This window comes from Cervus elaphus, chromosome 9 (assembly GCF_910594005.1).
Source record: "Cervus elaphus chromosome 9, mCerEla1.1, whole genome shotgun sequence".
Lineage (NCBI taxonomy): Eukaryota > Metazoa > Chordata > Mammalia > Artiodactyla > Cervidae > Cervus > Cervus elaphus.
In genome coordinates, this window is record NC_057823.1 from 1,826,096 (window position 1) to 1,896,334 (window position 70,239).

General features: G+C 53.1%; 5 non-coding genes across 5 annotated transcripts; all 5 read right to left on the bottom strand.

Moving 5' to 3' along the window:
- Positions 1-20,453: 20,453 nt before the first annotated feature.
- LOC122701120 lies at positions 20,454-20,561 on the bottom strand. The gene has a single exon (XR_006342967.1). It is a non-coding gene; the product is annotated as a U6 spliceosomal RNA (small nuclear RNA).
- An 8,127-nt stretch (positions 20,562-28,688) lies between these two features.
- On the bottom strand, positions 28,689-28,796 carry LOC122701121. Its single transcript, XR_006342968.1, has one exon. It is a non-coding gene; the product is annotated as a U6 spliceosomal RNA (small nuclear RNA).
- A 5,738-nt stretch (positions 28,797-34,534) lies between these two features.
- On the bottom strand, positions 34,535-34,642 carry LOC122701122. Its single transcript, XR_006342969.1, has one exon. It is a non-coding gene; the product is annotated as a U6 spliceosomal RNA (small nuclear RNA).
- Positions 34,643-48,327: 13,685 nt separating this feature from the next.
- Positions 48,328-48,435, bottom strand: LOC122701123. The gene has a single exon (XR_006342970.1). It is a non-coding gene; the product is annotated as a U6 spliceosomal RNA (small nuclear RNA).
- Positions 48,436-54,169: 5,734 nt separating this feature from the next.
- Positions 54,170-54,277, bottom strand: LOC122701124. Its single transcript, XR_006342972.1, has one exon. It is a non-coding gene; the product is annotated as a U6 spliceosomal RNA (small nuclear RNA).
- Positions 54,278-70,239: the final 15,962 nt, after the last annotated feature.

Here is a 70,239-nt window from a genome sequence, read left to right on the forward strand (position 1 = left end):
TGGAGTGCCATCAAGGAAATCAAGGCTCCTTTCATGTGTGATGTGCAACACGGAATTGCTCTGCACGCAGTGCAGGGTATCGGGCCTCATTTTGCGGCGAGGGGGAATTCTCATGGTTTTCTCGAGTTGCGATGGGAACCTGGGGTATATTCTCGAGTAACGACGGGGATAGCCCTTCCACCCACGTGTTTGTTCAGTGACGTCAGGACTCCTGCCTAATTATGAGGGACCACTAGGGATTCTCATCGAGGCTTGGCAGGGCAATTGGGATGCCTCTCCAGCTGAGGCGGGAGACCAAGGGTCCCTTTCCACGTGCGACAGGAATCCTGGAACTCCTATCAAGTTTCACGAGGAGTCAGGCATCGTCCCCTTTGGAGGCACTGATCTCCGCGTACCTCTGGACTTTTCAAAGGATGTGAGGCCTCCGGTCGCGAAGAGGTGGGGAACTATGTCTTTCTCTGTGGTCTCCACAGGGGATTCAAACATCCTTTCATCTTGGGAGATGCAAGACGAGCCGGCATTCAAGTCACTGCAGGGATATCCGGCCTTATTTCGAGTCAGGGCATCGCGGTGTCCATTCCACTTGAGGCCGCAAACTCAGGGTCCCTCTCACATACCTAGAGCTGTGAGAAGCCTCCTCTTGAGGTGCTTGTGGTAAGGTGGTATTCCTCTGAAGTCGAAGCCAGGGACTAACCTCTCATCTCGAGTTGATTTTTGGTCCACGGAGCTCTTTTGTGTTGCTACAGTGACCTCAGGATCCCTCTAGCCTTGAAACAGTGTTCTTGGGGTTTCTCTGCAGTGCCATCAAGGAAATCAAGGCTCCTTTCATGTGTGATGTGCAACACGGAATTGCTTTGCACGCAGTGCAGGGGAATCGGGCCTCATCTCGCGGCAAGGGGGAAGTCTTATGGTTTTTCTCGAGTTTGGCGGGAACCTGGGGTATATTCTCGAGTTACGACGGGGATGGCCCTTCCACCCACGTGTTTCTTCAGCGACGTCAGGACTCCTGCCTAGTTGCGAGGGACAACTCGCGATTCTCCTCGAGGCTTGGCAGGGCAATTGGGACGCCTCTCCACCTGAGGCGGGAGACCAAGCGTCCCTTTCCACCTGCCACATTAAACCTGGGACTCCTAAGAAGTTTCACGAGGAGTCAGGCATCGTCTCCTTTGGAGGCACTGATCTCCGCGTACCTCTGGAGTTTTCAAAGGATGTGAGGCCTCCGGTCGCGATGAGGTGTGGAACTAGGTCTTTCTCTGTGGTCTCCACAGGGAATTCAGACAACCTTTCGTCTTGGGAGATGCAAGACGAGCCTGCATTCAAGTCAGTGCAGGGATATCTGGCCTTATTTCAAGTCAGGGCATCGCGGTGTCCATTCCACTTGAGGCCGCAAACTCAGGGTCACTCTCACATACCTAGAGCTGAGAGAAGCCTCCTCTTGAGGTGCTTGTGGTAAGGTGGTATTCCTCTGGAGTCGAAGCCAGGGACTAACCTCTCATTTCGAGTTTATTTTTGGTCCACGGAGCTCTTTCTTGTTGCTACAGAGACCTCAGGTTCCCTCTAGCCTTGAAACAGTGTTCTTGGGGTTTTTCTGGAGTGCCATCAAGGAAATCAAGGCTCCTTTCATGTGTGATGTGCAACACGGAATTGCTCTGCATGCAGTGCAGGGTATCAGGCCTCATTTTGCGGCGAGGGGGAAGTCTCATGGTTTTTCTCGAGTTTCGGCGGGAACCTGGGGTATATTCTCGAGTTACGACGGGGATGGCCCTTCCACACACGTGTTTGTTCAGCGACGTCAGGACTCCTGCCTAGTTGCGAGGGACAACTCGGGGTTCTCCTCGAGGCTTGGCAGGGCAATTGGGACCCCTCTCCAGCTGAGGCGGGAAACCAACGGTCCCTTTCCACGTGCCACAGGAATCCTGGGACTCGTATCAAGTTTCATGAGGAGTCAGGCATCGTCTCCTTTGGAGGCACTGATCTCCGCGTACCTCTGGAGTTTTCAAAGGATGTGAGGCCTCCGGTCGCGATGAGGTGGGGAACAAGGTCTTTCTCTTTGGTCTCCACAGGGGATTCAGACATCCTTTCGTCTTGGGAGATGCAAGACGAGCCTGCATTCAAGTCACTGCAGGGATATCCGGCCTTATTTCGCGTCAGGGCATCGCGGTGTCCATTCCACTTGAGCCCGCAAACTCACGGTCCCTCTCACATACCTAGAGCTGAGAGAAGCCTCCTCTTGAGATGCTTGTTGTAAGGTGGTATTCCTCTGTAGTCAAAGCCAGGGACTAACCTCTCATTTCGACTTGATTTTTGGTCCACAGAGCTCTTTCTTGTTGCTACAGTGACTTCAGGATCCCTCTAGCCTTGAAACAGTGTTCTTGGGGTTTCTCTGGAGTGCCATCAAGGAAATCACGGCTCCTTTCATGTGTGATGTGCAACACGGAATTGCTCTGCACGCAGTGCAGGGGAATCGGGCCTCATCTCGCGGCGAGGGGGAAGTCTCATGGTTTTTCTCGAGTTGCGGCGGGAACCTGGGGTATATTCTCGAGTTACGACGGGGATGGCCCTTCCACACACGTATTTCTTCAGCGACGTCAGGACTCCTGCCTAGTTGCGAGGGACAACTCGGGATTCTCCTCGAGGCTTGGCAGGGCAATTGGGACGCGTCTCCAGCTGAGGCGGGAGACCAAGGGTCCCTTTCCACGTGCCACAGGAATCCTGGGAATCCTATCAAGTTTCACGAGGAGTTAGGCATCGTCTCCTTTGGAGGCACTGATCTCCGCGTACCTCTGGAGTTTTCAAAGGATGTGAGGCCTCCGGTCGCCAAGAGGAGGGGAACTAGTTCTTTCTCTGTGGTCTCCACAGGGGATTCAGACATCCTTTCATCTTGGGAGATGCAAGACGAGCCTGCATTCAAGTCACTGCAGGGATATCCGGCCTTATTTCGAGTCAGGGCATCGCGGTGTCCATTCCACTTGAGGCCGCAAACTCAGGGACCCTCTCACATAGCTAGAGCTGAAAGAAGCCTCCTCTTGAGGTGCTTGTGGTAAGGTGGTATTCCTCTGGAGTCGAAGCCAGGGACTAACCTCTCATCTCGAGTTGATTTTTGGTCCACGGAGCTCTTTCGTGTTGCTACAGTGACCTCAGGATCCCTTTAGCTTTGAAACAGTGTTCTTGGGGTTTCTCTGGAGTGCCATCAAGGAAATCAAGGCTCCTTTCATGTGTGATGTGCAACACGGAATTGCTCTGCACTCAGTGCAGGGGAATCGGGCCTCATCTCGCGGCGAGGGGGAAGTCTCATGGTTTTTCTCGAGTTGCGGCAGGAACCTGGGGAATATTCTCGAGTTACGACGGGGATGGCCCTTCCACACACGTGTTTGTTCAGCGACGTCAGGACTCCTGCCTAGTTACGAGGGACAACTCGGGATTCTCCTCGAGGCTTGGCAGGGCAATTGGGACGTCTCTCCAGCTGAGGCGGGAGACCAAGGATCCCTTCCACGTGCCACAGGAATCCTGGGACTCCTATCAAGTTTCACGAGGAGTCAGGCATCGTCTCCTTTGGAGGCACTGATCTCCGCGTACCTCTGGAGTTTTCAAAGGATGTGAGGCCTCCGGTCGCGATGAGGTGGGGATCTAGGTCTTTCTCTGTGGTCTCCACAGGGGATTCAGACATTCTTTCATCTTGGGAGATGCAAGACGAGCCTGCATTCAAGTCACTGCAGGGATATCCGGCCTTATTTCGAGTCAGGGAATCGCGGTGTCCATTCCACTTGAGGCCGCAAACTCAGGGTCCCTCTCACATACCTAGAGCTGAGAGAAGCCTCCTCTTGAGGTGCTTGTGGTAAGGTGGTATTCCTCTGGAGTCGAAGCCAGGGACTAACCTCTCATCTCGAGTTGATTTTTGGTCCACGGAGCTCTTTTGTGTTGCTACAGTGACCTAAGGATCCCTCTAGCCTTGAAAGAGTGTTCTTGGGGTTTCTCTGGAGTGCCATCAAGGAAATCAAGGCTCCTTTCATGTGTGATGTGCAACACGGAATTGCTCTGCACGCAGTGCAGGGGAATCGGGCCTCATCTCGCGGCGAGGGGGAAGTCTCATGGTTTTTCTCGAGTTGCGGCGGGAACCTGGGGTATATTCTCGAGTTACGACGGGGATGGCCCTTCCACACACGTATTTCTTCAGCGACGTCAGGACTCCTGCCTAGTTGCGAGGGACAACTCGGGATTCTCCTCGAGGCTTGGCAGGGCAATTGGGACGCCTCTCCAGCTGAGGCGGGAGACCAAGGGTCCCTTTCCACGTGCCACAGGAATCCTGGGACTCGTATCAAGTTTCACGAGGAGTCAGGCATCGTCTCCTTTGGAGGCACTGATCTCCGCATACCTCTGGAGTTTTCAAAGGATGTGAGGCCTCCGGTCGCGATGAGGTGAGGAACTAGGTCTTTCTCTGTTGTCTCCACAGGGGATTCAGACATCCTTTCATCTTGGGAGATGCAAGACGAGCCTGCTTTCAAGTCACTGCAGCGATATTCGGCCTTATTTCGAGTCAGGGCAACGCGGTTTCCATTCCACTTCAGGCCGCAAAATCAGGGTCCATCTCACATACCTAGAGCTGAGAGAAGTCTCCTCTTGAGGTGCTTGTGGTAAGGTGGTATTCCTCTGGAGTCGAAGCCAGGGACTAACCTCTCATCTCGAGTTGATTTTTGGCCAACGGAGCTCTTTCGTGTTGCTACAGTGACCTCAGGATCCCTCTAGCCTTGAAACAGTGTTCTTGGGGTTTCTCTGGTGTGCCATCAAGGAAATCAAGGCTCCTTGCTTGTTTGATGTGCAACACGGAATTGCTCTGCATGCAGTGCAGGGGAATCGGGCCTCATCTTGCGGCGAGGGGGAAGTCTCATGGTTTTTCTCGAGTTGCGTCGGGAACCTGGGGTATATTCTCGAGTTACGACGGGGATGGCCCTTCCACCCACGTGTTTCTTCAGCGATGTCAGGACTCCTGCCTAGTTGCGAGGGACAACTCGGGATTCTCCTCGAGGCTTGGCAGGGCAATTGGGACGCCTCTCCAGCTGAGGCGGGAGACCAAGGGTCCCTTTCCACGTGCCACAGGAATCCTGGGACTCCTATCAAGTTTCACGAGGAGTCAGGCATCGTCTCCTTTGGAGGCACTGATCTCCGCGTACCTCTGGAATTTTCAAAGGATGTGAGGCCTCCAGTCGTGATGAGGTGGGGAACTAGGTCTTTCTCTGTGGTTTCCACAGGGGATTCAGACATCCTTTCATCTTGGGAGATGCAAGACGAGCCTGCATTCAAGTCACTGCAGGGATATCCGGCCTTATTTCGAGTCAGGGCATCGCGGTCTCCATTCCACTTGAGGCCGCAAACTCAGGGTCCCTCTCACATAGCTAGAGCTGAGAGAAGCCTCCTCTTGAGGTGCTTGTGGTAAGGTGGTATTCCTCTGGAGTCGAAGCCAGGGACTAACCTCTCATCTCGAGTTGATTTTTGGTCCACGGAGCTCTTTCATGTTGCTACAGTGACCTCAGGATGCCTCTAGCCTTGAAACAGTGTTCTTGGGGTTTCTCTGGAGTGCCATCAAGGAAATCAAGGCTCCTTTCATGTGTGATGTGCAACACGGAATTGCTCTGCACGCAGTGCAGGGGAATCGGGCCTCATCTCGCGGCGAGGGGGAAGTCTCATGGTTTTTCTCGAGTTGCGGCGGGAATCTGGGGAATATTATCGAGTTACGAGGGGATGGCCTTCCACACACGTGTTTGTTCAGCCACGTCAGGACTCCTGCCTAGTTGCGAGGGACAACTCGGGATTCTCCTCGAGGCTTGGCAGGGCAATTGGGACGCCTCTCCAGCTGAGGCGGGAGACCAAGGGTCCCTTTCCACGTGCCACAGGAATCCTGGGAATCCTATCAAGTTTCACGAGGAGTCAGGCATCATCTCCTTTGGAGGCACTGATCTCCGCGTACCTCTGGAGTTTTCAAAGCATTTGAGGCCTCCGGTCGCCATGAGTTGGGGAGCTAGGTCTTTCTCTGTGGTCTCCACAGGGGATTCAGACATCCTTTCGTCTTGGGAGATGCAAGATGAGCCTGAATTCAAGTCACTGCAGGGATGTCCGGCCTTATTTCGAGTCAGGGCATCGCGGTGTCCATTCCACTTGAGGCCGCAAACTCAGGGTCCCTCTCACATACCTAGAGCTGAGAGAAGCCTCCTCTTGAGGTGCTTGTGGTAAGGTGGTATTCCTCTGGAGTCAAAGCCAGGGACTAACCTCTCATCTCGAGTTGATTGTTGGTCCACGGAGCTCTTTCGTGTTGCTACAGTGACCTCAGGATCCCTCTAGCCTTGAAACCGTGTTCTTGGGGTTTCTCTGGAGTGCCATCAAGGAAATCAAGGCTCCTTTCATGTGTGATGTGCAACACGGAATTGATCTGCACGCAGTGCAGGGAAATCGGGCCTCATATCGCGGCGAGGGGGAAGTCTCATGGTTCTTCTCGAGTTGCGGCGGGAACCTAGGGTATATTCTCGAGTTACGACGGGGATGGCCCTTCCACCCACGTGTTTCTTCAGCGACGTCAGGACTCCTGCCTAGTTGCGAGGGACAACTCGGGATTCTCCTCGAGGCTTGGCAGGCAATTGGGACGCCTCTTCAGCTGAGGCGGGAGACCAAGGGTCCCTTTCCACGTGCCACAGGAATCCTGGGACTCCTATCAAGTTTCACGAGGAGTCAGGCATCGTCTCCTTTGGAGGCACTGATCTCCGCGTACCTCTGGAGTTTTCAAAGGATGTGAGGCCTCCAGTCGTGATGAGGTGGGGAACTAGGTCTTTCTCTGTGGTCTCCACAGGGGATTCAGACATCCTTTCGTCTTGGGAGATGCAAGACGAGCCGGCATTCAAGTCACTGCAGGGATATCCGGCCTTATTTCGAGTCAGGGCATCACGGTGTCCATTCCACTTGAGGCCGCAAACTCAGGGTCCCTCTCACATACCTAGGGCTGAGAGAAGCCTCCTCTTGAGGTGCTTGTGGTAAGGTGGTATTCCTCTGGAGTCGAAGCCAGGGACTAACCTCTCATCTCGAGTTGATTTTTCGTCCATGGAGCTCTTTCGTGTTGCTACAGTGACCTCAGGATCCCTCTAGCCTTGAAACAGTGTTCTTGGGGTTTCTCTGGAGTGCCATCAAGGAAATCAAGGCTGCTTTCATGTGTGATGTGCAACACGGAATTGCTCTGCACGCAGTGCAGGGGAATCGGGCCTCATCTCGCAGCGAGGGGGAAGTCTCATGGTATTTCTCGAGTAGCGACGGGAACCTGGGGTATATTCTCGAGTTACGACGGGAATGGCCCTTCCACCCACGTGTTTCTTCAGCGACGTCAGGACTCCTGCCTAGTTGCGAGGGACAACTCGGGATTCTCCTCGAGGCTTGGCAGGGCAATTGGGATGGGTCTCCAGCTGAGGCGGGAGACAAAGGGTCCCTTTCCACGTGCCACAGGAATCCTGGGACTCGTATCAAGTTTCATGAGGAGTCAGGCATCGTCTCCTTTGGAGGCACTGATCTCCACGTACCTCTGGAGGTTTCAAAGGATGTGAGGCCTCCGGTCGCGATTAGGTGGGGAACTAGGTCTTTCTCTGTGGTCTCCCCAGGGGATTCAGACATCCTTTCATCTTGGGAGATGCAAGACGAGCCGGCATTCAAGTCACTGCAGGGATATCCGGCCTTATTTCGAGTCAGGGCATCGCGGTGTCCATTCCACTTGAGGCTGCAAACTCAGGGTCCCTCTCACATAGCTAGAGCTGAGAGAAGCCTCCTCTTGAGGTGCTTGTGGTAAGGTGGTATTCCTCTGGAGTCGAAGCCAGGGACTAACCTCTCATCTCGAGTTGATTTTCGGTCCACGGAGCTCTTTCGTGTTGCTACAGTGACCTCAGGATCCCTCTAGCCTTGAAACAGTGTTCTTCGGGTTTCTCTGGAGTGCCATCAAGGAAATCAAGGCTCCTTTCATGTGTGATGTGCAACACGGAATTGCTCTGCACGCAGTGCAGGGGAATCGGGCCTCATCTCGCGGCGAGGGGGAAGTCTCATGGTTTTTCTCGAGTTGCGGCGGGAACCTGGGGTATATTCTCGAGTTACGACGGGGATGGGCCTTCCACCCACGTGTTTGTTCAGCGACGTCAGGACTCCTGCCTAGTTGCGAGGGACAAGTCGGGATTCTCCTCGAGGCTTGGCAGGGCAATTGGGACGCCTCTCCAGCTGAGGAGGGAGACCAAGGGTCCCTTTCCACGTGCCACAGGAATCTTGGGACTCCTATCAAGTTTCACGAGGAGTCAGGCATCGTCTCCTTTGGAGGCACTGATCTCCGCGTACCTCTGAAGTTTTCAAGGGATGTGAGGCTTCCGGTCGCGATGAGGTGTGGAACTAGGTCTTTCTCTGTGGTCTCCACAGGGGATTCAGACATCCTTTCCTCTTGGGAGATGCAAGACGAGCCTGCATTCAAGTCACTGCAGGGATATCCGGCCTTATTTCGAGTCAGGGCATCGCGGTCTCCATTCCACTTGAGGCCGCAAACTCACGATACCTCTCACATACCTAGAGCTGAGAGAGCCTCCACTTGAGGTGCTTGTTGTAAGGTGGTATTCCTCTGGAGTCAAAGCCAGGGACTAACCTCTCATCTCGAGTTGATTCTTGGTCCACGGAGTTCTTTCGGTTTGCTACAGTGACCTCAGGATCCCTCCAGCCTTGAAACAGTGTTCTTGGGGTTTCTCTGGAGTGCCATCAAGGAAATCAAGGCTCCTTTCATGTGTGATGTGCAACACGGAATTGCTCTGCACGCAGTGCAGGGGAATCGGGCCTCATCTCGCAGCGAGGGGGAAGTCTCATGGTATTTCTCGAGTAGCGACGGGAACCTGGGGTATATTCTCGAGTTACGACGGGAATGGCCCTTCCACCCACGTGTTTCTTCAGCGACGTCAGGACTCCTGCCTAGTTGCGAGGGACAACTCGGGATTCTCCTCGAGGCTTGGCAGGGCAATTGGGATGGGTCTCCAGCTGAGGCGGGAGACCAAGGGTCCCTTTCCACGTGCCACAGGAATCCTGGGACTCGTATCAAGTTTCATGAGGAGTCAGGCATCGTCTCCTTTGGAGGCACTGATCTCCACGTACCTCTGGAGGTTTCAAAGGATGTGAGGCCTCCGGTCGCGATTAGGTGGGGAACTAGGTCTTTCTCTGTGGTCTCCACAGGGGATTCAGACATCCTTTCATCTTGGGAGATGCAAGACGAGCCGGCATTCAAGTCACTGCAGGGATATCCGGCCTTATTTCGAGTCAGGGCATCGCGGTGTCCATTCCACTTGAGGCCGCAAACTCAGGGTCCCTCTCACATAGCTAGAGCTGAGAGAAGCCTCCTCTTGAGGTGCTTGTGGTAAGGTGGTATTCCTCTGGAGTCGAAGCCAGGGACTACCCTCTCATCTCGAGTTGATTTTCGGTCCACGGAGCTCTTTCGTGTTGCTACAGTGACCTCAGGATCCCTCTAGCCTTGAAACAGTGTTCTTCGGGTTTCTCTGGAGTGCCATCAAGGAAATCAAGGCTCCTTTCATGTGTGATGTGCAACACGGAATTGCTCTGCACGCAGTGCAGGGGAATCGGGCCTCATCTCGCGGCGAGGGGGAAGTCTCATGGTTTTTCTCGAGTTGCGGCGGGAATCTGGGGAATATGATCGAGTTACGAGGGGATGGCCCTTCCACACACGTGTTTGTTCAGCCACGTCAGGACTCCTGCCTAGTTGCGAGGGACAACTCGAGATTCTCCTCGAGGCTTGGCAGGGCAATTGGGACGCCTCTCCAGCTGAGGCGGAAGACCAAGGGTACCTTTCCAGGTGCCACAGGAATCCTGGGAATCCTATCAAGTTTCACGAGGAGTCAGGCATCGTCTCCTTTGGAGGCACTCATCTCCGCGTACCTCTGGAGTTTTCAAAGGATGTGAGGCCTCCGGTCGCGATGAGGTGGGGAACTAGGTCTTTCTCTGTGGTCTCCACAGGGGATTCAGACATCCTTTCATCTTGGGAGATGCAAGACGAGCCTGCATTCAAGTCGCTGCAGGGATATCCGGCCTTATTTCGCGTCAGGGCATCGCTTTGTACATTCCACTTGGGGCCGCAAACTCAGGGTCCCTCTCACATACCTAGAGCTGAGAGAAGCCTGCTCTTGAGGTGCTTGTGGTAAGGTGGTATTCCTCTGGAGTCGAAGCCAGGGACTAACCTCTCATCTCCAGTTGATCTGTGGTCCACGGAGCCCTTTCCTGTGGCTACAGTGACCTCAGGATCCCTCTAGCCTTGAAACAGTGTTCTTGGGCTTTCTCTGCAGTGCCATCAAGGAAATCAAGGCTCCTTTCATGTGTGATCTGCAGCACGGAATTGCTCTGCACGCAGTGCAGGGGAATCGGGCCTCATCTCGCGGCGAGGGGGAAGTCTCATGGTTTTTCTCGAGTTGCGGCGCAACCTGGGGAATATTCTCGAGTTACGACGGGGATGGCCCTTCCACACATGTGTTTGTTCAGCGACGTCAGGACTCCTGCCTAGTTGCGAGGGACAACTCGGGATTTTCCTCGAGGCTTGGCAGGGCAATTGGGACGCCTCTCAAGCTGAGGCGGGAGACCAAGGGTCCCTTTCCACGTGCCACAGGAATCCTGGGACTCCTATCAAGTTTCACGAGGAGTCAGGCATCGTCTCCTTTGGAGGCACTGATCTCCGCGTAACTCTGGAATTTTCAAAGGATGTGAGGCCTCCGGTCGCCATGAGTTGGGAAACTAGGTCTTTCTCTGTGGTCTCCACAGGGGATTCAGACATCCTTTCGTCTTGGGAGATGCAAGATGAGCCTGCATTCAAGTCACTGCAGGGATATCCGGCCTTATTTCGAGTCAGGGCATCGCGGTGTCCATACCACTTGAGGCCGCAAACTCAGGGTCCCTCTCACATACCTCGAGCTGAGAGAAGCCTCCTCTTGAGGTGCTTGTGGTAAGGTGGTATGCCTCTGGAGTCAAAGCCAGGGACTAACCTCTCATCTCGAGTTGGTTGTTGGTCCACGGAGCTCTTTAGTGTTGCTACAGTGACCTCAGGATCCCTCTAGCCTTGAAACAGTGTTCTTGGGGTTTCTCTGGAGTGCCATCAAGGAAATCAAGGCTCCTTTCATGTGTGATGTGCAACACGCAATTGCTCTGCACGAGTGCAGGGAAATCGGGCCTCATATCGCGGCGAGGGGGAAGTCTCATGGTTTTTCTCGAGTTGCGGCGGGAACCTGGGGTATATTCTCGAGTTACGACGGGGATGGCCCTTCCACCCACGTGTTTCTTCAGCGACGTCAGGACTCCTGCCTAGTTGCGAGGGACAACTCGGGATTCTCCTCGAGGCTTGGCAGGGCAATTGGGACGCCTCTCCAGCTGAGGTGGGAGACCAAGGGTCCCTTTCCACGTGCCACAGGAATCCTGGGACTCCTATCAAGTTTCACGAGGAGTCAGGCATCGTCTCCTTTGGAGGCACTGATCTCCGCGTACCTCTGGAGTTTTAAGGGATGTGAGGCCTCCGGTCGCGATGAGGTGGGGAACTAGGTCTTTCTCTGTGGTCTCCACAGGGGATTCAGACATCCTTTCGTCTTGGGAGATGCAAGACGAGCCTGCATTCAAGTCACTGCAGGGATATCCGGCCTTATTTCGAGTCAGGGCATCGCGGTCTCCATTCCACTTGAGGCCGCAAACTCAGGGTCCCTCTCACATAGCTAGAGCTGAGAGAAGCCTCCTCTTGAGGTGCTTGTGGTAAGGTGGTATTCCTCTGGAGTCGAAGCCAGGGACTAACCTCTCATCTCGAGTTGATTTTTGGTCCACGGAGCTCTTTCGTGTTGCTACAGTGACCTCAGGATCCCTCTATCCTTGAAACAGTGTTCTTGGGGTTTCTCTGGAGTGCCATCAAGGAAATCAAGGCTCCTTTCATGTGTGATGTGCAACACGGAATTGCTCTGCATGCAGTGCAGGGGAATCGGGCCTCATCTCGCGGCGAGGGGGAAGTCTCATGGTTTTTCTCGAGTTGCGGCGGGAACCTGGGGTATATTCTCGAGTTACAACGGGGATGGCCCTTCCACCCACGTGTTTGTTCAGCGACGGCAGGACTTCTGCCTAGTTGCGAGGGACAACTCGGGATTCTCCTCGAGGCTTGGCAGGGCAATTGGGACGCCTCTCCAGCTGAGGCGGGAGACCAAGGGTCCCTTTCCACGTGCCACAGGAATCCTGGGACTCCTATCAAGTTTCACGAGGAGTCAGGCATCGTCTCCTTTGGAGGCACTGATCTCCGCGTACCTCTGGAGTTTTCAAAGGATGTGAGGCCTCCGGTCGCGTTGAGGTGGGGAACTAGGTCTTTCTCTGTGGTCTCCACAGGGGATTCAGACATCCTTTCGTCTTGGGAGATGCAAGACGAGCCTGCATTCAAGTCACTGCAGGGATATCCGGCCTTATTTCGAGTCAGGGCATCGCGGTGTCCATTCCTCTTGAGGCCGCAAACTCAGGGTCCCTCTCACATACCTAGAGCTGAGAGAAGCCTCCTCTTGAGGTGCTTGTGGAAAGGTGGTATTCCTCTGGAGTTGAAGCCAGGGACTAACCTCTCATCTCGAGTTGATTTTTGGTCCACGGAGCTCTTTCGTGTTGCTACAGTGACCTCAGGATCCCTCTAGCCTTGAAACAGTGTTCTTGGGGTTTCTCTGGAGTGCCATCAAGGAAATCAAGGCTCCTTTCATGTGTGATGTGCAAGACGGAATTGCTCTGCACGCAGTGCAGGGGAATCGGGCCTCATCTCGCAGCGAGGGGGAAGTCTCATGGTATTTCTCGAGTAGCGACGGGAACCTGGGGTATATTCTCGAGTTACGACGGGAATGGCCCTTCCACCCACGTGTTTCTTCAGCGACGTCAGGACTCCTGCCTAGTTGCGAGGGACAACTCGGGATTCTCCTCGAGGCTTGGCAGGGCAATTGGGATGGGTCTCCAGCTGAGGCGGGAGACAAAGGGTCCCTTTCCACGTGCCACAGGAATCCTGGGACTCGTATCAAGTTTCATGAGGAGTCAGGCATCGTCTCCTTTGGAGGCACTGATCTCCACGTACCTCTGGAGGTTTCAAAGGATGTGAGGCCTCCGGTCGCGATTAGGTGGGGAACTAGGTCTTTCTCTGTGGTCTCCCCAGGGGATTCAGACATCCTTTCATCTTGGGAGATGCAAGACGAGCCGGCATTCAAGTCACTGCAGGGATATCCGGCCTTATTTCGAGTCAGGGCATCGCGGTGTCCATTCCACTTGAGGCTGCAAACTCAGGGTCCCTCTCACATAGCTAGAGCTGAGAGAAGCCTCCTCTTGAGGTGCTTGTGGTAAGGTGGTATTCCTCTGGAGTCGAAGCCAGGGACTAACCTCTCATCTCGAGTTGATTTTCGGTCCACGGAGCTCTTTCGTGTTGCTACAGTGACCTCAGGATCCCTCTAGCCTTGAAACAGTGTTCTTCGGGTTTCTCTGGAGTGCCATCAAGGAAATCAAGGCTCCTTTCATGTGTGATGTGCAACACGGAATTGCTCTGCACGCAGTGCAGGGGAATCGGGCCTCATCTCGCGGCGAGGGGGAAGTCTCATGGTTTTTCTCGAGTTGCGGCGGGAACCTGGGGTATATTCTCGAGTTACGACGGGGATGGGCCTTCCACCCACGTGTTTGTTCAGCGACGTCAGGACTCCTGCCTAGTTGCGAGGGACAAGTCGGGATTCTCCTCGAGGCTTGGCAGGGCAATTGGGACGCCTCTCCAGCTGAGGAGGGAGACCAAGGGTCCCTTTCCACGTGCCACAGGAATCTTGGGACTCCTATCAAGTTTCACGAGGAGTCAGGCATCGTCTCCTTTGGAGGCACTGATCTCCGCGTACCTCTGAAGTTTTCAAGGGATGTGAGGCTTCCGGTCGCGATGAGGTGTGGAACTAGGTCTTTCTCTGTGGTCTCCACAGGGGATTCAGACATCCTTTCATCTTGGGAGATGCAAGACGAGCCTGCATTCAAGTCACTGCAGGGATATCCGGCCTTATTTCGAGTCAGGGCATCGCGGTCTCCATTCCACTTGAGGCCGCAAACTCACGATACCTCTCACATACCTAGAGCTGAGAGAGCCTCCACTTGAGGTGCTTGTTGTAAGGTGGTATTCCTCTGGAGTCAAAGCCAGGGACTAACCTCTCATCTCGAGTTGATTCTTGGTCCACGGAGTTCTTTCGGTTTGCTACAGTGACCTCAGGATCCCTCCAGCCTTGAAACAGTGTTCTTGGGGTTTCTCTGGAGTGCCATCAAGGAAATCAAGGCTCCTTTCATGTGTGATGTGCAACACGGAATTGCTCTGCACGCAGTGCAGGGGAATCGGGCCTCATCTCGCAGCGAGGGGGAAGTCTCATGGTATTTCTCGAGTAGCGACGGGAACCTGGGGTATATTCTCGACTTACGACGGGAATGGCCCTTCCACCCACGTGTTTCTTCAGCGACGTCAGGACTCCTGCCTAGTTGCGAGGGACAACTCGGGATTCTCCTCGAGGCTTGGCAGGGCAATTGGGATGGGTCTCCAGCTGAGGCGGGAGACCAAGGGTCCCTTTCCACGTGCCACAGGAATCCTGGGACTCGTATCAAGTTTCATGAGGAGTCAGGCATCGTCTCCTTTGGAGGCACTGATCTCCACGTACCTCTGGAGGTTTCAAAGGATGTGAGGCCTCCGGTCGCGATTAGGTGGGGAACTAGGTCTTTCTCTGTGGTCTCCACAGGGGATTCAGACATCCTTTCATCTTGGGAGATGCAAGACGAGCCGGCATTCAAGTCACTGCAGGGATATCCGGCCTTATTTCGAGTCAGGGCATCGCGGTCTCCATTCCACTTGAGGCCGCAAACTCAGGGTCCCTCTCACATAGCTAGAGCTGAGAGAAGCCTCCTCTTGAGGTGCTTGTGGTAAGGTGGTATTCCTCTGGAGTCGAAGCCAGGGACTACCCTCTCATCTCGAGTTGATTTTCGGTCCACGGAGCTCTTTCGTGTTGCTACAGTGACCTCAGGATCCCTCTAGCCTTGAAACAGTGTTCTTCGGGTTTCTCTGGAGTGCCATCAAGGAAATCAAGGCTCCTTTCATGTGTGATGTGCAACACGGAATTGCTCTGCACGCAGTGCAGGGGAATCGGGCCTCATCTCGCGGCGAGGGGGAAGTCTCATGGTTTTTCTCGAGTTGCGGCGGGAATCTGGGGAATATTATCGAGTTACGAGGGGATGGCCCTTCCACACACGTGTTTGTTCAGCCACGTCAGGACTCCTGCCTAGTTGCGAGGGACAACTCGAGATTCTCCTCGAGGCTTGGCAGGGCAATTGGGACGCCTCTCCAGCTGAGGCGGAAGACCAAGGGTACCTTTCCAGGTGCCACAGGAATCCTGGGAATCCTATCAAGTTTCACGAGGAGTCAGGCATCGTCTCCTTTGGAGGCACTCACCTCCGCGTACCTCTGGAGTTTTCAAAGGATGTGAGGCCTCCGGTCGCGATGAGGTGGGGAACTAGGTCTTTCTCTGTGGTCTCCACAGGGGATTCAGACATCCTTTCATCTTGGGAGATGCAAGACGAGCCTGCATTCAAGTCGCTGCAGGGATATCCGGCCTTATTTCGCGTCAGGGCATCGCTTTGTACATTCCACTTGGGGCCGCAAACTCAGGGTCCCTCTCACATACCTAGAGCTGAGAGAAGCCTGCTCTTGAGGTGCTTGTGGTAAGGTGGTATTCCTCTGGAGTCGAAGCCAGGGACTAACCTCTCATCTCCAGTTGATCTGTGGTCCACGGAGCCCTTTCCTGTGGCTACAGTGACCTCAGGATCCCTCTAGCCTTGAAACAGTGTTCTTGGGCTTTCTCTGCAGTGCCATCAAGGAAATCAAGGCTCCTTTCATGTGTGATGTGCAGCACGGAATTGCTCTGCACGCAGTGCAGGGGAATCGGGCCTCATCTCGCGGCGAGGGGGAAGTCTCATGGTTTTTCTCGAGTTGCGGCGCAACCTGGGGAATATTCTCGAGTTACGACGGGGATGGCCCTTCCACACATGTGTTTGTTCAGCGACGTCAGGACTCCTGCCTAGTTGCGAGGGACAACTCGGGATTCTCCTCGAGGCTTGGCAGGGCAATTGGGACGCCTCTCAAGCTGAGGCGGGAGACCAAGGGTCCCTTTCCACGTGCCACAGGAATCCTGGGACTCCTATCAAGTTTCACGAGGAGTCAGGCATCGTCTCCTTTGGAGGCACTGATCTCCGCGTAACTCTGGAATTTTCAAAGGATGTGAGGCCTCCGGTCGCCATGAGTTGGGAAACTAGGTCTTTCTCTGTGGTCTCCACAGGGGATTCAGACATCCTTTCGTCTTGGGAGATGCAAGATGAGCCTGCATTCAAGTCACTGCAGGGATATCCGGCCTTATTTCGAGTCAGGGCATCGCGGTGTCCATTCCACTTGAGGCCGCAAACTCAGGGTCCCTCTCACATACCTCGAGCTGAGAGAAGCCTCCTCTTGAGGTGCTTGTGGTAAGGTGGTATGCCTCTGGAGTCAAAGCCAGGGACTAACCTGTCATCTCGAGTTGGTTGTTGGTCCACGGAGCTCTTTAGTGTTGCTACAGTGACCTCAGGATCCCTCTAGCCTTGAAACAGTGTTCTTGGGGTTTCTCTGGAGTGCCATCAAGGAAATCAAGGCTCCTTTCATGTGTGATGTGCAACACGCAATTGCTCTGCACGAGTGCAGGGAAATCGGGCCTCATATCGCGGCGAGGGGGAAGTCTCATGGTTTTTCTCGAGTTGCGGCGGGAACCTGGGGTATATTCTCGAGTTACGACGGGGATGGCCCTTCCACCCACGTGTTTCTTCAGCGACGTCAGGACTCCTGCCTAGTTGCGAGGGACAACTCGGGATTCTCCTCGAGGCTTGGCAGGGCAATTGGGACGCCTCTCCAGCTGAGGTGGGAGACCAAGGGTCCCTTTCCACGTGCCACAGGAATCCTGGGACTCCTATCAAGTTTCACGAGGAGTCAGGCATCGTCTCCTTTGGAGGCACTGATCTCCGCGTACCTCTGGAGTTTTAAGGGATGTGAGGCCTCCGGTCGCGATGAGGTGGGGAACTAGGTCTTTCTCTGTGGTCTCCACAGGGGATTCAGACATCCTTTCGTCTTGGGAGATGCAAGACGAGCCTGCATTCAAGTCACTGCAGGGATATCCGGCCTTATTTCGAGTCAGGGCATCGCGGTCTCCATTCCACTTGAGGCCGCAAACTCAGGGTCCCTCTCACATAGCTAGAGCTGAGAGAAGCCTCCTCTTGAGGTGCTTGTGGTAAGGTGGTATTCCTCTGGAGTCGAAGCCAGGGACTAACCTCTCATCTCGAGTTGATTTTTGGTCCACGGAGCTCTTTCGTGTTGCTACAGTGACCTCAGGATCCCTCTATCCTTGAAACAGTGTTCTTGGGGTTTCTCTGGAGTGCCATCAAGGAAATCAAGGCTCCTTTCATGTGTGATGTGCAACACGGAATTGCTCTGCATGCAGTGCAGGGGAATCGGGCCTCATCTCGCGGCGAGGGGGGAAGTCTCATGGTTTTTCTCGAGTTGCGGCGGGAACCTGGGGTATATTCTCGAGTTACAACGGGGATGGCCCTTCCACCCACGTGTTTGTTCAGCGACGGCAGGACTTCTGCCTAGTTGCGAGGGACAACTCGGGATTCTCCTCGAGGCTTGGCAGGGCAATTGGGACGCCTCTCCAGCTGAGGCGGGAGACCAAGGGTCCCTTTCCACGTGCCACAGGAATCCTGGGACTCCTATCAAGTTTCACGAGGAGTCAGGCATCGTCTCCTTTGGAGGCACTGATCTCCGCGTACCTCTGGAGTTTTCAAAGGATGTGAGGCCTCCGGTCGCGTTGAGGTGGGGAACTAGGTCTTTCTCTGTGGTCTCCACAGGGGATTCAGACATCCTTTCGTCTTGGGAGATGCAAGACGAGCCTGCATTCAAGTCACTGCAGGGATATCCGGCCTTATTTCGAGTCAGGGCATCGCGGTGTCCATTCCTCTTGAGGCCGCAAACTCAGGGTCCCTCTCACATACCTAGAGCTGAGAGAAGCCTCCTCTTGTGGTGCTTGTGGAAAGGTGGTATTCCTCTGGAGTTGAAGCCAGGGACTAACCTCTCATCTCGAGTTGATTTTTGGTCCACGGAGCTCTTTCGTGTTGCTACAGTGACCTCAGGATCCCTCTAGCCTTGAAACAGTGTTCTTGGGGTTTCTCTGGAGTGCCATCAAGGAAATCAAGGCTCCTTTCATGTGTGATGTGCAACACGGAATTGCTCTGCACGCAGTGCAGGGGAATCGGGCCTCATCTCGCGGCGAGGGGGAAGTCTCATGGTTTTTCTCGAGTTGCGGCGGGAACCTGGGGTATATTCTCGAGTTACGACGGGGATGGCCCTTCCACCCACGTGTTTGTTCAGCGACGTCAGGACTCCTGCCTAGTTGCGAGGGACAACTCGGGATTCTCCTCGAGGCTTGGCAGGGCAATTGGGACGCCTCTCCAGCTGAGGCGGGAGACCAAGGATCCCTTTCCACGTCCCACAGGAATCCTGGGACTCCTATCAAGTTTCATGAGGAGTCAGGCATCGTCTCCTTTGGAGGCACTGATCTCCGCGTACCTCTGGAGTTTTCAAAGGATGTGAGGCCTCCGGTCGCGATGAGGTGGGGAACTAGGTCTTTTTCTGTGGTCTCCACAGGGGATTCGGGCATCCTTTCATCTTGAGAGATGCAAGACGAGCCTGCATTCATGTCACTGCAGGGATATCCGGCCTTATTTCGAGTCAGGGCATCGCGGTGTCCATTCCACTTGAGGCCGCATACTCAGCTCATAGCTAGAGCTGAGAGAAGCCTCCTCTTGAGGTGCTTGTGGTAAGGTGGTATTCCTCTGGAGTCGAAGCCAGGGACTAACCTCTCATCTCGAGTTGATTTGCGGTCCACGGAGCTCTTTCGTGTTGCTGGAGTAACCTCAGGATCCCTCTAGCCTTGAAACAGTGTTCTTGGGGTTTCTCTGGAGTGCCACCAAGGAAATCAAGGCTCCTTTCATGTGTGATGTGCAACACGGAATTGCTCTGCACGCAGTGCAGGGGAATCGGGCCTCATCTCGCGGCAAGGGGGAAGTCTCATGGTTTTTCTCGAGTTGCGGCGGGAACCTGGGGTATATTCTCGAGTTACGACGGGGATGTCCCTTCCACCCACATGTTTGTTCAGCGACGTCAGGACTCCTGCCTAGTTGCGAGGGACAACTCGGGATTCTCCTCGAGGCTTGGCAGGGCAATTGGGACGCCTCTCCAGCTGAGGCGGGAGACCAAGGGTCCCTTTCCACGTGCCACAGGAATCCTGGGACTCCTATCAAGTTTCACGAGGAGTCAGGCATCGTCTCCTTTGGAGGCACTGATCTCCGCGTACCTCTGGAGTTTTTTTTTTTTTTTTTAGTCATTTGTACATCAGTGTTTATTACAGCATTATTCACAACAGCTAAAAGGAAGAAACAGCCGAAATATCCGTCAACAGGATGGATAAATAAAACATAGCATATGCAGGTACAGTGGAATACTAATGGCAATCTATTACAAGTCTTTCCCCAAATAGTCATTGAATTCCAATAGTTATATCCAGTCACTTTTTTTTTTTTTTTCATTATGAAGTTTTTTTTTTTTTTTTTTTTTTTACATGCTTTATTTTTTTATTTTTTTAATTTTTTTATTAGTTGGAGGCTAATTACTTCACAACATTTCAGTGGGTTTTGTCTTACATTGATATGAATCAGCCATAGATTTACACTTATTCCCCATCCCGATGCCCCCTCCCACCTCCCTCTTCACCCGACTCCTCTGGGTCTTCCCAGTGCACCAGGCCCGAGCACTTGTCTCATGCATCCCACCTGGGCTGGTGATCTGTTTCACCATAGATAGTATACATGCTGTTCTTTTGAAACATCCCACCCTCACATTCTCCCACAGAGTTCAAAAGTCTGTTCTGTATTTCTGTGTCTCTTTTTCTGTTTTGCATATAGGGTCATCATTACCATCTTTCTAAATTCCATATATATGTGTTAGTATGCTGTAATGTTCTTTATCTTTCTGGCTTACTTCACTCTGTATAATGGGCTCCAGTTTCATCCATCTCATTAGGACTGATTCAAATGAATTCTTTTTGACAGCTGAGTAATATTCCATGGTGTATATGTACCACAGCTTCCTTATCCATTCATCTGCTGATGGGCATCTAGGTTGCTTCCATGTCCTGGCTATTATAAACAGTGCTGCAATGAACATTGGGGTGCACGTGTCTCTTTCAGATCTGGTTTCCTCAGTGTGTATGCCCAAAAGTGGGATTGCTGGGTCATATGGCAGTTCTATTTCCAGTTTTTTAAGGAATCTCCACACTGTTTTCCATAGTGGCTGTACTAGTTTGCATTATCCTTGCGCAGGGGCCATGCTAATCTTCTCTGTATCGTTCCAATTTTAGTATATGTGCTGCCGAAGCGAGCACTACCTCTGGAGTTTTCAAAGGATGTGAGGCCTCCGGTCGCGATGAGGTGGGGATCTAGGTCTTGTTCTGTGGTCTCCACAGGGGATTCGGACATCCTTTCGTCTTGGGAGATGCAAGACGAGCCTGCATTCAAGTCACTGCAGGGATATCCGGCCTTATTTCGAGTCAGGGCATCGCGGTGTCCATTCCACTTGAGGCCGCAAACTCAGCACATAGCTAGAGCTGAGAGAAGCCTCCTCTTGAGGTGCTTGTGGTAAGGTGGTATTCCTCTGGAGTCGGAGCCAGGGACTAACCTCTCATCTCGAGTTGATTGTTGGTCCACGGAGCTCTTTCCTGTTGCTACAGTGACCTCAGGATCCCGCTAGCCTTGAAACAGTGTTCTTGGGGTTTCTCTGGAGTGCCATCAAGGAAATCAAGGCTCCTTTCATGTGTGATGTGCAACACGGCATTGCTCTGCACGCAGTGCAGGGGAATCGGATCTCATATTGCGGCGAGGGGGAAGTCTCATGGTTTTTCTCGAGTTGCGGCGGGAACCTGGGGTATATTCTCGAGTTACGACGGGGATGGCCCTTCCAACCACGTGTTTGTTCAGCGACGGCAGGACTCCTGCCTAGTTGCGAGGGACAACTCGGGATTCTCCTCGAGGCTTGGCAGGGCAATTGGGACGCCTCTCCAGCTGAGGCGGGAGACCAAGTGTCCCTTTCCACGTGCACAGGAATCCTGGGACTCCTATCAAGTTTCACGAGGAGTCAGGCATCGTCTCCTTTGGAGGCACTGATCTCCGCGTACCTCTGAAGTTTTCAAAGGATGTGAGGCCTCCGGTCGCGATGAGGTGGGGAACTAGGTCTTTCTCTGTGGTCTCCACAGGGGATTCAGACATCCTTTCGTCTTGGGAGATGCAAGACGAGCCTGCATTCAAGTCACTGCAGGGATATCCGGCCTTATTTCGAGTCAGGGCATCGCGGTGTCCATTCCACTTGAGGCCGCAAAATCAGGGTCCCTCTCACATACCTAGAGCTGAGAGAAGCCTCCTCTTGAGGTGCTTGTGGTAAGGTGGTATTCCTCTGGAGTCGAAGCCAGGGACAAACCTCTCATCTCGAGTTGATTTTTGATCCACGGAGCTCTTTCGTGTTGCTACAGTGACCTCAGGATCCCTCTAGCCTTGAAACAGTGTTCTTGGGGTTTCTCTGGAGTGCCATCAAGGAAATCAAGGCTCCTTTCATGTGTGATGTGCAACACGGAATTGCTCTGCACGCAGTGCAGGGGAATCGGGCCTCATCTCACGGCGAGGGGGAAGTCTCATGGTTTTTCTCGAGTTGCGGCGGGAACCTGGGGTATATTCTCGAGTTACGACGGGGATGGCCCTTCCACACACGTGTTAGTTCAGCGACGGCAGGACTCCTGCCTAGTTGTGAGGGACAACTCGGGATTCTCCTCGAGGCTTGGCAGGGCAATTGGGACGCCTCTCCAGCTGAGGCGGGAGACCAAGGGTCCCTTTCCACATGCCACAGGAATCCTGGGACTCTTATCAAGTTTCACGAGGAGTCAGGCATCGTCTCCTTTGGAGGCACTGATCTCCGCGTACCTCTGGAGTTTTCAAAGGATGTGAGGCCTCCGGTCGCGTTGAGGTGGGGAACTAGGTCTTTCTCTGTGGTCTCCACAGGGGATTCAGACATCCTTTCGTCTTGGGAGATGCAAGACGAGCCTGCATTCAAGTCACTGCAGGGATATCCGGCCTTATTTCGAGTCAGGGCATCGCGGTGTCCATTCCACTTGAGGCCGCAAACTCAGGGTCCCTCTCACATACCTAGAGCTGAGAGAAGCCTCCTCTTGAGGTGCTTGTGGAAAGGTGGTATTCCTCTGGAGTTGAAGCCAGGGACTAACCTCTCATCTCGAGTTGATTTTTGGTCCACGGAGCTCTTTCGTGTTGCTACAGTGACCTCAGGATCCCTCTAGCCTTGAAACAGTGTTCTTGGGGTTTCTCTGGAGTGCCATCAAGGAAATCAAGGCTCCTTTCATGTGTGATGTGCAAGACGGAATTGCTCTGCACGCAGTGCAGGGGAATCGGGCCTCATCTCGCGGCGAGGGGGAAGTCTCATGGTTTTTCTCGAGTTGCGGCGGGAACCTGGGGTATATTCTCGAGTTACGACGGGGATGGCCCTTCCACCCACGTGTTTGTTCAGCTACGTCAGGACTCCTGCCTAGTTGCGAGGGACCACTCGGGATTCTCCTCGAGGCTTGGCAGGGCAATTGGGACGCCTCTCCAGCTGAGGCGGGAGACCAAGGGTCCCTTTCCACGTGCCACAGGAATCCTGGGACTCCTATCAAGTCTCACGAGGAGTCAGGCATCGTCTCCTTTGGAGGCACTGATCTCCGCGTACCTCTGGCGTTTTCAAAGGATGTGAGGCCTCCTGTCGCGATGAGGTGGGGAACTAGGTCTTTCTCTGTGGTCTCCACAGGGGACTCAGACATCCTTTCGTCTTGGGATATGCAAGACGAGCCTGCATTCAAGTCACTGCAGGGATATCCGGCCTTATTTCGAGTCAGGGCATCGCGGTCTCCATTCCACTTGAGGCCGCAAACTCAGGGTCCCTCTCACATACCTAGAGCTGAGAGAAGCCTCCTCTTGAGGTGCTTGTGGTAAGGTGGTATTCCCCTGGAGTCGAAGCCAGGGACTAACCTCTCATCTCGAGTTGATTTTTGGTCCACGGAGCTCTTTCGTGTTGCTACAGTGACCTCATGATTACTCTAGCCTTGAAACAGTGTTCTTGGGGTTTCTCTGGAGTGCCATCAAGGAAATCAAGGCTCCTTTCATGTGTGATGTGCAACACGGAATTGCTCTCCACGCAGTGCAGGGTATCGGGCCTCATTTTGCGGCGAGGGGGAAGTCTCATGGTTTTTCTCGAGTTGCGATTGGAACCTGGGGTATATTCTCGAGTTACGACGGGGATGGCCCTTAAACCCACGTGATTGTTCAGCGACGTGAGACTCCTGCCTAGTTGCGAGGGACAACTCGGGATTCTCCTCGAGGTTTGGCAGGGCAATTGGGACGCCTCTCCAGCTGAGGCGGGAGACCAAGGGTCCCTTTCCACGTGCCACAGGAATCCTGGGACTCCTATCAAGTTTCACGAGGAGTCAGGCATCGTCTCCTTTGGAGGCACTGATCTCCGAGTACCTCTGGAGTTTTCAAAGGATATGAGGCCTCCGATCGCGATGAGGTGGGGAACTAGGTCTTTTTCTGTGGTCTCCACAGGGGATTCGGACGTCCTTTCGTCTTGGGAGATGCAAGACGAGCCTGCATTCACGTCACTGCAGGGATATCCGGCCTTATTTCGAGTCAGGGCATCGCGGTGTCCATTCCACTTGAGGCCGCATACTCAGGGTACCTCTCACATACCTAGAGCTGAGAGAAGCCTCCTCTTGAGGTGCTTGTGGTAAGGTGGTATTCCTCTGGAGTCGAAGCCAGGGACAAACCTCTCATCTCGAGTTGATTTTTGGTCCACGGACCTCTTTCGTTTTGCTACAGTAACCTCAGGATCCCTCTAGCCTTGAAACAGTGTTCTTGGGGTTTCTCTGGAGTGCCATCAAGGAAATCAAGGCTCCTTTCATGTGTGATGTGCAACACGGAATTGCTCTGCATGCAGTGCAGGAGAATCGGGCCTCATCTCGCGGCGAGGGGGAAGTCTCTTGGTTTTTCTCGAGTTGCGGCGGGACCCTGGGGTATATTCTCGAGTTATGACGGGAATGGCCCTTCCACCCACGTGTTTGTTCAGTGACGTCAGGACTCCTGCCTATTTGCGAGGGACAACTCGGGATTCTCCTCGAGGCTTGGCAGGGCAATTGGGACGCCTCTCCAGCTGAGGCGGGAGACCAAGGATCCCTTTCCACGTCCCACAGGAATCCTGGGACTCCTATCAAGTTTCATGAAGAGTCAGGCATCGTCTCCTTTGGAGGCACTGATCTCCGCGTACCTCTGGAGTTTTCAAAGGATGTGAGGCCTCCGGTCGCGATGAGGTGGGTAACTAGGTCTTTTTCTGTGGTCTCCACAGGGGATTCGGACATCCTTTCATCTTGGGAGATGCAAGACGAGCCTGCATTCATGTCACTGCAGGGATATCCGGCCTTATTTCGAGTCAGGGCATCGCGGTGTCCATTCCACTTGAGGCCGCATACTCAGCACATAGCTAGAGCTGAGAGAAGCCTCCTCTTGAGGTACTTGTGGTAAGGTGGTATTCCTCTGGAGTCGAAGCCAGGGACTAACCTCTCATCTCGAGTTGATTGTTGGGTCACGGAGCTCTTTCGTGTTGCTACAGTGACCTCAGGATCCCTCTAGCCTTGAAACAGTGTTCTTGGGGTTTCTCTGGAGTGCCATCAAGGAAATCAAGGCTCCTTTCATGTGTGATGTGCAACACGGAATTGCTCTGCACGCAGTGCAGGGGAATCGGGCCTGATCTCGCGGCGAGGGGGAAGTCTCATGGTTTTTCTCGAGTTGCGGCGGGAACCTGGGGTATATTCTCGAGTTACGACGGGGATGGCCCTTCCACCCACGTGTTTGTTCAGCGACGTCAGGACTCCTGCCTAGTTGCGAGGGACAACTCGGGATTCTCCTCGAGGCTTGGCAGGGCAATTGGGACGCCTCTCCAGCTGAGGCGGGAGACCAAGTGTCCCTTTCCACGTGCCACAGGAATCCTGGGACTCCTATCAAGTTTCACGAGGAGTCAGGCATCGTCTCCTTTGGAGGCACTGATCTCCGCGTACCTCTGTAGTTTTGAAAAGATGTGAGGCCTCCGGTCGCGATGATGTGGGAACTAGGTCTTTCTCTGTGGTCTACACAGGGGATTCAGACATCCTTTCGTCTTGGGAGATGCAAGACGAGCCTGCATTCAAGTCACTGCAGGGATATCCGGCCTTATTTCGAGTCAGGGCATCGCGGTGTCCATTCCACTTGAGGCCGCAAACTCAGGGTCCCTCTCACATACCTAGAGCTTAGAGAAGCCTCCTCTTGAGGTGCTTGTGGTAAGGTGGTATTCCTCTGGAGTTGAAGCCAGGGACTAACCTCTCATCTCGAGTTGATTGTTAGTCCACGGAGCTCTTTCGTGCTGCTACAGTGACCTCAGGATCCCTCTAGCCTTGAAACAGTGTTCTTGGGGTTTCTCTGCCGTGCCATCAAGGAAATCAAGGCTCCTTTCATGTGTGATGTGCAACACGGAATTGCTCTGCACGCAGTGCAGGGGAATCGGACCTCATCTAGCGGCGAGGGGGAAGTCTCATGGTTTTTCTCGAGTTGCGGCGGGAACCTGGGGTATATTCTCGAGTTACGACGGGGATGGCCCTTCCACCCACGTGTTTGTTCAGCTACGGCAGAACTCCTGCCTAGTTGCGAGGGACAACTCGGGATTCCCCTCGAGGCTTGGCAGGACAATTGGGACGCATCTCCAGCTGAGGCGGGAGACCAAGGGTCCCTTTCCACGTGCCACAGAAATCCTGGGACTCCTATCAAGTTTCACGAGGAGTCAGGCATCGTCTCCTTTGGAGGCACTGATCTCCGCGTACCTCTGGAATTTTCAAAGGATGTGAGGCCTCCGGTCGCGATGAGGTGGGGAACTAGGTCTTTCTCTGTGGTCTCCACAGGGGATTCAGACATCCTTTCGTCTTTGGAGATGCAAGACGAGCCTGCATTCTAGTCACTGCAGGGATATCCGGCCTTATTTCGAGTCAGGGCATAGCGGTGTCCATTCCACTTGAGGCTGCAAACTCAGGGTCCCTCTCACATACCTAAAGCTGCGAGAAGCCTCCTCTTGAGGTGCTTGTGGTTAGGTGGTATTCCTCTAGAGTCGAAGTTAGGGACAAACCTCTCATCTCGAGTTGATTTTTGATCCACGGAGTTCTTTCGTGTTGCTACATTGACTTCAGGATCCCTCTAGCCTTGAAACAGTGTTCTTGGGGTTTCTCTGGAGTGCCATCAAGGAAATCAAGGCTCCTTTCATGTGTGATGTGCAACACGGAATTTCTCTGCCCGCAGTGTAGGGGAATCGGGCCTCATCTCGCGGCGAGGGGGAAGTCTCGTGGTTTATCTCGAGTTGCGGCGGGAACCTGGGCTATATTATCGAGTTACGACGGGAATGGCCCATCCACCCACGTGTTTGTTCAACGAAGTCAGGACTCCTGCCTAGTTGCGAGGGACAACTCGGGATTCTCCTCGAGGCTTGGCAGGGCAATTGGGACGCCTCTCCAGCTGAGGCGGGAGACCAAGGGTCCCTTTCCACCTGCCACAGGAGTCCTGGGACTCCTATCAAGTTTCCCGAGGAGTCAGGCATCGTCTCCTTTGGAGGCACTGATCTCCGCATACCTCTGGAGTTTTCTAAGGATGTGAGGCCTCCGGTCGCGATGTGGTGGGGAACTAGGTCATTCTCTGTGGTCTCCACAGGTGATTCAGACATCCTTTCGTCTTGGGAGATGCAAGACGAGCCTGCATTCAAGTCACTGCAGGGATATCCGGCCTTATTTCGCGTCAGGGCATCGCGGTGTCCATTCGACTTGAGGCCGCAAACTCAGGGTCCCTCTCACATACCTAGAGCTGAGAGAAGCCTCCTCTTGAGGTGCTTGTGGTAAGGTGGTATTCCTCTGGAGTCGAAGCCAGGGACTAACCTCTCATCTCGAGTTGATTTGCGGTCCACGGAGCTCTTTCGTGTTGCTGGAGTAACCTCAGGATCCCTCTAGCCTTGAAACAGTGTTCTTGGGGTTTCTCTGGAGTGCCACCAAGGAAATCAAGGCTCCTTTCATGTGTGATGTGCAACACGGAATTGCTCTGCACGCAGTGCAGGGGAATCGGGCCTCATCTCGCGGCAAGGGGGAAGTCTCATGGTTTTTCTCGAGTTGCGGCGGGAACCTGGGGTATATTCTCGAGTTACGACGGGGATGGCCCTTCCACCCACATGTTTGTTCAGCGACGTCAGGACTCCTGCCTAGTTGCGAGGGACAACTCGGGATTCTCCTCGAGGCTTGGCAGGGCAATTGGGACGCCTCTCCAGCTGAGGCGGGAGACCAAGGGTCCCTTTCCACGTGCCACAGGAATCCTGGGACTCCTATCAAGTTTCACGAGGAGTCAGGCATCGTCTCCTTTGGAGGCACTGATCTCCGCGTACCTCTGGAGTTTTTTTTTTTTTTTTTTAGTCATTTGTACATCAGTGTTTATTACAGCATTATTCACAACAGCTAAAAGGAAGAAACAGCCGAAATATCCGTCAACAGGATGGATAAATAAAACATAGCATATGCAGGTACAGTGGAATACTAATGGCAATCTATTACAAGTCTTTCCCCAAATAGTCATTGAATTCCAATAGTTATATCCAGTCACTTTTTTTTTTTTTTTTTCATTATGAAGTTTTTTTTTTTTTTTTTTTTTTTTACATGCTTTATTTTTTTATTTTTTTAATTTTTTTATTAGTTGGAGGCTAATTACTTCACAACATTTCAGTGGGTTTTGTCTTACATTGATATGAATCAGCCATAGATTTACACTTATTCCCCATCCCGATGCCCCCTCCCACCTCCCTCTTCACCCGACTCCTCTGGGTCTTCCCAGTGCACCAGGCCCGAGCACTTGTCTCATGCATCCCACCTGGGCTGGTGATCTGTTTCACCATAGATAGTATACATGCTGTTCTTTTGAAACATCCCACCCTCACATTCTCCCACAGAGTTCAAAAGTCTGTTCTGTATTTCTGTGTCTCTTTTTCTGTTTTGCATATAGGGTCATCATTACCATCTTTCTAAATTCCATATATATGTGTTAGTATGCTGTAATGTTCTTTATCTTTCTGGCTTACTTCACTCTGTATAATGGGCTCCAGTTTCATCCATCTCATTAGGACTGATTCAAATGAATTCTTTTTGACAGCTGAGTAATATTCCATGGTGTATATGTACCACAGCTTCCTTATCCATTCATCTGCTGATGGGCATCTAGGTTGCTTCCATGTCCTGGCTATTATAAACAGTGCTGCAATGAACATTGGGGTGCACGTGTCTCTTTCAGATCTGGTTTCCTCAGTGTGTATGCCCAAAAGTGGGATTGCTGGGTCATATGGCAGTTCTATTTCCAGTTTTTTAAGGAATCTCCACACTGTTTTCCATAGTGGCTGTACTAGTTTGCATTATCCTTGCGCAGGGGCCATGCTAATCTTCTCTGTATCGTTCCAATTTTAGTATATGTGCTGCCGAAGCGAGCACTACCTCTGGAGTTTTCAAAGGATGTGAGGCCTCCGGTCGCGATGAGGTGGGGATCTAGGTCTTGTTCTGTGGTCTCCACAGGGGATTCGGACATCCTTTCGTCTTGGGAGATGCAAGACGAGCCTGCATTCAAGTCACTGCAGGGATATCCGGCCTTATTTCGAGTCAGGGCATTGCGGTGTCCATTCCACTTGAGGCCGCAAACTCAGCACATAGCTAGAGCTGAGAGAAGCCTCCTCTTGAGGTGCTTGTGGTAAGGTGGTATTCCTCTGGAGTCGGAGCCAGGGACTAACCTCTCATCTCGAGTTGATTGTTGGTCCACGGAGCTCTTTCCTGTTGCTACAGTGACCTCAGGATCCCGCTAGCCTTGAAACAGTGTTCTTGGGGTTTCTCTGGAGTGCCATCAAGGAAATCAAGGCTCCTTTCATGTGTGATGTGCAACACGGCATTGCTCTGCACGCAGTGCAGGGGAATCGGATCTCATATTGCGGCGAGGGGGAAGTCTCATGGTTTTTCTCGAGTTGCGGCGGGAACCTGGGGTATATTCTCGAGTTACGACGGGGATGGCCCTTCCAACCACGTGTTTGTTCAGCGACGGCAGGACTCCTGCCTAGTTGCGAGGGACAACTCGGGATTCTCCTCGAGGCTTGGCAGGGCAATTGGGACGCCTCTCCAGCTGAGGCGGGAGACCAAGTGTCCCTTTCCACGTGCACAGGAATCCTGGGACTCCTATCAAGTTTCACGAGGAGTCAGGCATCGTCTCCTTTGGAGGCACTGATCTCCGCGTACCTCTGAAGTTTTCAAAGGATGTGAGGCCTCCGGTCGCGATGAGGTGGGGAACTAGGTCTTTCTCTGTGGTCTCCACAGGGGATTCAGACATCCTTTCGTCTTGGGAGATGCAAGACGAGCCTGCATTCAAGTCACTGCAGGGATATCCGGCCTTATTTCGAGTCAGGGCATCGCGGTGTCCATTCCACTTGAGGCCGCAAAATCAGGGTCCCTCTCACATACCTAGAGCTGAGAGAAGCCTCCTCTTGAGGTGCTTGTGGTAAGGTGGTATTCCTCTGGAGTCGAAGCCAGGGACAAACCTCTCATCTCGAGTTGATTTTTGATCCACGGAGCTCTTTCGTGTTGCTACAGTGACCTCAGGATCCCTCTAGCCTGGAAACAGTGTTCTTGGGGTTTCTCTGGAGTGCCATCAAGGAAATCAAGGCTCCTTTCATGTGTGATGTGCAACACGGAATTGCTCTGCACGCAGTGCAGGGGAATCGGGCCTCATCTCGCGGCGAGGGGGAAGTCTCATGGTTTTTCTCGAGTTGCGGCGGGAACCTGGGGTATATTCTCGAGTTACGACGGGGATGGCCCTTCCACACACGTGTTAGTTCAGCGACGGCAGGACTCCTGCCTAGTTGTGAGGGACAACTCGGGATTCTCCTCGAGGCTTGGCAGGGCAATTGGGACGCCTCTCCAGCTGAGGCGGGAGACCAAGGGTCCCTTTCCACATGCCACAGGAATCCTGGGACTCTTATCAAGTTTCACGAGGAGTCAGGCATCGTCTCCTTTGGAGGCACTGATCTCCGCGTACCTCTGGAGTTTTCAAAGGATGTGAGGCCTCCGGTCGCGTTGAGGTGGGGAACTAGGTCTTTCTCTGTGGTCTCCACAGGGGATTCAGACATCCTTTCGTCTTGGGAGATGCAAGACGAGCCTGCATTCAAGTCACTGCAGGGATATCCGGCCTTATTTCGAGTCAGGGCATCGCGGTGTCCATTCCAGTTGAGGCCGCAAACTCAGGGTCCCTCTCACATACCTAGAGCTGAGAGAAGCCTCCTCTTGAGGTGCTTGTGGAAAGGTGGTATTCCTCTGGAGTTGAAGCCAGGGACTAACCTCTCATCTCGAGTTGATTTTTGGTCCACGGAGCTCTTTCGTGTTGCTACAGTGACCTCAGGATCCCTCTAGCCTTGAAACAGTGTTCTTGGGGTTTCTCTGGAGTGCCATCAAGGAAATCAAGGCTCCTTTCATGTGTGATGTGCAAGACGGAATTGCTCTGCACGCAGTGCAGGGGAATCGGGCCTCATCTCGCGGCGAGGGGGAAGTCTCATGGTTTTTCTCGAGTTGCGGCGGGAACCTGGGGTATATTCTCGAGTTACGACGGGGATGGCCCTTCCACCCACGTGTTTGTTCAGCTACGTCAGGACTCCTGCCTAGTTGTGAGGGACCACTCGGGATTCTCCTCGAGGCTTGGCAGGGCAATTGGGACGCCTCTCCAGCTGAGGCGGGAGACTAAGGGTCCCTTTCCACGTGCCACAGGAATCCTGGGACTCCTATCAAGTCTCACGAGGAGTCAGGCATCGTCTCCTTTGGAGGCACTGATCTCCGCGTACCTCTGGCGTTTTCAAAGGATGTGAGGCCTCCTGTCGCGATGAGGTGGGGAACTAGGTCTTTCTCTGTGGTCTCCACAGGGGACTCAGACATCCTTTCGTCTTGGGATATGCAAGACGAGCCTGCATTCAAGTCACTGCAGGGATATCCGGCCTTATTTCGAGTCAGGGCATCGCGGTCTCCATTCCACTTGAGGCCGCAAACTCAGGGTCCCTCTCACATACCTAGAGCTGAGAGAAGCCTCCTTTTGAGGTGCTTGTGGTAAGGTGGTATTCCCCTGGAGTCGAAGCCAGGGACTAACCTCTCATCTCGAGTTGATTTTTGGTCCACGGAGCTCTTTCGTGTTGCTACAGTGACCTCATGATTACTCTAGCCTTGAAACAGTGTTCTTGGGGTTTCTCTGGAGTGCCATCAAGGAAATCAAGGCTCCTTTCATGTGTGATGTGCAACACGGAATTGCTCTCCACGCAGTGCAGGGTATCGGGCCTCATTTTGCGGCGAGGGGGAAGTCTAATGGTTTTTCTCGAGTTGCGATTGGAACCTGGGGTATATTCTCGAGTTACGACGGGGATGGCCCTTAAACCCACGTGATTGTTCAGCGACGTGAGACTCCTGCCTAGTTGCGAGGGACAACTCGGGATTCTCCTCGAGGTTTGGCAGGGCAATTGGGACGCCTCTCCAGCTGAGGCGGGAGACCAAGGGTCCCTTTCCACGTGCCACAGGAATCCTGGAACTCCTATCAAGTTTCACGAGGAGTCAGGCATCGTCTCCTTTGGAGGCACTGATCTCCGAGTACCTCTGGAGTTTTCAAAGGATATGAGGCCTCCGATCGCGATGAGGTGGGGAACTAGGTCTTTCTCTGTGGTCTCCACAGGGGATTCGGACGTCCTTTCGTCTTGGGAGATGCAAGACGAGCCTGCATTCACGTCACTGCAGGGATATCCGGCCTTATTTCGAGTCAGGGCATCGCGGTGTCCATTCCACTTGAGGCCGCATACTCAGGGTACCTCTCACATACCTAGAGCTGAGAGAAGCCTCCTCTTGAGGTGCTTGTGGTAAGGTGGTATTCCTCTGGAGTCGAAGCCAGGGACTAACCTCTCATCTCGAGTTGATTTTTGGTCCATGGAGCTCTTTCGTGTTGCTACAGTGACCTCAGGATCCCTCTAGCCTTGAAACAGTGTTCTTGGGGTTTCTCTGGAGTGCCATCAAGGAAATCAAGGCTCCTTTCATGTGTGATGTGCAACCCGGAATTGCTCTGCACACAGTGCAGGGGATTCAGGCCTCATCTCGCGGCGAGGGGGAAGTCTCATGGTTTTTCTCGAGTTGCGGCGGGAACTTGGGGTATATTCTCGAGTTACGACGGGGATGGCCCTTCCACACACGTGTTTGTTCAGCGACGTCAGGACTCCTGCCTAGTTGCGAGGGACAACTCGGGATTCTCCTCGAGGCTTGGCAGGGCAATTGGAACGCCTCTCCAGCTGAGGCGGGAGACCAAGGGTCCCTTTCCATGTGCCACAGGAATCCTGGGACTCCTATCAAGTTTCAGGAGGAGTCAGGCATCATCTCCTTTGGCGGCACTGATCTCCGCGTACCTCTGGAGTTTTTAAAGGATGTGAGGCCTCCGGTCGCCATGAGGTGGGGAACTAGGTCTTTTTCTGTGGTCTCCACAGGGGATTCAGACATCCTTTCACCTTGGGAGATGCAAGACGAGCCTGCATTCAAGTCACTGCAGGGATATCCAGCCTTATTTCGCGTCAGGGCATCGCAGTGTCCATTCCAGTTGAGTCCGCAAAATCAGGGTCCCTCTCACATACCTAGAGCTGAGAGAAGCCTCCTCTTGAGGTGCTTGTGGTAAGGTGGTATTCCTCTGGAGTCGAAGCCAGGGACAAACCTCTCATCTCGAGTTGATTTTTGGTCCACGGACCTCTTTCGTTTTGCTACAGTAACCTCAGGATCCCTCTAGCCTTGAAACAGTGTTCTTGGGGTTTCTCTGGAGTGCCATCAAGGAAATCAAGGCTCCTTTCATGTGTGATGTGCAATACGGAATTGCTCTGCATGCAGTGCAGGAGAATCGGGCCTCATCTCGCGGCGAGGGGGAAGTCTCTTGGTTTTTCTCGAGTTGCGGCGGGACCCTGGGGTATATTCTCGAGTTATGACGGGAATGGCCCTTCCACCCACGTGTTTGTTCAGTGACGTCAGGACTCCTGCCTATTTGCGAGGGACAACTCGGGATTCTCCTCGAGGCTTGGCAGGGCAATTGGGACGCCTCTCCAGCTGAGGCGGGAGACCAAGGGTCCCTTTCCACGTGCCACAGGAATCCTGGGACTCCTATCAAGTTTCACGAGGAGTCAGGCATCGTCTCCTTTGGAGGCACTGATCTCCGCGTACCTCTGGAGTTTTTTTTTTTTTTTTTTAGTCATTTGTACATCAGTGTTTATTACAGCATTATTCACAACAGCTAAAAGGAAGAAACAGCCGAAATATCCGTCAACAGGATGGATAAATAAAACATAGCATATGCAGGTACAGTGGAATACTAATGGCAATCTATTACAAGTCTTTCCCCAAATAGTCATTGAATTCCAATAGTTATATCCAGTCACTTTTTTTTTTTTTTTTCATTATGAATTTTTTTTTTTTTTTACATGCTTTATTTTTTTATTTTTTTAATTTTTTTATTAGTTGGAGGCTAATTACTTCACAACATTTCAGTGGGTTTTGTCTTACATTGATATGAATCAGCCATAGATTTACACTTATTCCCCATCCCGATGCCCCCTCCCACCTCCCTCTTCACCCGACTCCTCTGGGTCTTCCCAGTGCACCAGGCCCGAGCACTTGTCTCATGCATCCCACCTGGGCTGGTGATCTGTTTCACCATAGATAGTATACATGCTGTTCTTTTGAAACATCCCACCCTCACATTCTCCCACAGAGTTCAAAAGTCTGTTCTGTATTTCTGTGTCTCTTTTTCTGTTTTGCATATAGGGTCATCATTACCATCTTTCTAAATTCCATATATATGTGTTAGTATGCTGTAATGTTCTTTATCTTTCTGGCTTACTTCACTCTGTATAATGGGCTCCAGTTTCATCCATCTCATTAGGACTGATTCAAATGAATTCTTTTTGACAGCTGAGTAATATTCCATGGTGTATATGTACCACAGCTTCCTTATCCATTCATCTGCTGATGGGCATCTAGGTTGCTTCCATGTCCTGGCTATTATGAACAGTGCTGCAATGAACATTGGGGTGCACGTGTCTCTTTCAGATCTGGTTTCCTCAGTGTGTATGCCCAAAAGTGGGATTGCTGGGTCATATGGCAGTTCTATTTCCAGTTTTTTAAGGAATCTCCACACTGTTTTCCATAGTGGCTGTACTAGTTTGCATTATCCTTGCGCAGGGGCCATGCTAATCTTCTCTGTATCGTTCCAATTTTAGTATATGTGCTGCCGAAGCGAGCACTACCTCTGGAGTTTTCAAAGGATGTGAGGCCTCCGGTCGCGATGAGGTGGGGATCTAGGTCTTGTTCTGTGGTCTCCACAGGGGATTCGGACATCCTTTCGTCTTGGGAGATGCAAGACGAGCCTGCATTCAAGTCACTGCAGGGATATCCGGCCTTATTTCGAGTCAGGGCATTGCGGTGTCCATTCCACTTGAGGCCGCAAACTCAGCACATAGCTAGAGCTGAGAGAAGCCTCCTCTTGAGGTGCTTGTGGTAAGGTGGTATTCCTCTGGAGTCAAAGCCAGGGACTAACCTCTCATCTCGAGTTGATTGTTGGTCCACGGAGCTCTTTCCTGTTGCTACAGTGACCTCAGGATCCCGCTAGCCTTGAAACAGTGTTCTTGGGGTTTCTCTGGAGTGCCATCAAGGAAATCAAGGCTCCTTTCATGTGTGATGTGCAACACGGCATTGCTCTGCACGCAGTGCAGGGGAATCGGATCTCATATTGCGGCGAGGGGGAAGTCTCATGGTTTTTCTCGAGTTGCGGCGGGAACCTGGGGTATATTCTCGAGTTACGACGGGGATGGCCCTTCCAACCACGTGTTTGTTCAGCGACGGCAGGACTCCTGCCTAGTTGCGAGGGACAACTCGGGATTCTCCTCGAGGCTTGGCAGGGCAATTGGGACGCCTCTCCAGCTGAGGCGGGAGACCAAGTGTCCCTTTTCACGTGCACAGGAATCCTGGGACTCCTATCAAGTTTCACGAGGAGTCAGGCATCGTCTCCTTTGGTGGCACTGATCTCCGCGTACCTCTGGAGTTTTCAAAGGATGTGAGGCCTCCGGTCGCCATGAGGTGGGGAACTAGGTCTTTCTCTGTGGTCTCCACAGGGGATTCAGACATCCTTTCGTCTTGGGAGATGCAAGACGAGCCTGCATTCAAGTCACTGCAGGGATATCCGGCCTTATTTCGAGTCAGGGCATCGCGGTGTCCATTCCACTTGAGGCCGCAAAATCAGGGTCCCTCTCACATACCTAGAGCTGAGAGAAGCCTCCTCTTGAGGTGCTTGTGGTAAGGTGGTATTCCTCTGGAGTCGAAGCCAGGGACAAACCTCTCATCTCGAGTTGATTTTTGATCCACGGAGCTCTTTCGTGTTGCTACAGTGACCTCAGGATCCCTCTAGCCTTGAAACAGAGTTCTTGGGGTTTCTCTGGAGTGCCATCAAGGAAATCAAGGCTCCTTTCATGTGTGATGTGCAACACGGAATTGCTCTGCACGCAGTGCAGGGGAATCGGGCCTCATCTCGCGGCGAGGGGGAAGTCTCATGGTTTTTCTCGAGTTGCGGCGGGAACCTGGGGTATATTCTCGAGTTACGACGGGGATGGCCCTTCCACACACGTGTTAGTTCAGCGACGGCAGGACTCCTGCCTAGTTGTGAGGGACAACTCGGGATTCTCCTCGAGGCTTGGCAGGGCAATTGGGACGCCTCTCCAGCTGAGGCGGGAGACCAAGGGTCCCTTTCCACATGCCACAGGAATCCTGGGACTCTTATCAAGTTTCACGAGGAGTCAGGCATCGTCTCCTTTGGAGGCACTGATCTCCGCGTACCTCTGGAGTTTTCAAAGGATGTGAGGCCTCCGGTCGCGTTGAGGTGGGAAACTAGGTCTTTCTCTGTGGTCTCCACAGGGGATTCAGACATCCTTTCGTCTTGGGAGATGCAAGACGAGCCTGCATTCAAGTCACTGCAGGGATATCCGGCCTTATTTCGAGTCAGGGCATCGCGGTGTCCATTCCAGTTGAGGCCGCAAACTCAGGGTCCCTCTCACATACCTAGAGCTGAGAGAAGCCTCCTCTTGAGGTGCTTGTGGAAAGGTGGTATTCCTCTGGAGTTGAAGCCAGGGACTAACCTCTCATCTCGAGTTGATTTTTGGTCCACGGAGCTCTTTCGTGTTGCTACAGTGACCTCAGGATCCCTCTAGCCTTGAAACAGTGTTCTTGGGGTTTCTCTGGAGTGCCATCAAGGAAATCAAGGCTCCTTTCATGTGTGATGTGCAAGACGGAATTGCTCTGCACGCAGTGCAGGGGAATCGGGCCTCATCTCGCGGCGAGGGGGAAGTCTCATGGTTTTTCTCGAGTTGCGGCGGGAACCTGGGGTATATTCTCGAGTTACGACGGGGATGGCCCTTCCACCCACGTGTTTGTTCAGCTACGTCAGGACTCCTGCCTAGTTGCGAGGGACCACTCGGGATTCTCCTCGAGGCTTGGCAGGGCAATTGGGACACCTCTCCAGCTGAGGCGGGAGACCAAGGGTCCCTTTCCACGTGCCACAGGAATCCTGGGACTCCTATCAAGTCTCACGAGGAGTCAGGCATCGTCTCCTTTGGAGGCACTGATCTCCGCGTACCTCTGGCGTTTTCAAAGGATGTGAGGCCTCCTGTCGCGATGAGGTGGGGAACTAGGTCTTTCTCTGTGGTCTCCACAGGGGACTCAGACATCCTTTCGTCTTGGGATATGCAAGACGAGCCTGCATTCAAGTCACTGCAGGGATATCCGGCCTTATTTCGAGTCAGGGCATCGCGGTCTCCATTCCACTTGAGGCCGCAAACTCAGGGTCCCTCTCACATACCTAGAGCTGAGAGAAGCCTCCTCTTGAGGTGCTTGTGGTAAGGTGGTATTCCCCTGGAGTCGAAGCCAGGGACTAACCTCTCATCTCGAGTTGATTTTTGGTCCACGGAGCTCTTTCGTGTTGCTACAGTGACCTCATGATTACTCTAGCCTTGAAACAGTGTTCTTGGGGTTTCTCTGGAGTGCCATCAAGGAAATCAAGGCTCCTTTCATGTGTGATGTGCAACACGGAATTGCTCTCCACGCAGTGCAGGGTATCGGGCCTCATTTTGCGGCGAGGGGGAAGTCTAATGGTTTTTCTCGAGTTGCGATTGGAACCTGGGGTATATTCTCGAGTTACGACGGGGATGGCCCTTAAACCCACGTGATTGTTCAGCGACGTGAGACTCCTGCCTAGTTGCGAGGGACAACTCGGGATTCTCCTCGAGGTTTGGCAGGGCAATTGGGACGCCTCTCCAGCTGAGGCGGGAGACCAAGGGTCCCTTTCCACGTGCCACAGGAATCCTGGGACTCCTATCAAGTTTCACGAGGAGTCAGGCATCGTCTCCTTTGGAGGCACTGATCTCCGAGTACCTCTGGAGTTTTCAAAGGATATGAGGCCTCCGATCGCGATGAGGTGGGGAACTAGGTCTTTTTCTGTGGTCTCCACAGGGGATTCGGACGTCCTTTCGTCTTGGGAGATGCAAGACGAGCCTGCATTCACGTCACTGCAGGGATATCCGGCCTTATTTCGAGTCAGGGCATCGCGGTGTCCATTCCACTTGAGGCCGCATACTCAGGGTACCTCTCACATACCTAGAGCTGAGAGAAGCCTCCTCTTGAGGTGCTTGTGGTAAGGTGGTATTCCTCTGGAGTCGAAGCCAGGGACTAACCTCTCATCTCGAGTTGATTTTTGGTCCACGGAGCTCTTTCGTGTTGCTACAGTGACCTCATGATTACTCTAGCCTTGAAACAGTGTTCTTGGGGTTTCTCTGGAGTGCCATCAAGGAAATCAAGGCTCCTTTCATGTGTGATGTGCAACCCGGAATTGCTCTGCACACAGTGCAGGGGATTCAGGCCTCATCTCGCGGCGAGGGGGAAGTCTCATGGTTTTTCTCGAGTTGCGGCGGGAACTTGGGGTATATTCTCGAGTTACGACGGGGATGGCCCTTCCACACACGTGTTTGTTCAGCGACGTCAGGACTCCTGCCTAGTTGCGAGGGACAACTCGGGATTCTCCTCGAGGCTTGGCAGGGCAATTGGAACGCCTCTCCAGCTGAGGCGGGAGACCAAGGGTCCCTTTCCATGTGCCACAGAAATCCTGGGACTCCTATCAAGTTTCAGGAGGAGTCAGGCATCATCTCCTTTGGCGGCACTGATCTCCGCGTACCTCTGGAGTTTTTAAAGGATGTGAGGCCTCCGGTCGCCATGAGGTGGGGAACTAGGTCTTTTTCTGTGGTCTCCACAGGGGATTCAGACATCCTTTCACCTTGGGAGATGCAAGACGAGCCTGCATTCAAGTCACTGCAGGGATATCCAGCCTTATTTCGTGTCAGGGCATCGCAGTGTCCATTCCAGTTCAGTCCGCAAAATCAGGGTCCCTCTCACATACCTAGAGCTGAGAGAAGCCTCCTCTTGAGGTGCTTGTGGTAAGGTGGTATTCCTCTGGAGTCGAAGCCAGGGACAAACCTCTCATCTCGAGTTGATTTTTGGTCCACGGACCTCTTTCGTTTTGCTACAGTAACCTCAGGATCCCTCTAGCCTTGAAACAGTGTTCTTGGGGTTTCTCTGGAGTGCCATCAAGGAAATCAAGGCTCCTTTCATGTGTGATGTGCAACACGGAATTGCTCTGCATGCAGTGCAGGAGAATCGGGCCTCATCTCGCGGCGAGGGGGAAGTCTCTTGGTTTTTCTCGAGTTGCGGCGGGACCCTGGGGTATATTCTCGAGTTATGACGGGAATGGCCCTTCCACCCACGTGTTTGTTCAGTGACGTCAGGACTCCTGCCTATTTGCGAGGGACAACTCGGGATTCTCCTCGAGGCTTGGCAGGGCAATTGGGACGCCTCTCCAGCTGAGGCGGGAGACCAAGGATCCCTTTCCACGTGCCACAGGAATCCTGGGACTCCTATCAAGTTTCATGAGGAGTCAGGCATCGTCTCCTTTGGAGGCACTGATCTCCGCGTACCTCTGGAGTTTTCAAAGGATGTGAGGCCTCCGGTCGCGATGAGGTGGGGAACTAGGTCTTTTTCTGTGGTCTCCACAGGGGATTCGGACATCCTTTCATCTTGGGAGATGCAAGACGAGCCTGCATTCATGTCACTGCAGGGATATCCGGCCTTATTTCGAGTCAGGGCATCGCGGTGTCCATTCCACTTGAGGCCGCATACTCAGCACATAGCTAGAGCTGAGAGAAGCCTCCTCTTGAGGTGCTTGTGGTAAGGTGGTATTCCTCTGGAGTCGAAGCCAGGGACTAACCTCTCATCTCGAGTTGATTTGCGGTCCACGGAGCTCTTTCGTGTTGCTGGAGTAACCTCAGGATCCCTCTAGCCTTGAAACAGTGTTCTTGGGGTTTCTCTGGAGTGCCACCAAGGAAATCAAGGCTCCTTTCATGTGTGATGTGCAACACGGAATTGCTCTGCTCGCAGTGCAGGGGAATCGGGCCACATCTCGCGGCGAGGGGGAAGTCTCATGGTTTTTCTCCAGTTGCGGCGGGAACCTGGGGTATATTCTCGAGTTACGACGGGGATGGCCCTTCCACCCACGTGTTTGTTCAGCGACGTCAGGACTCCTGCCTAGTTGCGAGGTACAACTCGAGATTCTCCTCGAGGCTTGGCAGGGCAATTGGGACGCCTCTCCAGCTGAGGCGGGAGACCAACGGTCCCTTTCCACGTACCACAGGAATCCTGGGACTCCTATCAAGTTTCATGAGGAGTCTGGCATCGTCTCCTTTGGAGGCACTGATCTCCGCGTACCTCTGGAGTTTTCAAAGAATGTGAGGCCTCAGGTCGCGATGAGGTGGGGAACTAGGTCTTTCTCTGTGGTCTCCACAGGGGATTCAGACATCCTATCATCTTGGGGGATGCATGACGAGCCTGCATTCAAGTCACTGCAGGGATATCCGGCCTTATTTCGAGTCAGGGCATCGCGGTGTTCATTCCACTTGAGGCCGCAAACTCAGGGTCCCTCTCACATACCTAGAGCTGAGAGAAGCCTCCTCTTGAGGTACTTGTGGTAAGGTGGTATTCCTCTGGAGTCGAAGCCAGGGACTAACCTCTCATCTCGAGTTGATTGTTGGGTCACGGAGCTCTTTCGTGTTGCTACAGTGACCTCAGGATCCCTCTAGCCTTGAAACAGTGTTCTTGGGGTTTCTCTGGAGTGCCATCAAGGAAATCAAGGCTCCTTTCATGTGTGATGTGCAACACGGAATTGCTCTGCACGCAGTGCAGGGGAATCGGGCCTGATCTCGCGGCGAGGGGGAAGTCTCATGGTTTTTCTCGAGTTGCGGCGGGAACCTGGGGTATATTCTCGAGTTACGACGGGGATGGCCCTTACACCCACGTGTTTGTTCAGCGACGTCAGGACTCCTGCCTAGTTGCGAGGGACAAGTCGGGATTCTCCTCGAGGCTTGGCAGGGCAATTGGGACGCCTCTCCAGCTGAGGCGGGAGACCAAGTGTCCCTTTCCACGTGCCACAGGAATCCTGGGACTCCTATCAAGTTTCATGAGGAGTCAGGCATCGTCTCCTTTGGAGGCACTGATCTCCGCGTACCTCTGTAGTTTTGAAAAGATGTGAGGCCTCCGGTCGCGATGATGTGGGAACTAGGTCTTTCTCTGTGGTCTACACAGGGGATTCAGACATCCTTTCGTCTTGGGAGATGCAAGACGAGCCTGCATTCAAGTCACTGCAGGGATATCCGGCCTTATTTCGAGTCAGGGCATCGCGGTGTCCATTCCACTTGAGGCCGCAAACTCAGGGTCCCTCTCACATACCTAGAGCTTAGAGAAGCCTCCTCTTGAGGTGCTTGTGGTAAGGTGGTATTCCTCTGGAGTTGAAGCCAGGGACTAACCTCTCATCTCGAGTTGATTGTTAGTCCACGGAGCTCTTTCGTGCTGCTACAGTGACCTCAGGATCCCTCTAGCCTTGAAACAGTGTTCTTGGGGTTTCTCTGCCGTGCCATCAAGGAAATCAAGGCTCCTTTCATGTGTGATGTGCAACACGGAATTGCTCTGCACGCAGTGCAGGGGAATCGGACCTCATCTAGCGGCGAGGGGGAAGTCTCATGGTTTTTCTCGAGTTACGGCGGGAACCTGGGGTATATTCTCGAGTTACGACGGGGATGTCCTTTTCAACCACGTGTTTGTTCAGCGACGTCAGGACACCTGCCTAGTTGCGAGGGACAACTCGGGATTCTCCTCGAGGCTTGGCAGGGCAATTGGGACGCCTCTCCAGCTGAGGCGGGAGACGAAGTTTCCCTTTCCACGTGCACAGGAATCCTGGGACTCCTATCAAGTTTCACGAGGAGTCAGGCATCGTCTCCTTTGGAGGCACTGATCTCCGCGTCCCTCTGAAGTTTTCAAAGGATGTGAGGCCTCCGGTCGCGATGAGGTGGGGAACTAGGTCTTTCTCTGTGGTCTCCCCAGGAGATTCAAACATCCCTTCTTCTTGGGAGATGCAAGACGAGCCTGCATTCAAGTCACTGCAGGGATATCCGGCCTTATTTCGAGTCAGGGCATCGCGGTGTCCATTCCAGTTGAGGCCGCAAACTCAGGGTCCCTCTCACATACCTAGAGCTGAGAGAAGCCTCCTCTTGAGGTGCTTGTGGTAAGGTGGTATTCCTCTGGAGTCGAAGCCAGGGACTAACCTCTCATCTCGAGATGATTTTTGGTCCACAGAGTTCGTTCTTGTTGCTACAGTGACCTCCGGATCCCTCTAGCCTTGAAACAGTGTTCTTGAAGTTTCTCTGGAGTGCCATCAAGGAAATCAAGGCTCCTTTCATGTGTGATGTGCAACACGGAATTTCTCTGCCCGCAGTGTAGGGGAATCGGGCCTCATCTCGCGGCGAGGGGGAAGTTTCATGGTTTATCTCGAGTTGCCACGGGAACCTGGGGTATATTCTCGAGTTACGATGGGAATGGCCCATCCACCCACGTGTTTGTTCAGCGACGTCAGGACTCCTGCCTAGTTGCGAGGAACAACTCGGGATTCTCCTCGAGGCTTGGCAGGGCAATTGGGACGCCTCTCCAGCTGAGGCAGGAGACCAAGGGTCCCTTTCCACGTACCACAGGAATCCTGGGACTCCTATCAAGTTTCCCGAGGAGTTAGGCATCGTCTCCTTTGGAGGCACTGATCTCCGCGTACCTCTGGAGTTTTCAAAGGATGTGAGGCCTCCGGTCGCGATGAGGTGGGGAACTAGGTCTTTCTCTGTGGTCTCCACAGGGGATTCAGGCATCCTTTCGTCTTGGGAGATGCAAGACGAGCCTGCATTCAAGTCACTGCAGGGATATCCGACCTTATTTCGAGTCAGGGAATCGCGGTGTCCATTCCACTTGAGGCCGCAAACTCAGGGTCCCTCTCACATACTTAGAGCTGAGAGAAGCCTCCTGTTGAGGTGATTGTGGTAAGGTGGTAGTCCTCTGAAGTCAAAGCCAGGGACTAACCTTTCATCTCGAGTTGATTTTTGGTCCACGGAGCTCTTTCGTGTTGCTACAGTGACCTCAGGATCCCTCTAGCCTTGAAAGAGTGTTCTTGGGGTTTCTCTGGAGTGCCATCAAGGAAATCAATGCTCCTTTCATGTTTGATGTGTAACACGGTATTGCTCTGCACGCAGTGCAGGGGAATCGGGCCTGATCTCGCGGCGAGGGGGAAGTCTCATGGTTTTTCTCGAGTTGCGGCGGAAACCTGGGGTATATTCTCGAGTTACGACGGGGATGGCCCTTCCACCCACGTGTTTGTTCAGCGACGTCAGGACTCCTGCCTAGTTGCGAGGGACAACTCGGGATTCTCCTCGAGGCTTGACAGGGCAATTGGGACGCCTCTCCAGCTGAGGTGGGAGACCAAGGGTCCCGTTCCACGTGCCACAGAAATCCTGGGACTCCTATCAAGTTTCCCGGGGAGTCAAGCATCGTCTCCTTTGGAGGCACTGATCTCCGAGTACCTCTGGAGTTTTCAAAGGATGTGAGGCCTCCGGTCGCGATGAGGTGGGGAACTAGGTCTTTCTCTGTGGTCTCCACAGGGGATTCAGACATTCTTTCGTCTTGGGAGATGCAAGACGAGCCTGCATTCAAGTCACTGCAGGGATATCCGGCCTTATTTCGAGTCAGGGCATCGCGGTGTCCATTCCACTTGAGGCTACAAACTCAGGGTCTCTCTCACATACCTAGAGCTGAGAGAAGCCTCCTCTTGAGGTGCTTGTGGTAAGGTGGTATTCCTCTGGAGTCGAAGCCAGGGACTAACCTCTCATCTCGAGTTGATTTTTGGTCCACGGAGCTCTTTTGTGTTGCTACAGTGACATCAGGATCCCTCTAGCCTTGAAACAGTGTTCTTGGGGTTTCTCTGGAGTGCCATCAAGGAAATCAAGGCTCTTTTCATATGTGATGTGCAACACTGCATTGCTCTGCACGCAGTGCAGGGGAATCGGGCCTCATCTCGCGGCGAGGGGGAAGTCTCATGGTTTTTCTCGAGTTGCGGCGGGAACCTGGGGTATATTCTCGAGTTACGACGGGGATGGCCCTTCCACCCACGTGTTTGTTCAGCTACGGCAGAACTCCTGCCTAGTTGCGAGGGACAACTCGGGATTCCCCTCGAGGTTTGGCAGGACAATTGGGACGCATCTCCAGCTGAGGCGGGAGACCAAGGGTCCCTTTACACGTGCCACAGAAATCCTGGGACTCCTATCAAGTTTCACGAGGAGTCAGGCATCGTCTCCTTTGGAGGCACTGATCTCCGCGTACCTCTGGAATTTTCAAAGGATGTGAGGCCTCCGGTCGCGATGAGGTGGGGAACTAGGTCTTTCTCTGTGGTCTCCACAGGGGATTCAGACATCCTTTCGTCTTTGGAGATGCAAGACGAGCCTGCATTCTAGTCACTGCAGGGATATCCGGCCTTATTTCGAGTCAGGGCATCGCGGTGTCCATTCCACTTGAGGCTGCAAACTCAGGGTCCCTCTCACATACCTAAAGCTGCGAGAAGCCTCCTCTTGAGGTGCTTGTGGTTAGGTGGTATTCCTCTAGAGTCGAAGTTAGGGACAAACCTCTCATCTCGAGTTGATTTTTGATCCACGGAGTTCTTTCGTGTTGCTACATTGACTTCAGGATCCCTCTAGCCTTGAAACAGTGTTCTTGGGGTTTCTCTGGAGTGCCATCAAGGAAATCAAGGCTCCTTTCATGTGTGATGTGCAACACGGAATTTCTCTGCCCGCAGTGTAGGGGAATCGGGCCTCATCTCGCGGCGAGGGGGAAGTCTCGTGGTTTATCTCGAGTTGCGGCGGGAACCTGGGCTATATTATCGAGTTACGACGGGAATGGCCCATCCACCCACGTGTTTGTTCAACGAAGTCAGGACTCCTGCCTAGTTGCGAGGGACAACTCGGGATTCTCCTCGAGGCTTGGCAGGGCAATTGGGACGCCTCTCCAGCTGAGGCGGGAGACCAAGGGTCCCTTTCCACCTGCCACAGGAGTCCTGGGACTCCTATCAAGTTTCCCGAGGAGTCAGGCATCGTCTCCTTTGGAGGCACTGATCTCCGCATACCTCTGGAGTTTTCTAAGGATGTGAGGCCTCCGGTCGCGATGTGGTGGGGAACTAGGTCATTCTCTGTGGTCTCCACAGGTGATTCAGACATCCTTTCGTCTTGGGAGATGCAAGACGAGCCTGCATTCAAGTCACTGCAGGGATATCCGGCCTTATTTCGCGTCAGGGCATCGCAGTGTCCATTCGACTTGAGGCCGCAAACTCAGGGTCCCTCTCACATACCTAGAGCTGAGAGAAGCCTCCTCTTGAGGTGCTTGTGGTAAGGTGGTATTCCTCTGGAGTCGAAGCCAGGGACTAACCTCTCATCTCGAGTTGATTTTTGGTCCACGGAGCTCTTTCGTGCTGCTACAGTGACCTCAGGATCCCTCTAGCCTTGAAACCGTGTTCTTGGGGTTTCTCTGGAGTGCCATCAAGGAAATCAAGGCTCCTTTCATGTGTGATGTGCAACACGGAATTGCTCTGCACTCAGTGCAGGGGAATCGGGCCTCATCTCGCGGCGAGGGGGAAGTCTCATGGTTTTTCTCGAGTTGCGGCGGGAACCTGGGGTATATTCTCGAGTTACGACGGGGATGGCCCTTCCACACACGTGTTAGTTCAGCGACGGCAGGACTCCTGCCTAGTTGCGAGGGCCAACTCGGGATTCTCCTCGAGGCTTGGCAGAGCAATTGGGACGCCTCTCCAGCTGAGGCGGGAGACCAAGGGTCCCTTTCCACGTGCCACAGGAATCCTGGGACTCCTATCAAGTTTCACGAGGAGTCAGGCATCGTCTCCTTTGGAGGCACTGATCTCCGCGTACCTCTGGAGTTTTCAAAGGATGTGAGGCCTCCGGTCGCTTTGAGGTGGGGAACTAGGTCTTTCTCTGTGGTCTCCACAGGGGATTCAGACATCCTTTCGTCTTGGGAGATGCAAGACGAGCCTGCATTCAAGTCACTGCAGGGATATCCGGCCTTATTTCGAGTCAGGGCATCGCGGTGTCCATTCCTCTTGAGGCGGCAAACTCAGGGTCCCTCTCACATACCTAGAGCTGAGAAAAGCCTCCTCTTGAGGTGCTTGTGGAAAGGTGGTATTCCTCTGGAGTTGAAGCCAGGGACTAACCTCTCATCTCGAGTTGATTTTTGGTCCACGGAGCTCTTTCGTGTTGCTACAGTGACCTCAGGATCCCTCTAGCCTTGAAACAGTGTTCTTGGGGTTTCTCTGGAGTGCCATCAAGGAAATCAAGGCTCCTTTCATGTGTGATGTGCAAGACGGAATTGCTCTGCACGCAGTGCAGGGGAATCGGGCCTCATCTCGCGGCGAGGGGGAAGTCTCATGGTTTTTCTCGAGTTGCGGCGGGAACCTGGGGTATATTCTCGAGTTACGACGGGGATGGCCCTTACACCCACGTGTTTGTTCAGTGACGTCAGGACTCCTGCCTAGTTGCGAGGGACAACTCGGGATTCTCCTCGAGGCTTGGCAGGGCAATTGGGACGCCTCTCCAGCTGAGGCGGGAGACCAAGGATCCCTTTCCACGTGCCACAGGAATCCTGGGACTCCTATCAAGTTTCATGAGGAGTCAGGCATCGTCTCCTTTGGAGGCACTGATCTCCGCGTACCTCTGGAGTTTTCAAAGGATGTGAGGCCTCCGGTCGCGATGAGGTGGGGAACTAGGTCTTTTTCTGTGGTCTCCACAGGGGATTCGGACATCCTTTCATCTTGAGAGATGCAAGACGAGCCTGCATTCATGTCACTGCAGGGATATCCGGCCTTATTTCGAGTCAGGGCATCGCGGTGTCCATTCCACTTGAGGCCGTATACTCAGCACATAGCTAGAGCTGAGAGAAGCCTCCTCTTGAGGTGCTTGTGGTAAGGTGGTATTCCTCTGGAGTCGAAGCCAGGGACTAACCTCTCATCTCGAGTTGATTTGCGGTCCACGGAGCTCTTTCGTGTTGCTGGAGTAACCTCAGGATCCCTCTAGCCTTGAAACAGTGTTCTTGGGGTTTCTCTGGAGTGCCACCAAGGAAATCAAGGCTCCTTTCATGTGTGATGTGCAACACGGAATTGCTCTGCACGCAGTGCAGGGGAATCGGGCCTCATCTCGCGGCAAGGGGGAAGTCTCATGGTTTTTCTCGAGTTGCGGCGGGAACCTGGGGTATATTCTCGAGTTACGACGGGGATGGCCCTTCCACCCACATGTTTGTTCAGCGACGTCAGGACTCCTGCCTAGTTGCGAGGGACAACTCGGGATTCTCCTCGAGGCTTGGCAGGGCAATTGGGACGCCTCTCCAGCTGAGGCGGGAGACCAAGGGTCCCTTTCCACGTGCCACAGGAATCCTGGGACTCCTATCAAGTTTCACGAGGAGTCAGGCATCGTCTCCTTTGGAGGCACTGATCTCCGCGTACCTCTGGAGTTTTTTTTTTTTTTTTTAGTCATTTGTACATCAGTGTTTATTACAGCATTATTCACAACAGCTAAAAGGAAGAAACAGCCGAAATATCCGTCAACAGGATGGATAAATAAAACATAGCATATGCAGGTACAGTGGAATACTAATGGCAATCTATTACAAGTCTTTCCCCAAATAGTCATTGAATTCCAATAGTTATATCCAGTCACTTTTTTTTTTTTTTCATTATGAAGTTTTTTTTTTTTTTTTTTTTTTTTACATGCTTTATTTTTTTATTTTTTTAATTATTTTATTAGTTGGAGGCTAATTACTTCACAACATTTCAGTGGGTTTTGTCTTACATTGATATGAATCAGCCATAGATTTACACTTATTCCCCATCCCGATGCCCCCTCCCACCTCCCTCTTCACCCGACTCCTCTGGGTCTTCCCAGTGCACCAGGCCCGAGCACTTGTCTCATGCATCCCACCTGGGCTGGTGATCTGTTTCACCATAGATAGTATACATGCTGTTCTTTTGAAACATCCCACCCTCACATTCTCCCACAGAGTTCAAAAGTCTGTTCTGTATTTCTGTGTCTCTTTTTCTGTTTTGCATATAGGGTCATCATTACCATCTTTCTAAATTCCATATATATGTGTTAGTATGCTGTAATGTTCTTTATCTTTCTGGCTTACTTCACTCTGTATAATGGGCTCCAGTTTCATCCATCTCATTAGGACTGATTCAAATGAATTCTTTTTGACAGCTGAGTAATATTCCATGGTGTATATGTACCACAGCTTCCTTATCCATTCATCTGCTGATGGGCATCTAGGTTGCTTCCATGTCCTGGCTATTATAAACAGTGCTGCAATGAACATTGGGGTGCACGTGTCTCTTTCAGATCTGGTTTCCTCAGTGTGTATGCCCAAAAGTGGGATTGCTGGGTCATATGGCAGTTCTATTTCCAGTTTTTTAAGGAATCTCCACACTGTTTTCCATAGTGGCTGTACTAGTTTGCATTATCCTTGCGCAGGGGCCATGCTAATCTTCTCTGTATCGTTCCAATTTTAGTATATGTGCTGCCGAAGCGAGCACTACCTCTGGAGTTTTCAAAGGATGTGAGGCCTCCGGTCGCGATGAGGTGGGGATCTAGGTCTTGTTCTGTGGTCTCCACAGGGGATTCGGACATCCTTTCGTCTTGGGAGATGCAAGACGAGCCTGCATTCAAGTCACTGCAGGGATATCCGGCCTTATTTCGAGTCAGGGCATTGCGGTGTCCATTCCACTTGAGGCCGCAAACTCAGCACATAGCTAGAGCTGAGAGAAGCCTCCTCTTGAGGTGCTTGTGGTAAGGTGGTATTCCTCTGGAGTCGGAGCCAGGGACTAACCTCTCATCTCGAGTTGATTGTTGGTCCACGGAGCTCTTTCCTGTTGCTACAGTGACCTCAGGATCCCGCTAGCCTTGAAACAGTGTTCTTGGGGTTTCTCTGGAGTGCCATCAAGGAAATCAAGGCTCCTTTCATGTGTGATGTGCAACACGGCATTGCTCTGCACGCAGTGCAGGGGAATCGGATCTCATCTCGCGGCGAGGGGGAAGTCTCATGGTTTTTCTCGAGTTGCGGCGGGAACCTGGGGTATATTCTCGAGTTACGACGGGGATGGCCCTTCCAACCACGTGTTTGTTCAGCGACGGCAGGACTCCTGCCTAGTTGCGAGGGACAACTCGGGATTCTCCTCGAGGCTTGGCAGGGCAATTGGGACGCCTCTCCAGCTGAGGCGGGAGACCAAGTGTCCCTTTTCACGTGCACAGGAATCCTGGGACTCCTATCAAGTTTCACGAGGAGTCAGGCATCGTCTCCTTTGGAGGCACTGATCTCCGCGTACCTCTGAAGTTTTCAAAGGATGTGAGGCCTCCGGTCGCGATGAGGTGGGGAACTAGGTCTTTCTCTGTGGTCTCCACAGGGGATTCAGACATCCTTTCGTCTTGGGAGATGCAAGACGAGCCTGCATTCAAGTCACTGCAGGGATATCCGGCCTTATTTCGAGTCAGGGCATCGCGGTGTCCATTCCACTTGAGGCCGCAAAATCAGGGTCCCTCTCACACACCTAGAGCTGAGAGAAGCCTCCTCTTGAGGTGCTTGTGGTAAGGTGGTATTCCTCTGGAGTCGAAGCCAGGGACAAACCTCTCATCTCGAGTTGATTTTTGATCCACGGAGCTCTTTCGTGTTGCTACAGTGACCTCAGGATCCCTCTAGCCTTGAAACAGTGTTCTTGGGGTTTGTCTGGAGTGCCATCAAGGAAATCAAGGCTCCTTTCATGTGTGATGTGCAACACGGAATTGCTCTGCACGCAGTGCAGGGGAATCGGGCCTCATCTCGCGGCGAGGGGGAAGTCTCATGGTTTTTCTCGAGTTGCGGCGGGAACCTGGGGTATATTCTCGAGTTACGACGGGGATGGCCCTTCAACACACGTGTTAGTTCAGCGACGGCAGGACTCCTGCCTAGTTGTGAGGGACAACTCGGGATTCTCCTCGAGGCTTGGCAGGGCAATTGGGACGCCTCTCCAGCTGAGGCGGGAGACCAAGGGTCCCTTTCCACATGCCACAGGAATCCTGGGACTCTTATCAAGTTTCACGAGGAGTCAGGCATCGTCTCCTTTGGAGGCACTGATCTCCGCGTACCTCTGGAGTTTTCAAAGGATGTGAGGCCTCCGGTCGCGTTGAGGTGGGGAACTAGGTCTTTCTCTGTGGTCTCCACAGGGGATTCAGACATCCTTTCGTCTTGGGAGATGCAAGACGAGCCTGCATTCAAGTCACTGCAGGGATATCCGGCCTTATTTCGAGTCAGGGCATCGCGGTGTCCATTCCAGTTGAGGCCGCAAACTCAGGGTCCCTCTCACATACCTAGAGCTGAGAGAAGCCTCCTCTTGAGGTGCTTGTGGAAAGGTGGTATTCCTCTGGAGTTGAAGCCAGGGACTAACCTCTCATCTCGAGTTGATTTTTGGTCCACGGAGCTCTTTCGTGTTGCTACAGTGACCTCAGGATCCCTCTAGCCTTGAAACAGTGTTCTTGGGGTTTCTCTGGAGTGCCATCAAGGAAATCAAGGCTCCTTTCATGTGTGATGTGCAAGACGGAATTGCTCTGCACGCAGTGCAGGGGAATCGGGCCTCATCTCGCGGCGAGGGGGAAGTCTCATGGTTTTTCTCGAGTTGCGGCGGGAACCTGGGGTATATTCTCGAGTTACGACGGGGATGGCCCTTCCACCCACGTGTTTGTTCAGCTACGTCAGGACTCCTGCCTAGTTGCGAGGGACCACTCGGGATTCTCCTCGCGGCTTGGCAGGGCAATTGGGACGCCTCTCCAGCTGAGGCGGGAGACCAAGGGTCCCTTTCCACGTGCCACAGGAATCCTGGGACTCCTATCAAGTCTCACGAGGAGTCAGGCATCGTCTCCTTTGGAGGCACTGATCTCCGCGTACCTCTGGCGTTTTCAAAGGATGTGAGGCCTCCTGTCGCGATGAGGTGGGGAACTAGGTCTTTCTCTGTGGTCTCCACAGGGGACTCAGACATCCTTTCGTCTTGGGATATGCAAGACGAGCCTGCATTCAAGTCACTGCAGGGATATCCGGCCTTATTTCGAGTCAGGGCATCGCGGTCTCCATTCCACTTGAGGCCGCAAACTCAGGGTCCCTCTCACATACCTATAGCTGAGAGAAGCCTCCTCTTGAGGTGCTTGTGGTAAGGTGGTATTCCCCTGGAGTCGAAGCCAGGGACTAACCTCTCATCTCGAGTTGATTTTTGGTCCACGGAGCTCTTTCGTGTTGCTACAGTGACCTCATGATCACTCTAGCCTTGCAACAGTGTTCTTGGGGTTTCTCTGGAGTGCCATCAAGGAAATCAAGGCTCCTTTCATGTGTGATGTGCAACACGGAATTGCTCTCCACGCAGTGCAGGGTATCGGGCCTCATTTTGCGGCGAGGGGGAAGTCTAATGGTTTTTCTCGAGTTGCGATTGGAACCTGGGGTATATTCTCGAGTTACGACGGGGATGGCCCTTAAACCCACGTGATTGTTCAGCGACGTGAGACTCCTGCCTAGTTGTGAGGGACAACTCGGGATTCTCCTCGAGGTTTGGCAGGGCAATTGGGACGCCTCTCCAGCTGAGGTGGGAGACCAAGGGTCCCTTTCCACGTGCCACAGGAATCCTGGGACTCCTATCAAGTTTCACGAGGAGTCAGGCATCGTCTCCTTTGGAGGCACTGATCTCCGAGTACCTCTGGAGTTTTCAAAGGATATGAGGCCTCCGATCGCGATGAGGTGGGGAACTAGGTCTTTTTCTGTGGTCTCCACAGGGGATTCGGACGTCCTTTCGTCTTGGGAGATGCAAGACGAGCCTGCATTCACGTCACTGCAGGGATATCCGGCCTTATTTCGAGTCAGGGCATCGCGGTGTCCATTCCACTTGAGGCCGCATACTCAGGGTACCTCTCACATACCTAGAGCTGAGAGAAGCCTCCTCTTGAGGTGCTTGTGGTAAGGTGGTATTCCTCTGGAGTCGAAGCCAGGGACTAACCTCTCATCTCGAGTTGATTTTTGGTCCATGGAGCTCCTTCGTGTTGCTACAGTGACCTCAGGATCCCTCTAGCCTTGAAACAGTGTTCTTGGGGTTTCTCTGGAGTGCCATCAAGGAAATCAAGGCTCCTTTCATGTGTGATGTGCAACACGGAATTGCTCTGCACACAGTGCAGGGGATTCAGGCCTCATCTCGCGGCGAGGGGGAAGTCTCATGGTTTTTCTCGAGTTGCGGCGGGAACTTGGGGTATATTCTCGAGTTACGACGGGGATGGCCCTTCCACACACGTGTTTGTTCAGCGACGTCAGGACTCCTGCCTAGTTGCGAGGGACAACTCGGGATTCTCCTCGAGGCTTGGCAGGGCAATTGGGACGCCTCTCCAGCTGAGGCGGGAGACCAAGGATCCCTTTCCACGTCCCACAGGAATCCTGGGACTCCTATCAAGTTTCATGAGGAGTCAGGCATCGTCTCCTTTGGAGGCACTGATCTCCGCGTACCTCTGAAGTTTTCAAAGGATGTGAGGCCTCCGGTCGCGATGAGGTGGGGAACTAGGTCTTTTTCTGTGGTCTCCACAGGGGATTCGGACATCCTTTCATCTTGGGAGATGCAAGACGAGCCTGCATTCATGTCACTGCAGGGATATCCGGCCTTATTTCGAGTCAGGGCATCGCGGTGTCCATTCCACTTGAGGCCGTATACTCAGCACATAGCTAGAGCTGAGAGAAGCCTCCTCTTGAGGTGCTTGTGGTAAGGCGGTATTCCTCTGGAGTCGAAGCCAGGGACTAACCTCTCATCTCGAGTTGATTTGCGGTCCACGGAGCTCTTTCGTGTTGCTGGAGTAACCTCAGGATCCCTCTAGCCTTGAAACAGTGTTCTTGGGGTTTCTCTGGAGTGCCACCAAGGAAATCAAGGCTCCTTTCATGTGTGATGTGCAACACGGAATTGCTCTGCACGCAGTGCAGGGGAATCGGGCCTCATCTCGCGGCAAGGGGGAAGTCTCATGGTTTTTCTCGAGTTGCGGCGGGAACCTGGGGTATATTCTCGAGTTACGACGGGGATGGCCCTTCCACCCACATGTTTGTTCAGCGACGTCAGGACTCCTGCCTAGTTGCGAGGGACAACTCGGGATTCTCCTCGAGGCTTGGCAGGGCAATTGGGACGCCTCTCCAGCTGAGGCGGGAGACCAAGGGTCCCTTTCCACGTGCCACAGGAATCCTGGGACTCCTATCAAGTTTCACGAGGAGTCAGGCATCGTCTCCTTTGGAGGCACTGATCTCCGCGTACCTCTGGAGTATTTTTTTTTTTTTTTTTTTTTTAGTCATTAGTACATCAGTGTTTATTACAGCATTATTCACAACAGCTAAAAGGAAGAAACAGCCGAAATATCCATCAACAGGATGGATAAATAAAACATAGCATATGCAGGTACAGTGGAATACTAATGGCAATCTATTACAAGTCTTTCCCCAAATAGTCATTGAATTCCAATAGTTATATCCAGTCACTTTTTTTTTTTTTCATTATGAATTTTTTTTTTTTTTTTTACATGCTTTATTTTTTTATTTTTTTAATTTTTTTATTAGTTGGAGGCTAATTACTTCACAACATTTCAGTGGGTTTTGTCTTACATTGATATGAATCAGCCATAGATTTACACTTCTTCCCCATCCCGATGCCCCCTCCCACCTCCCTCTTCACCCGACTCCTCTGGGTCTTCCCAGTGCACCAGGCCCGAGCACTTGTCTCATGCATCCCACCTGGGCTGGTGATCTGTTTCACCATAGATAGTATACATGCTGTTCTTTTGAAACATCCCACCCTCACATTCTCCCACAGAGTTCAAAAGTCTGTTCTGTATTTCTGTGTCTCTTTTTCTGTTTTGCATATAGGGTCATCATTACCATCTTTCTAAATTCCATATATATGTGTTAGTATGCTGTAATGTTCTTTATCTTTCTGGCTTACTTCACTCTGTATAATGGGCTCCAGTTTCATCCATCTCATTAGGACTGATTCAAATGAATTCTTTTTGACAGCTGAGTAATATTCCATGGTGTATATGTACCACAGCTTCCTTATCCATTCATCTGCTGATGGGCATCTAGGTTGCTTCCATGTCCTGGCTATTATAAACAGTGCTGCAATGAACATTGGGGTGCACGTGTCTCTTTCAGATCTGGTTTCCTCAGTGTGTATGCCCAAAAGTGGGATTGCTGGGTCATATGGCAGTTCTATTTCCAGTTTTTTAAGGAATCTCCACACTGTTTTCCATAGTGGCTGTACTAGTTTGCATTATCCTTGCGCAGGGGCCATGCTAATCTTCTCTGTATCGTTCCAATTTTAGTATATGTGCTGCCGAAGCGAGCACTACCTCTGGAGTTTTCAAAGGATGTGAGGCCTCCGGTCGCGATGAGGTGGGGATCTAGGTCTTGTTCTGTGGTCTTCACAGGGGATTCGGACATCCTTTCGTCTTGGGAGATGCAAGACGAGCCTGCATTCAAGTCACTGCAGGGATATCCGGCCTTATTTCGAGTCAGGGCATTGCGGTGTCCATTCCACTTGAGGCCGCAAACTCAGCACATAGCTAGAGCTGAGAGAAGCCTCCTCTTGAGGTGCTTGTGGTAAGGTGGTATTCCTCTGGAGTCGAAGCCAGGGACTAACCTCTCATCTCGAGTTGATTGTTGGTCCACGGAGCTCTTTCCTGTTGCTACAGTGACCTCAGGATCCCGCTAGCCTTGAAACAGTGTTCTTGGGGTTTCTCTGGAGTGCCATCAAGGAAATCAAGGCTCCTTTCATGTGTGATGTGCAACACGGCATTGCTCTGCACGCAGTGCAGGGGAATCGGATCTCATATTGCGGCGAGGGGGAAGTCTCATGGTTTTTCTCGAGTTGCGGCGGGAACCTGGGGTATATTCTCGAGTTACGACGGGGATGGCCCTTCCAACCACGTGTTTGTTCAGCGACGGCAGGACTCCTGCCTAGTTGCGAGGGACAACTCGGGATTCTCCTCGAGGCTTGGCAGGGCAATTGGGACGCCTCTCCAGCTGAGGTGAGAGACCAAGTGTCCCTTTCCACGTGCACAGGAATCCTGGGACTCCTATCAAGTTTCACGAGGAGTCAGGCATCGTCTCCTTTAGAGGCACTGATCTCCGCGTACCTCTGAAGTTTTCAAAGGATGTGAGGCCTCCGATCGCGATGAGGTGGGGAACTAGGTCTTTCTCTGTGGTCTCCACAGGGGATTCAGACATCCTTTCGTCTTGGGAGATGCAAGACGAGCCTGCATTCAAGTCACTGCAGGGATATCCGGCCTTATTTCGAGTCAGGGCATCGCGGTGTCCATTCCACTTGAGGCCGCAAACTCAGGGTCCCTCTCACATACCTAGAGCTGAGAGAAGCCTCCTCTTGAGGTGCTTGTGGTAAGGTGGTATTCCTCTGGAGTCGAAGCCAGGGACAAACCTCTCATCTCGAGTTGATTTTTGGTCCACGGAGCTCTTTCGTGTTGCTACAGTGACCTCAGGATCCCTCTAGCCTTGAAACAGTGTTCTTGGGGTTTCTCTGGAGTGCCATCAAGGAAATCAAGGCTCCTTTCATGTGTGATGTGCAACACGGAATTGCTCTGCACGCAGTGCAGGTGAATCGGGCCTCATTTCGCGGCGAGGGGGAAGTCTCATGGTTTTTCTCGAGTTGCGGCAGGAACCTGGGGTATATTCTCGAGTTACGACGGGGATGGCCCTTCCACACACGTGTTAGTTCAGCGACGGCAGGACTCCTGCCTAGTTGCGAGGGCCAACTCGGGATTCTCCTCGAGGCTTGGCAGGGCAATTGGGACGCCTCTCCAGCTGAGGCGGGAGACCAAGGGTCCCTTTCCACGTGCCACAGGAATCCTGGGACTCCTATCAAGTTTCACGAGGAGTCAGGCATCGTCTCCTTTGGAGGCACTGATCTCCGCGTACCTCTGGAGTTTTCAAAGGATGTGAGGCCTCCGGTCGCGTTGAGGTGGGGAACTAGGTCTTTCTCTGTGGTCTCCACAGGGGATTCAGACATCCTTTCGTCTTGGGAGATGCAAGACGAGCCTGCATTCAAGTCACTGAAGGGATATCCGGCCTTATTTCGAGTCAGGGCATCGCAGTGTCCATTCCACTTGAGGCCGCAAACTCAGGGTCCCTCTCACATACTTAGAGCTGAGAGAAGCCTCCTCTTGAGGTGCTTGTGGTAAGGTGGTTTTCCTCTGGAGTCGAAGTTAGGGACTAACTTCTCATCTCGAGTTGATTCTAGGTCCACGGAGCTCTTTCGTGTTGCTACAGTGACCTCAGGATCCCTCTAGCCTTGAAACAGTGTTCTTGGGGTTTCTCTGGAGTGCCATCAAGGAAATCAAGGCTCCTTTCATATGTGATGTGCAACACGGAATTGCTCTGCACACAGTGCAGGGGAATCGGGCCTCATCTCCCGGCGAGGGGGAAGTCTCATGGTTTTTCTCGAGTTGCGGCGGGAACCTGGAGTATATTCTCGAGTTACGATGGGGATGGCCCTTCCACCCACGTGTTTGTTCAGCAACGTCAGGACTTCTGCCTATTTGCGAGGGACAACTCGGGATTCTCCTTGAGGCTTGGCAGGGCAATTGGGACGCCTCTCCAGCTGAGGCGGGAGACCAAGGGTCCCTTTCCACGTGCCATAGGAATCCTGGGACTCCTATCAAGTTTCACGAGGAGTCAGGCATCGTCTCCTTTGGAGGCACTGATCTCCGCGTACCTCTGGAGTTTTCAAAGGATGTGAGGCCTCCGGTTGCGATAAGGTGGGGAACTAGATCTTTCTCTGTGGTCTCCACAGGGGATTCAGACATCCTTTTGTCTTGGGAGATGCAAGACGAGCCTGCATTCAAGTCACTGCAGGGATATCCGGCCTTATTTCGAGTCAGGGCATCGCGGTCTCCATTCCACTTAAGGCCTCAAACTCAGGGTCCCTCTCACATACCTAGAGCTGAGAGAAGCCTCCTCTTGAGGTGCTTGTGGTAAGGTGGTATTCCTCTGGAGTCGAAGCCAGGGACTAACCTCTCATCTCGAGTTGATTTTTGGTCCACGGAGCTCTTTCGTGCTGCTACAGTGACCTCAGGATCCCTCTAGCCTTGAAACAGTGTTCTTGGGGTTTCTCTGGAGTGCCATCAAGGAAATCAAGGCTCCTTTCATGTGTGATGTGCAACACGGAATTGCTCTGCACGCCGTGCAGGGGAATCGGGCCTCATCTCGCGGCGAGGGGGAAGTCTCATGGTTTTTCTCGAGTTGCGTCGGGAACCTGGGGTATATTCTCGAGTTACGACGGGGATGGCCCTTCCACCCACGTGTTTGTTCAGCGACGTCAGGACTCCTGCCTAGTTGCGAGGGACAACTCGAGATTCTCCTCGAGGCTTGGCAGGGCAATTGGGACGCCTCTCCAGCTGAGGCGGGAGACGAAGGGTCCCTTTCCACGTGCACAGGAATCCTGGGACTCCTATCAAGTTTCACGAGGAGTCAGGCATCGTCTCCTTTGGAGGCACTGATTTCCGTGTTCCTATGAAGTTTTCAAAGGATGTGAGGCCTCCGGTCGCGATGAGGTGGGGAACTAGGTCTTTCTCTGAGGTCTCCACAGGGGATTCAAACATCCTTTCGTCTTGGGAGATCAAGACGAGCCTGCATTCAAGTCACTGCAGGGATATCCGGACTTATTTCGAGTCAGGGCATCGCGGTGTCCATTCTACTTGAGGCCGCAAACTCAGGGTCCCTCTCACATACCTAGAGCTGAGAGAAGCCTCCTCTTGAGGTGCTTTTGGTAAGGTGGTATTCCTCTGGAGTCGAAGCCAGGGACTAACCTCTCATTTCGAGTTGATTTTTGGTCCACGGAGCTCTATCGTGTTGCTACAGTGACCTCAGGATCCCTCTAGCCTTGAAACAGTGTTCTTGGGGTTTCTCTGGAGTGCCATCAAGGAAATCAAGGCTCCTTTCATGTGTGATGTGCAACACGGAATTGCTCTGCAGGCAGTGCAGGGGAATCAGGCCTCATCTCGCGAAGAGGGGGAAGTCTCATGGTGTTTCTCGACTTGCGGCGGGATCCTGGGGTATATTCTCGAGTTACGATGGGGATGGCCCTTCCACCCACGTGTTTGTTCAGCTACGTCAGGACTCCTGCCTAGTTGCGAGGGACAACTCGGGATTCTCCTCGAGGCTTGGCAGGGCAATTGGGACGCCTCTCCAGCTGAGGCGGGAGACCAAGGGTCCCTTTCCACGTGCCACAGGAATCCTGGGACTCCTATCAAGTTTCACGAGGAGTCAGGCATCGTCTCCTTTGGAGGCACTGATCTCCGCGTACCTCTGGAGTTTTCAAAGGATGTGAGGCCTCCGGTCGCGATGAGGTGGGGAACTAGGTCTTTCTCTGTGGTCTCCACAGGGGATTCAGACATCCTTTCATCTTGAGAGATGCAAGACGAGCCTTCATTCAAGTCGCTATAGGGATATCCGGCCTTATTTCGAGTCAGGGCATCGTGGTGTCCATTCCACTTGAGGCCGCAAGCTCAGGGTCCCTCTCACATACCTAGAGGTGAGAGAAGCCTCCACTTGAGGTGCTTGTGGTGAGGTGGTATTCCTCTGGAGTCGAAGCCAGGGACTAACCTCTCATCTCGAGTTGATTTTTGGTCCACGGAGCTCTTTCGTGTTGCTACAGTGACCTCAGGATCCCTCTAGCCTTGAAACAGTGTTCTTGGGGTTTCTCTGGAGTGCCATCAAGGAAATCAAGGCTCCTTTCATGTGTGATGTGCAACACGGAATTGCTCTGCACGCAGTGCAGGGGAATCGGGCCTCATCTCGGGGCGAGGGGGAAGTCTCATGGTTTTTCTCGAGTTGCGGCGGGAACCTGGGGTATATTCTCGAGGTACGACGGGGATGGCCCTTCCACCCACGTGTTTGTTCAGCGACGTCAGGACTCCTGCCTAGTTGCGAGGGCCAACTCGGGATTCTCCTCGAGGCTTGGCAGGGCAATTGGGACGCCTCTCCAGCTGAGGCGGGAGACCAAGGGTCCCTTTCCACGTGCCACATGAATCCTGGGACTCCTATCAAGTTTCACGAGGAGTCAGGCATCGTCTCATTTGGAGGTACTGATCTCCGCGTACCTCTGGAGTTTTCAAAGGATGTGAGGCCTCCGGTCGCCATGAGGTGGGGAACTAGGTCTTTCTCTGTGGTCTCCACAGGGGATTCAGACATCCTTTCGTCTTGGGAGATGCAAGACGAGCCTGCATTCAAGTCACTGCAGGGATATCCGGCCTTATTTCGAGTCAGGGCATCGCGGTGTCCATTCTACTTGAGGCCGCAAACTCAGGGTCCCTCTCACATAGCTAGAGCTGAGAGAAGCCTCCTCTTGAGGTGCTTGTGGAAAGGTGGCATTCCTCTGGAGTCGAAGCCAGAGACTAACCTCTCATCTCGAGTTGATTTTTGGTCCATGGATCTCTTTCCTGTTGCTACAGTGACCCCAGGATCCCTCTAGCCTTGAAACAGTGTTCTTGGGGTTTCTCTGGAGTGCCATCAAGGAAATCAAGGCTCCTTTCATGTGTGATGTGCAACACGGAATTGCTCTGCACGCAGTGCAGGGGAATCGGGCCTCATCTCGCGGCGAGGGGGAAGTCTCATGGTTTTTCTCCAGTTGCGGCGGGAACCTGGGGTATATTCTCGAGTTACGACGGGGATGGCCCTTCCACCCACGTGTTTGTTCAGCGACGTCAGGACTCCTGCCTAGTTGCGAGGTACAACTCGAGATTCTCCTCGAGGCTTGGCAGGGCAATTGTTACGCCTCTCCAGCTGAGGCGGGAGACCAATGGTCCCTTTCCACGTACCACAGGAGTCCTGGGACTCCTATCAAGTTTCCCGAGGAGTCAGGCATCGTCTCCTTTGGAGGCACTGATCTCCGCATACCTCTGGCGTTTTCAAAGGCTGCGAGGCCTCCGGTCGCGATGAGGTGGGGAACTAGGTCTTTCTCTGTGGTCTCCCCAGGGGATTCAGACATCCTTTCGTCTTGGGAGATGCAAGACGAGCCTGCATTCAAGTCACTGCAGGGATATCCGGCCTTATTTCGAGTCAGGGCATCGCGGTGTCCATTCCACTTCAGGCCGCAAACTCAGGGTCCCTCTCACATACCTAGAGCTGAGAGAAGCCTCCTCTTGAGGTGCTTGTGGTAAGGTGGTATTCCTCTGGAGTCGAAGCCAGGGACTAACCTCTCATCTCAAGCTGATTTTTGGTCCACGGAGCTCTTTCGTGTTGCTACAGTGACCTCAGGATCCCTCTAGCCTGGAAACAGTGTTCTTGGGGTTTCTCTGGAGTGCCATCAAGGAAATCAAGGCTCCTTTCATGTGTGATGTGCAACACGGAATTGCTCTGCACGCAGTGCAGGGGAATCGGGACTCATCTCGCGGCGAGGGGGAAGTCTCATGGTTTTTCTCGAGTTGCGGCGGGAACCTGGGGTATATTCTCGAGTTACGACGGGGATGGCCCTTCCACACACGTGTTTGTACAGCGACGTCAGGACTCCTGCCTAGTTGCGAGGGACAACTAGGGATTCTCCTCGAGGCTTGGCAGGGCAATGGGATGCCTCTCAAGCTGAGGCGGGAGACCAAGGGTCCCTTTCCACGTGCCACAGGAATCCTGGGACTCCTATCAAGTTTCACGAGGAGTCAGGCATCGTCTCCTTTGGAGGCACTGATCTCCGCGTACCTCTGGAGTTTTCAAAGGATGTGAGGCCTCCGGTCGCGATGAGGTGGGGAACTTGGTCTTTCTCTGTGGTCTCCACAGGGGATTCAGACATCCTTTCGTCTTGGGAGATGCAAGACGAGCCTGCATTCAAGTCACTGCAGGGATATCCGGCCTTATTTCGAGTCAGGGCATCGCAGTGTCCATTCCACTTGAGGCCGCAAACTCAGGGTCCCTCTCACATACCTAGAGCTGAGAGAAGCCTCCTCTTGAGGTGCTTGTGGTAAGGTGGTATTCCTCTGGAGTCGAAGCCAGGGACTAACCACTCATGTCGAGTTGATTCTTGGTCCACGGAGCTCTTTCGTGTTGCCACAGTGACCTCAGGATCCCTCTAGCCTTGAAAAAGTGTTCTTGGGGTTTCTCTGGAGTGCCATCAAGGAAATCAAGGCTCCTTTCATGTGTGATGTGCAACACGGAATTGCTCTGCACGCAGTGCAGGGGGAATTGGGCCTCATCTCGTGGCGAGGGGGAAGTCTCATGGTTTTTCTCGAGTTGCGGCGGGAACCTGGGGTATATTCTCGAGTTACGACGGGGATGGCCCTTACACCCACGTGTTTGTTCAGCGACGGCAGGACTCCTGCCTAGTTGCGAGGGACAACTCGGGATTCTCCTCGAGGCTTGGCAGGGCAATTGGGACGCCTCTCCAGCTGAGGCGGTAGACCAAGGGACCCTTTCCACGTGCCACAGGAATCCTGGGACTCCTATCAAGTTTCACGAGGAGTCAGGCATCGTCTCCTTTGGAGGCACTGATCTCCGCGTACCTCTGGAGTTTTCAAAGGATGTGAGGCCTCCGGTCGCGAAGAGGTGGAGAACTAGTTCTTTCTCTGTGGTCTCCAAAGGGGATTCAGACATCCTTTCGTCTTGTGACATGCAAGACAAGCCTGCATTCAAGTCACTGCAGGGATATCCGGCCTTATTTCGAGTCAGGGCATATCGGTGTCCATTCCACATAAGGCTGCCAACTCAGGGTCCCTCTCACATACCTAAAGCTGCGAGAAGCCTCCTCTTGAGGTGCTTGTGGTTAGGTGGTATTCCTCTGGAGTCGAAGTTAAGGACTAACCTCTCATCTCGAGTTGATTTTTGGTCCACGGAGTTCTTTCGTGTTGCTGCATTGACCTCAGGATCCCTCTAGCCTTGAAACAGTGTTCTTGGGTTTTCTCTGGAGTGCCATCAAGGAAATCAAGGCTCCTTTCATGTGTGATGTGCAACACGGAATTGCTCTGCCCGCAGTGTAGGGGAATCGGGCCTCATCTCGCGGCGAGGGGGAAGTCTCATGGTTTATCTCGAGTTGCGGTGGGAACCTGGGGTATATTCTCGAGTTACGATGGGAATGGCCCATCCACCCACGTGTTTGTTCAACGACGTCAGGACTCCTGCCTAGTTGCGATGGACAACTCGGGATTCTCCTCGAGGCTTGGCAGGGCAATTGGGACGCCTCTCCAGCTGAGGCGGGAGACCAACGGTCCCTTTCCACGTGCCACAGGAGTCCTGGGACTCCTATCAAGATTCCCGAGGAGTCAGGCAACCTCTCCTTTGGAGGCACTGATCTCCGCATACCTCTGGAGTTTTCAAAGGCTGTGAGGCCTCCGGTCGCGATGAGGTGGGGAACTAGGTCTTTCTCCTTGGTCTCCACAGGGGATTCAGACATCCTTTCGTCTTGGGAGATGCAAGACGAGCCTGCATTCAAGTCACTGCAGGGATATCCGCCCTTATTTCGAGTCAGGGCATTGTGGTGTCCATTCCACTTGAGGCCGCAAACTCAGGGTCCCTCTCACATACCTAGAGCTGAGAGAAGCCTCCTCTTGAGGTACTTGTGGTACGGTGGTATTCCTCTGGAGTCGAAGCCAGGGACTAACCTCTCATCTCGAGTTGATTTTTGGTCCACGGAGCTCTTTTGTGTTGCTACAGTGATATCAGGATCCCTCTAGTCTTGAAACAGTGTTCTCGGGGTTTCTCTGGAGTGCCATCAAGGAAATCAAGGCTCTTTTCATATGTGATGTGCAACACTGCATTGCTCTGCACGCAGTGCAGGGGAATCGGGCCTCATCTCGCGGCGAGGGGGAAGTCTCATGGTTTTTCTCGAGTTGCGGCGGGAACCTGGGGTATATTCTCGAGTTACGACGGGGATGGCCCTTCCACCCACGTGTTTGTTCAGCAACGTCAGGACTCCTGCCTAGTTGCGAGGGACAACTCGGGATTCTCCTCGAGGCTTGGCAGGGCAATTGGGACGCCTCTCCAGCTGAGGCGGGAGACCAAGGGTCCCTTTCCATGTGCCACAGGAATCCTGGGACTCCTATCAAGTTTCACGAGGAGTCAGGCATCGTCTCCTTTGGAGGCACTGATCTCTGCGTGCATTTGGAGTTATCAAAGGATGTGAGGCCTCCGGTCGCGATGAGGTGGGGAACTAGGTCTTTCTCTGTGGTCTCCACAGGTGATTCAGACATCCTTTCATCTTGGGAGATGCAAGACGAGCCTGCATGCAAGTCACTGCAGGGATATCCGGCCTTATTTCGAGTCAGGGCATCGCGGTGTCCATTCCACTTGAGGCCGCAAACTCAGGGTCCCTCTCACATACCTAGAGCTGAGAGAAGCCTCCTCTTGAAGTGCTTGTGGTAAGGTGGTATTCCTCTGGAGTCGAAGCCAGGGACTAACCTCTCATCTCGAGTTGATTTTTGGTCCATGGAGCTCTTTCGTGTTGCTACAGTGACCTCAGGATCCCTCTAGCCTTGAAACAGTGTTCTTGGGGTTTCTCTGGAGTGCCATCAAGGAAATCAAGGCTCCTTTCATGTGTGATGTTCAACACGGAATTGCTCTGCACGCAGTGCAGGGGAATTGGGCCTCATCTCGCGGCGAGGGGGAAGTCTCATGGTTTTTCTCGAGTTGCGGCGGGAACCTGGGGTATATTCTCGAGTTACGACGGGGATGGCCCTTCCACCCACGTGTTTGTTCAGCTATGGCAGAACTCCTGCCTAGTTGCGAGGGACAACTCGGGATTCCCCTCGAGGCTTGGCAGGGCAATTGGGACGCATCTCCAGCTGAGGCGGGAGACCATGGGACCCTTTCCACGTGCCACAGAAATCCTGGGACTCCTATCAAGTTTCACGAGGAGTCAGGCATCGTCTCCTTTGGAGGCACTGATCTCCGCGTACCTCTGGAATTTTCAAAGGATGTGAGGCCTCCGGTCGCGATGAGGTGGGGAACTAGGTCTTTCTCTGTGGTCTCCACAGGGGATTCAGACATCCTTTCGTCTTTGGAGATGCAAGACGAGCCTGCATTCTAGTCACTGCAGGGATATCCGGCCTTATTTCGAGTCAGGGCATAGCGGTGTCCATTCCACTTGAGGCTGCAAACTCAGGGTCCCTCTCACATACCTAAAGCTGCGAGAAGCCTCCTCTTGAGGTGCTTGTGGTTAGGTGGTATTCCTCTAGAGTCGAAGTTAGGGGCAAACCTCTCATCTCGAGTTGATTTTTGATCCACGGAGTTCTTTCGTGTTGCTACATTGACTTCAGGATCCCTCTAGCCTTGAAACAGTGTTCTTGGGGTTTCTTTGGAGTGCCATCAAGGAAATCAAGGCTCCTTTCATGTGTGATGTGCAACACGGAATTTCTCTGCCCGCAGTGTAGGGGAATCGGGCCTCATCTCGCGGCGAGGGGGAAGTCTCATGGTTTTTCTCGAGTTGCGGCGGGAACCTGGGCTATATTATCGAGTTACGATGGGAATGGCCCATCCACCCACGTGTTTGTTCAATGAAGTCAGGACTCCTGCCTAGTTGCGAGGAACAACTCGGGATTCTCCTCGAGGCTTGGCAGGGCAATTGGGACGCCTCTCCAGCTGAGGCGGGAGACCAAGGGTCCCTTTCCACCTGCCACAGGAGTCCTGGGACTCCTATCAAGTTTCCCGAGGAGTCAGGCATCGTCTCCTTTGGAGGCACTGATCTCCGCATACCTCTGGAGTTTTCAAAGGCTGCGAGGCCTCCGGTCGCGATGAGGTGGGGAACTAGGTCTTTCTCTGTGGTCTCCCCAGGGGATTCAGACATCCTTTCGTCTTGGGAGATGCAAGACGAGCCTGCATTCAAGTCACTGCAGGGATATCCGGCCTTATTTCGAGTCAGGGCATCGCGGTGTCCATTCCACTTCAGGCCGCAAACTCAGGGTCCCTCTCACATACCTAGAGCTGAGAGAAGCCTCCTCTTGAGGTGCTTGTGGTAAGGTGGTATTCCTCTGGAGTCGAAGCCAGGGACTAACCTCTCATCTTGAGTTGCTTTTTCATCCACGGAGCTCTTTCGTGTTGCTACAGTGACCTCAGGATCCCTCTAGCCTTGAAACAGTGTTCTTGGGGTTTCTCTGGAGTGCCATGAAGGAAATCAAGGCTCCTTTCATGTGTGATGTGCAACACTGAATTGCTCTGCACGCAGTGTAGGGGAATCGGGCCTCATCTCGCGGCGAGGGGGAAGTCTCATGGTTTTTCTCGAGTTGCGGCGGGAACCTGGGATATATTCTCGAGTTACGACGGGAATGGCCCTTCCACCCACGTGTTTGTTCAGCGACGTCAGGACTCTTTCCTAGTTGCCAGGGACAACTCGGGATTCTCCTCGAGGCTTGGCAGGGCAATTGGGACGCCTCTCCAGCTGAGGCGGGAGACCAAGGGTCCCTTTCCACGTGCCACAGGAATCCTGGGACTCCTATCAAGTTTCACGAGGAGTCAGGCATCGTCTCCTTTGGAGGCACTGATCTCCGCGTACCTCTGGAGTTTTCATAGGATGTGAGGCCTCCGGTCGTGATGATGTGGGGAACTAGGTCTTTCTCTGTGGTCTCCACAGGGGATTCAGACATTCTTTCGTCTTGGGAGATGCAAGACGAGCCTGCATTCAAGTCACTGCAGGGATATCCGGCCTTATTTCGAGTCAGGGCATCGCGGTGTCCATTCCACTTGAGGCCGCAAACTCAGGGTCCCTCTCACATACCTAGAGCTGAGAGAAGCCTCCTCTTGAGGTGCTTGTGGTAAGGTGGTATTCCTCTGGAGTCGAAGCCAGGGACTAACCTCTCATCTCGAGCTGATTTTTGGTCCACGGAGCTCTTTCGTGTTGCTACAGTGACCTCAGGATCCCTCTAGCCTGGAAACAGTGTTCTTGGGGTTTCTCTGGAGTGCCATCAAGGAAATCAAGGCTCCTTTCCTGTGTGATGTGCAACACGGAATTGCTCTGCACGCAGTGCAGGGGAATCGGGACTCATCTCGCGGCGAGGGGGAAGTCTCATGGTTTTTCTCGAGTTGCGGCGGGAACCTGGGATATATTCTCGAGTTATGACGGGGATGGCCCTTACACACACGTGTTTGTACAGCGACGTCAGGACTCCTGCCTAGTTGCGAGGGACAACTCGGGATTCTCCTCGACGCGTGGCAGGGCAATTTGGATGCCTCTCAAGCTGAGGCGGGAGACCAAGTGTCCCTTTCCACGTGCCACAGGAATCCTGGGACTCCTATCAAGTTTCACGAAGAGTCAGGCATCGTCTCCTTTGGAGGCACTGATCTCCGCGTACCTCTGGAGTTTTCAAAGGATGTGAGGCCTCCGGTCGGGATGAGGTGGGGAACTAGGTCTTTCTCTGTAGTCTCCAAAGGGGATTCAGACATCCTTTCGTCTTGGGAGATGCAAGACGAGCCTGCATTCAAGTCACTGCAGGGATATCCGGCCTTATTTCGCGTCATGGCATCACAGTGTCTATTCCACTTGAGGCCGCAAACTCAGGGTCCCTCTCACATACCTAGAGCTGAGAGAAGCCTCCTCTTGAGGTGCTTGTGGTAAGGTGCTATTCCTCTGGAGTCGAAGCCAGGGACTAACCTCTCATCTCGAGTTGATTCTTGGTCCACGGAGCTCTTTTGTGTTGCTACAGTGACCTCAGGATCCCTCTAGCCTTGAAACAGTGTTCTTGAGGTTTCTCTGGAGTGCCATCAAGGAAATCAAGGCTCCTTTCATGTGGGATGTGCTACACGGAATTGCTCTGCACGCAGTGCAGGGGAATCGGGCCTCATCTCGCGGCGAGGGGGAAGTCTCATGGTTTTTCTCGAAATGCGGCGGGAACCTGGGGTATATTCTCGAGTTACGACGGGGATGGCCCTTCCACACACGTGTTTGTTCAGCGACGTCAGGACTCCTGCCTAGTTGTGAGGGACAACTCGGGATTCTCCTCGAGGCTTGGCAGGGCAATTGGGACCCCTCTCCAGCTGAGGCGGGAGACCAAGGGTCCCTTTCCACGTGCCACAGGAATCCTAGTACTCCTATCAAGTTTCACGAGGAGTCAGGCATCGTCTCCTTTGGAGGCACTGATCTCCGCGTACCTCTGGAGTTTTCAAAGGATGTGAGGCCTCCGGTCGCGATGAGGTGGGGAAGTAGGTCTTTCTCTGTGGTCTCCACAGAGGATTCAGACATCCTTTCATCTTGGGAGATGCAAGACGAGCCTGCATTTATGTCAATGCAGGGTTATCCGGCCTTATTTCGAGTCAGGGCATTGCGGTGTCCATTCCACTTGAGGCTGCAATCTCAGGATCCCTCTCACATACCTAAAGCTGCGAGAAGCCTCCTCTTGAGGTGCTTGTGGTTAGGTGGTATTCCTCTGGAGTCGAAGTTAGGGACTAACCTCTCATCTCGAGATGATTTTTGGTCCACAGAGTTCGTTCTTGTCGCTACAGTGACCACAGTATCCCTCTAGCCTTAAAACAGTGTTCTTGGGGTTTCTCTGGAGTGCCATCAAGGAAATCAAGGCTCCTTTCATGTGTGATGTGCAACACGGAATTTCTCTCCCCGCAGTGTAGGGGAATCGGGCCTCATCTCGCGGCGAGGGGGAAGTTTCATGGTTTATCTCGAGTTGCCGCGGGAACCTGGGCTATATTATCGAGTTACGATGGGAATGGCCCATCCACACACGTGTTTGTTCAGCGACGTCAGGACTCCTGCCTAGTTGCGAGGGACAACTCGGGATTCTCCTCGAGGCTTGGCAGGGCAATTGGGACACCTCTCCAGCTGAGGCGGGAGACCAAGGGTCCCTTTCCACGTGCCACAGGAATCCTGGGACTCCTATCAAGTTTCACGAGGAGTCAGGCATCGTCTCCTTTGGAGGCACTGATCTCCGCGTACCTCTGGAGTTTTCAAAGGATGTGAGGCCTCCGGTCTCGATGAGGTGGGGAACTAGGTCTTTCTCTGTGGTCTCCACAGGGGATTCAGACATCCTTTCGTCTTGGGAGATGCAAGACGAGCCTGCATTCAAGTCACTGCAGGCATATCCGGCCTTATTTCGAGTCCGGGCATCGCGGTCTCCATTCCACTTGAGGCCGCAAACTCAGGGTCCCTCTAACATACATAGAGCTGAGAGAAGCCTCCTCTTCAGGTGCTTGTGGTAAGGTGGTATTCCTCTGGAGTCGAAGCCAGGGACTAACCTCTCATCTCGAGTTGATTTTTGGTCCACGGAGCTCTTTCGTGTTGCTACAGTGACCTCAGGATCCCTCAACCTTGAAACAGTGTTCTTGGGGTTTCTCTGGAGTGCCATCAAGGAAATCAAGGCTCCTTTCATGTGTGATGTGCAACACGGAATTGCTCTGCACGCAGTGCAGGGGAATCGGGCCTCATCTCGCAGCGAGGGGGAAGTCTCATGGTTTTTCTCGAGTGTCGGCGGGAACCTGGGGTATATTCTCGAGTTACGACGGGGATGGCCCTTCCACCCACGTGTTTGTTCAGCGACGTCAGGACTCCTGCCTAGTTGCGAGGGACAACTCGGGATTCTCCTCGAGGCTTGGCAGGGCTATTGGGTCGCCTCTCCAGCTGAGGCGGTAGACCAAGGGTCCCTTTCCACGTGCCACAGGAATCCTGGGACTCCTATCAAGTTTCACAAGGAGTCAGGCATCGTCTCCTTTGGCGGCACTGATCTCCGCGTACCTCTGGAGTTTTCAAAGGATGTGAGGCCTCCGGTCGTGATGAGGTGGGGAACTAGGTCTTTCTCTGTGGTCTCCACAGGGGATTCAGACATTCTTTCGTCTTGGGAGATGCAAGACGAGCCTGCATTCAAGTCACTGCAGGCATATCCGGCCTTATTTCGCGTAAGGGCATCGCGGTGTCCATTCCACTTGAGGCCGCAAACTCAGGGTCCCTCTCACATACCTAGAGCTGAGAGAAGCCTCCTCTTGAGGTGCTTGTGGTAAGGTGGTATCCCTCTGGAGTCGAAGCCAGGGACTAACCTCTCATCTCGAGTTGATTTTTGGTCCACGGAGCTCTTTTGTGTTGCTACACTGACCTCAGGATCCCTCTAACCTGGAAACAATATTCTTGGCGTTTCTCTGGAGTGCCATCAAGGAAATCAATTCTCCTTTCATGTGTGATGTGCAACTCGGTATTGCTCTGCACGCAGTGCAGGGGAATCGGGCCTCATCTCGCGGCGAGGGGGAAGTCTCATGGTTTTTCTCGAAATGCGGCGGGAACCTGGGGTATATTCTCGAGTTACGACGGGGATGGCCCTTCCACACACGTGTTTGTTCAGCGACGTCAGGACTCCTGCCTAGTTGCGAGGGACAACTCGGGATTCTCCTCGAGGCTTGGCAGGGCAATTGGGACGCCTCTCCAGCTGAGGCGGGAGACCAAGGGTCCCTTTCCACGTGCCACAGGAATCCTGGGACTCCTATCAAGTTTCACGAGGAGTCAGGCATCGTCTCCTTTGGAGGCACTGATCTCCGCGTACCTCTGGAGTTTTCAAAGGATGTGAGGCCTCCGGTCTCGATGAGGTGGGGAACTAGGTCTTTCTCTGTGGTCTCCACAGAGGATTCAGACATCCTTTCATCTTGGGAGATGCAAGACGAGCCTGCATTTATGTCAATGCAGGGTTATCCGGCCTTATTTCGAGTCAGGGCATTGCGGTGTCCATTCCACTTGAGGCTGCAATCTCAGGATCCCTCTCACATACCTAAAGCTGTGAGAAGCCTCCTCTTGAGGTGCTTGTGGTTAGGTGGTATTCCTCTGGAGTCGAAGTTAGGGACTAACCTCTCATCTCGAGATGATTTTTGGTCCACAGAGTTCGTTCTTGTTGCTAGAGTGACCTCAGGATCCCTCTAGCCTTGAAACAGTGTTCTTGGGGTTTCTCTGGAGTGCCATCAAGGAAATCAAGGCTCCTTTCATGTTTGATGTGTAACACGGTATTGCTCTGCACGCAGTGCAGGGGAATCGGGCCTCATCTCGCGGCGAGGGGGAAGTCTCATGGTTTTTCACGAGTTGCGGCGGGAATCTGGGGTATATTTTCGAGTTACGACGGGAATGGCCCTTCCACCCACGTGTTTGTTCAGCGACGTCAGGACTGCTGCCTAGTTGCGAGGGACAACTCGGATTCTCCTCGAGGCTTGGCAGGGCAATTGGGACGCCTCTCCAGCTGAGGCGGGAGACCAAGGGTCCCTTTCCACTGGCACAGGAATCCTGGGACTCCTATCAAGTTTCACGAGGAGTCAGGCATCGTCTCCTTTGGAGGCACTGATCTCCGCGTACCTCTGGAGTTTTCAAAGGATGTAAGGCTTCCGGTCGCGATGAGGTGGGGAACTA